The following is a 60948-nucleotide window of genomic DNA, read 5'->3' on the forward strand; positions in this document are numbered from 1 at the left end:
CTAGGTCATCCATAACCAAGTAGAGCTTGTTAGTGACTTTCCCACAAGGATTCTTAGTACGGAGCATAAACTGGTAAGACTTTGCACCACGTTCATCTCTATTTGTTTGTTGATAACTCCCATGAAACTTGATCAGCTGAGTAGCAGCTTCATTTATATTTGGAGCTTCTGAGAGCAATTCCTCATTTAAAGGAAACCTAAGGAAGTTGCTTTGCTCCTTAAACAATTCAACCTTGCTCCGCTTAACTTCAGTACTGTCTGGCTTTGTAGGCTAGAAAATAAAATATCAAGAGAATAAACAGGATTAGCCCAACAAAAGGAAACAATGTGCTCTCAAATGTCAGTTAACAGACATGTTTTGGAAGACAACCATCCAGTATGCATATGTACTCATTGGTGTTGAGAAGAATGCATATATGCTCACGAATCAAAGAAAAAGGAGGAATAGCTTTCTTTATTAGAAAGTAGAATTAAAAGTGCTCATTCTACAATACCTAAAAAATCAATTCTCCTTATCATGTCTGCAGGTTATATTTTACATTTTGCATCCATACTTCTACACGACGATATAATGCAGGTCAACCATTTCTTATCAGGATGGTTTTCACCTTCTCCCACGTGCTCTTGAGCTAAATTAATTAGCTGTATTTCCAGAAAAGATTACAAAGTCAACATGACTAATTTAGTAATTTAAATCAGAGTATTAACACTCAAGGTCACTTTCCTAAATTATAGATTGATTACTAAAGTAATAATGTCAAAACTCACAAGAGGAATTTGAACTCAGCAAGTTCTTATCAACACCAATTACTTAACCAACAAAACATCATTTCTTAAAAGCATAAAAGCTGTCAGATTCAATGGCAGATGGTGTGTTTGGCTTGGCAATCCTCTAGTCCGACAAATCTGGCCACAGTGAGTAATGGCCCTGAAATCAAATTCCTGTAAATGTGGAGCAAGCGTATTTATTATCGCCTAACTGCACCTAATTGTTGCAGATACTCTACATTAAGTCTTCCGATGATGTCAAACTCAAAGATTGTTCCAGGGAGTTGGAATGCAAACCATCCCTAGAGGTATCATGGCAATTCCATATGCAACTAACACACAACTTATATGCAGTGACAAAGATTCACAAATTCGGAAACTAAAGAAACCTCTAATGAACGATAACTTGCATGCGTGCTTGGTTGCCCATGAGCAAAGGCCCACAAAATTCTAGGCATCCTCTCCACTAGCAACAAGCCGAATGAAGACGGGCTAAATAACTGATTTATGACTGAATTGTGCCATGGAAGACTCAGCTTCTTCTCCTTATCATTTGGGAGACGTAGGTGAATGAATACTGGAAACAATTTCTTTCACATTTGTGACAATTTGTAACATTGTAGAGAAGACTGCATTTGGAACATCAGCTTCAATAGGCACATTGACTCCACAAACAATCAAAGATAACAACTCCTTCATTTAGACCATCAACAATTTGGGATTGATTATTCAAAGTCAGAAGCACTTATTTGTACATTCCTAATTACGAAAGCAGAGTCAATTGGTACAAGCAATAGAGTTTTTCCTAGCACCACTATGAACTAGTAAGCTTACCAGCTGAGTCATCCCCAGGTAGAAACTCCGCACAAGGGAGTTCTTTCCCCAGAATGTGGTTTCTTAACCCAAATTTTACCTCGTGTGAGTTCCATCGCAACTAGCAAGGCGATATAAAAGGCGTCCTAAACATTAAATCTGTACATCTGGGCCGATTTCCTTTCCCATCCCGATCCGAAAAATAAAATTATCTAACAACGAGATATCAAATTCTAAGTAACAACAAACCGATCTCACCGTGGAGACCGCGCTGATGAAGGAGGAAGACCTCGCCGAGCGTCCGATCAGAAAAGTCCCGACTGCTCTTCCGAAAGGAACCAATCCGGAAGATCGAAGCCCTTGGAATCCCGGGATGCGGATTTTCAGGTCGACCACAGTTCCGATCGCCTCCGGCGTCGAGGCCGCCATGGTTGAAGATGGAGGGCTAGAATCGAGTCTTGAAACTGCCGAGGATAGGAGGAAGCGAGTCCAGCAGGTGGGCGAGGCAGCGTGCTCGGCTCGCTGGTATTTGCCGCCGCGAAAACGCCGAAGCAAAAGTGTGTGAGCAACGGAAGGCCACACGACGGTGGGTGATTAATCTAGCAATTAATTTTAAATACCAACAAGAATCTGATATTATTACTCTCTGTTATTGTTAAGCAGTAGCTGGCCATGGTATCTGTTGATATGTACGTGTAGAACACCTCCTTTGAGTGATAATATCAATCAGAAATATTTTCGACGATTTACCGTATCTAAACTTTTAAATTTAATAAAAGTCACGTACTACTTTATTATTTATCATCTTTATATAGTATTTTTTTCATTCTATCCTCCCGATTATTTTTTTTTATTTTCTTTGTCATTTTTCTCTCTCTTTTCTTTCCTCTTATACAAGAGCGGATCCAAGATTTGAATATTGGGGGACCAAAACTTGTGCCGCTACATTCATTGTCGATTATGCAGGACAATTTAGAATTCATTACATATTTAGAAAAACCCGTGACCTAAGTTTTCTATTGGTAGTTTGATATCAATATCTCGAAGTAATATTGTGACATTGAAATAAGTTGTCGGCCCTTATTTCACATCGGAGCTACATGCGAATTTGTATGGTCTAAAGACCAGTTATATGATAACGTTAGGGTAAAATTCAATTTGCCATCCTTTTGATCATTCACATCTATTCAGCATCTATTACTTTGCATTTCATTATTGCTATTCATAATATTGGTTTATTAATTGATTAGGTACTCTAATTATTACATCAAGCTGAAGCGTCTGAGTATTCGAATTGCTTTCCTCTCACATTCGTGACATTCTTCACATGCAGGTACTCCTTATCTATGACTCTATTTGCCATCAAACAAAAATATATATAGCTTTCACCTGCTCAACTTCACCTGTAGAGCCCAGTAAATTCTTCACTGTTGACCAACATAGCTAAATGTTTTTCAGGGGGTCTATTTGTTGATTTCAAAATGCCTCTATTTGGCATCCTATTATCAATATATACACTATTTCCATTCCCCGAATTTTGTAATAGCAGATCTAGAGTCCGTCAATGTTTTTCTTTGGCTTAGTTTATCCTTTGTTGAATGTTCATTGTATCTTATTCTTTGGAACACTCCAGTCTAGTAGATATGGAGTCTGTCAAGTCTGCAACTGAAGAGTAGAGACCTCCTCCACACTGTCAGCACCATACTTTTATCTTTCTCGTCGTTAGCGACCTCAACGCCACTGGCTACGCAATATGCTTCAGTGTTGGGATAAACCTTCACCATGATCCACCAACTTCTGGTTTCTCTGGACGACAATTTCGAAGAGAGATCTCTGCTTGAGTCTTTTCAAATTTTGCTCATGAGAAGAGAGCTAAAAGCAGGGCTGATCTAGGATTTACACATGGACTGGGGGGGGGGGGGGGGGGGGGCCAGGGCCCCCCAAGTCCCTATGTAAATCCGCCTCTGCTCCTATACATGCAACATTTTTCTCTTTCTCTCATCTCTTTCCCTCATCTTTTTTCCTCTCTTTTATATGTTGGTTCTTCTAAAAATATTTTAACACATCTGAGAAGTTGAAATAAATAATGGATAGCATATTTAAATTCCTTGTAATCCCAGAAATCCATAGGAACTGAAATGAATGCAATCGAAGCTCTCTAGATACATCAATGAACTTTGGTCGAAACTCACTAATAGACTTAGAGAACTCTAATTGCATGCATTTCAGTTCCTGTGAATTTCTGGGGTTGCAAGGAGTTTAAATTTGTTATCCATTGTTTAATTTGACTTCTCAAAGGTTTTAAAATGTAATAAGAAAGAATCGTCAAAATTCTCAAAGGTCATATGCTATCATAAAATCTAATATATTTTTTCCTTCTTCATTTCTCGTTCCAAACTCATACCTCCATGTAGCCTCTTATATTTCTCATTTTTTATTCCGACATGACTATTTAGATCACCTCCTATTAAAATCATTTCATTTAACGGAATATTTTGTATTACTTTATGTAAGTCATCTCAAAACCTTGATTTGTTAGCTTCATCTAATCCTACTTGCAGTGTGTATATGTTAATTATGGTCATAGTTTCTTTCGTCACTATTATTTTAAGTGTTATAATTCTATCCCTTTTTTTTTAACTATTTCTACAGTTTCATCTTTTAACAAACTGTCTACAATAATATTCACTCAATTTCTTACTTTACTCTTTCCTGTATATCATAACTTAAAATCTGAGTTCTTTATCATATTTGCCTTCTCGTATACTCATTTTATCTCTTGTATACACAAAATACTAATTCTTTTCCTAATCATTGTATCTACTACCTCTATTGATTTACCAGTGAGGGTTCCTATATTTCATGTTCTAAATATTAGATTATTAGTTTTCCTATCATATTTATTTTTATTCAACTTATAGTATGAGAACTCTTACCTATTTAACACTACACCCAAGTTCTTATGAAGATGTAGTGGTCCTTGCCAATACTTTACAATCGGACTCTACAACGCAAACTCTTGTATATTTAGCACTACATTCGAGTTTTGAAGATTTAGCGGTCCTTACCGAGACGTTACAATCAGATCCTGCAACACGTTCTTTCCAGAGAATAACCTAGCATTAACATAATAGTTTAGTAAACCTATTCATTAAATATTTACTATAATTTTAACACTGATGACAATCTAATGTAATCCTTTTCTTTTATATGAGCTTTGGACCAATCATGATTGGTTCATCATCAAGAGCGAAGTTAAAAAATAAAATATTAAATAGAAAATTAAAATTATTTTAAAATAAAAGTGTTTTGATAATTAATAGTCAATCAATGATTATTGAAATGTGTATTCATTCTGCAATGGCATGCATATTTATTTATTTTCAAGGATTTATCAAAGAATACAATACATGTAGATTTGAAAAATTTTTAAATCACTCAACATACTTTAAAAATGCTCAAGGCGCATTGATTTAGATGACCTTCCCATTTTACCCCTTTTATGAACACTAATTTTCACAAGTTGGCTTCTAATGCATCCAAATCACATTTGAAACATTTAAATTTTAAAATAATTTTGATAATTCATATGCATGTAATATCAGCATCTCTCTATGCTTGTGGAAAGTAAATCTTTCTTCTTTTCGCTTGCCTATTGATTTAAACAACTCAATTTTTAAAAATTTAAGTACTAAAATCATAACCAAGATTTGACATTAAATCTACCTTCTCCAAACTATACTCTTTTATGTTATTACAAATTTGAAAAAAATACAAATAATCTAAGTCCATCAATAGATTTCGATCAAAATCCATTAATCGACCTAAAAAACTTTGATTGCACCAAATTCCAAGTCTGGTGAGTTTCTAAAGTGCCAAGAAGTCCAAATGTGCCCTCATTTACTACTTTTGGGCTTCCCTAGGAGTGCCAAGGAGAAAATAATTCTTCAACTAGAACATTTGGCTTTCTAAGGTCGTAAAGAGTCTAAAGGTGTCCTCCATTACTTATTTTAGGCTCTCTAAGAGGTATTCCAATATTATGCTAACTTTTAGTTAGAACGTTTAAGCTTAATCTGTTAAAGACCAATATCAAGACTACGTTGGATCTGATTTGAGAGCAAACCAAGAGCAAGTGCCTAGTCTTCCCACACCAAACCCAACATGGTCCTGGTCTACTCTAAAAAAAATGTGGAACTGCTACATCAACAACCCCCCTAGAGTCGGTCCCACGAATATGGAGGAAGGTAGATTTAGGTACATAGGTGGAAGGCGTATAGCGAGGACTACCACAGGCTATGACACCCTAGGGATTGACCCCTGCCCAATTCGGACATACTACTATTGGTGCAATATCCCTAGTTCAAGATTAACCTGGTTGACTCAAGCTTGAGTTTCGATGTTTAAGTTTCGATGTTTGACAATACATAGATATTACAGATGCAATCATTCGTTTGGGGAGATTGTTGATACAATTCCCCTCTAGTCAATGTTGACCAGTTAGATGTGAAAAAGAGTCAAGTAGGTCAAAGCGTTGACCGGATACTTGATTGAGAAAGTCCTAACTGGAGGTTAGACAGTTAAAAGTCCTGGTGAGTGAAACCAGACAGTTGGGAAATCCTAGTGAGTGAAGTCAGGTGAAACCCCTAGTGAGTGAAGCCAGGTGAAAACTCTAGTGAATGAAGCTAGGTGAAAGTCCTAGTGAGTGAAGTTAGGTAGATGGGAAGTCTTAGTGAGTGAAGCTATGCAGATGAAAAACCTGGTAAGTGAAGTCAGGAACGTGGAAATCTAGGTGGGTTAAGGTTGACCGGACACCTAGTATTGAGAAGTCCAAGTAGGTCAAACGATTGACCGAATACTTGGCAAAAAGAAATCCAGATGGGTCAAGGGTGATTAGACATCTGGTGGAAGGAAGTCCAAGTGGGCCATAGAGAACCGGACACTTGACACAAGACGATAAATCTAAGTGGGTCAAGGAGGATCACACTTGGTGATCAGAAGTCCAACGAGAAGTTAGCAAAGAGAAAGTCCAGATGGGTCAAAAGTTGACCGAACACTTAGCGATCGTAAGTCCAACAGGGAGTTGACATGGAACTAGGAAGCTCGGACATAATAAACTTCTGAAAGTCATAACTTTTGACTCGGATATCGGAATGAGATGATCTCGGATGTGAAATGAAGCTCGTTTCAAGCTCTACACATTTTTATACTTTCCAATCAATTGGCTAATCGATTGGGGGGTCAATCGATCAGCCAATCGATTGGTTGATGCGATTTAGTTAATCGATTGAAAGCTGCCAATCCATTAGTTGATCCATTGGGCTCAGTTTTTCTCGCAAGAACGCGAAGCAGACGGAATCGATTGATCAATCGATTAAGGATTTTCTGCAAAGAGTACAGAGGTGCTCTGAATCGATCGGTCCATTGATTCAAGCCTCCCCAATCGATTGGCCAATCGATTGGGATTCGATCGTTGCTCAGGATGCAGGTGATGGACGACTGCGATGGCTGGGATGTGACGTGGTAATCGATTGGGACGAAGTTCAATCGATTGGGAGCACAGTATATAGTCGTTCCGAGCGATTTCCTCAGCAGCTTTTCACCCGATTCTTCTCCAACGACTTTACGCGATTTCTCCACCAGTTCTTGAATGCTCTTGGGGAAAAGTACTGGTGCACTTCCAAGGTTCAAGAGGCAACAACAAGCAACAAGTAAGCAAGAAGAAATTGTGTTCATTTGTATTCTTATGTTTTTCTTCTTGCGTGTGTTGTATTTTATTGTGTGAGTTTGTACGAGGCTTCTCCGCCTCTGGCTGCGATCGAGAAGGAGTGTTTTTTTATTAATGGAGAGCGTGTCGTGTGTGGATCCTTGGATTAGTCGCATCTTCTTGAGGTGGATACCAAGTAAATCCTAAGTGTTAGTATTGCTTGAGTATTTTCTGCTGCATATCATCATCAAAGAAGCAAGCAACGAGCGCGCGACGAGCTATTCACCCCCCCTCTAGCACCAAACGACCCTAATAAGTGGTATCAGAGCGACATCGCTCTTTACCGGAATCATCGCTGGAAGGGGCAAAAAGGCTAGAGGGTGAAGAAGTTGGAGCAAAATTCATCAAATCAAAAAATTCATCAAGAGCTCAGCCTCAAGATGGAATTCCGAGATGGACTCGGATTCGACACAAGGGTGCCTCCACCATTCATATCAACAAGCTTTGATTCTTGGAAATCAAGAATCAAAAATTTCATTATGATGGAGATAGAGCAATGATTTGCTCTAATGGAAGGCTTCGAAGCTCCAAAGAATTCAAAAAGCAAGATTTTCAAGAAGAGCAAATGGAGTCAAGAGCAAATCCAAAGGTGCAAGGCGAATGACAAGGTAACCAAATTATTGGTTAGTTTATTGTCAAGCACAATTCTATGCAAAATTGAAGAATTTGAAGATGCAAAAGAATTGTGGAGCAAATTGGCTAAGCTTCATGGAGAATCCTCCACTACACCAAACCAAGAGAAATCCAAAGAGGACAACTCATTGGAGCAAGACCAAAAGGAGGAGGACACCGAGGTTGAGAGATGCTCAACATCAGAAGAAGAAGAAACTTCATCCTCAACGGAGCGCAATAAGAAGGGCAAAGAGGGAGCATACTCTTTATTCCATGTAGAGGATGAAGATGAAGAGACCTCCACCTTGAGGATTTAGGGGGAGTGACCTTCGTTGACACCGGATCAAGAAGAAGGAGAAGCTTCTACTTTCATGTAAAGAGAATAAGATAATGGGGCAACCTCCATAACACAAATAAAATCAAATGAAGAATTAAGTGTCATCTCTACCCGTGAAGGTATAATTACCTCAAGTAAAAATAAAAATAATATTATATGTTTTGAGTGTAGGGAACATAAGCACTATAAGAGAAAGTGCCCCAAATTGACCAAGAAGAAGGGTCAAGTGGCACCAAAGGACAAGAAAAAGTCCAAGGGGACCGCCTCCAAGACAAAGAAGAGCAAGGAGCACATAGTGTGCTTCTTGTCTAATCAAAAAGAATATTACCGGAGCCAATATCTAAAGGGAAAGAAGTCGGTCAAGCTCAAAAGAGGAAGCACAAGTCAAGGGGGAGCTCTTAAGAGCAAACCCAAGATAACATTTATTGATGCAATTCCTCTTAGAAATGGTAAAGAGCATGCTAATTCTAGTTTATATCATTTTAATGTCATTTACTATAAAAATAGAAAACATGATAGCATTAAGGAAAAACATGTAGATCTTCATGCTAAAACTACCTCACCTAAGGTTAGGAATGTAGATAACTACTTGGGTAAAAATACTAAGGATAGTAGATACAAGCCCAAAAATAGAAATGCTCAAGAATTTAAAGGAAAATCAAAAACTAAGGATTTAATGATGAAAAATCAAGTCTTGACGTCAAGGCTTGATAATATGGAAAAGACCTTAAAGAAAATAAAAAATTTTCTTAAGCGCCAAAATGTGCATAACTTAGATTTAGGACATGAAAGGTCATCCAATGGCCATAGAGGTTTGAGATACAAATCCAAGGCTAAAAAGGATGTAATATCTTATCATAGGGTTCCATATAGCTATGAAATTAACCCTAGGTCTAGGGGTCAAGTCAAGAATACAAGGAAAGTTATCCCTAGGAGTATCTTTGCAACAACAAATGTGACTAAAACTTCTAAGAAGTCCAAGAAAGTCACTAAGAAGGTCACAAGGGAAGATATCCGTAGAGTTGACATAGAGGAAGTGACCAAGGCTTCTAAGAAGCCTAGAAAGGTCATTAGAAAGATATCAAGGGAAGTTATCCCTAGTGAATACCTAAAACATACAAGGAGCACCAATAGATGTTGGGTTCCTAGGAGCATCTTATCTACCCCTTAGATGGGTTAGAGAGTGTTAACTCAAATTAGAAGGGTAGTTAATCCAACCTTGATGAAGTTGACACTCGAAGAGTATTTTTAAGGTTATTGTTAACCTTTGAAAATGAAATGAATTATTGTTTACTCTTTGTAAGAGTAAAATGTGTCATAATTTGAAGAAATGGATTTAATTTTCATTGTAACAAAAAGGAAAAGAACAAAATAAATGTCAAGTTGGGTTTTGACATTTTCTTGAAGAAAATGGGGGCAATCTAGATAAATTTTAGGTTTAGCTAAGGATTAAGGATACTTAGACAAATAATCTAGATATATTTTATTTATGCTAAAACTTGCCATGATTGTTTGCCCATTATATGCTATAACATCATATTTTGCATTCATGTTTATTATGAAAAATCCAAAAATATCATGTCATGTCATACATACATCATGTAGTTATAGCAGATTTTCTTTTGAAAATTATTCATTTTGATGTGTGTCATATATCATCATGCATTATTTTAATTTCCTTGCAATTAAGGACAAATGACATTTACTAACAAGTGATATCCTAGGTAGATGTTCAAAATTTCTAAAATGCCTAGATAGATATGCATGATCTCTAGTTTAGGGCAAAACCAAACTTTACATCTCACAAAAAATCATAAGGTGACTTGTATGTATTTTAGTACACATTAGATACAAGTGAGGTGTTAGGATGATGAACAAAACTCAAGATGTTGATTTATTGCATTCTTTTTGAGTTTTAGGTTCATTAAAATACATAGATATGTGTACTCCAATCATTAGGAAAGCTAATGTACAAGTTATGTGCATTAAGCCCAAAGAACATGGTTGAAAATTGGTTTTGAAAATGATTTTACATATGCTTGAGCATGAAAAGTTAGACACAAACTTAGAAGAAACATTGAAGTTTTTGCAAGTTTTCAAGTTTGTGTCAATCTTTAAAAATTGGAACTATTTTCATAGAAAATTATTTTTCCATTATAGTATATACCCTAAGTAATGTCTACATGAATTTTCATGATTTTTATAATTTTGTAAAATTTTTAGGGCATTTCTAAATTTCGCTGAAATTAGATTTCAGAAAATTAGAAATCCAATTGATCAGCCAATCGATTGGAGGGTCTCAATTGATCAGCCGATTGATTGAGAATGCATTTGTCGCGAGCAGAAGCTCGCTAAATCAATCAACCGATCGATTGACCTTGGCTAAATCGATCAGTCGATCAATTCAAGGTCAAATTCTGCGAACAGAAGCTCGCGAAATCGATCAGTAGATCGATTGAAATGGTGTCAATCAATTGAGACCCAACCCCAATCGATTAAGAAGGCTGATTTCGACTATAAATGTCTGATTTCAGCACTTTAAACCATTTTTAGTCTAGTAAATCATTTTTAATCCCTTAAAACACATTTGTATATATTTTGGGGGGTTTTCATGATGAAAGCAAGGATGGATTGGTTGAGGAAGACTAAATAGAGTTTAGGTTGAGGTTTGCATTCAAATATTGATACTTAAACCTCAAAACTTCTAATTTTAGCTTTCCTAAAGGTTTAAGAATCCCAAGTCATTGTTGGTGCAATGACAAAAGTTTGGAGTATGTCTTTAGGGGGAGTCACTCGCTAAGGATATGGAAATTATTTTTCAAAATCATGGAAGATGGTATATCCTTCGCTTGAAAAATGCTCAAGGATGAGCATTGGATATAATGAAGGGTATGAGACCTTCATTGTGTTTGTGAAAGGATATAATGCTCAAGGGTGGGCATTAAAAAAAATGTGGAACCGCCACATCAGCGGCCCCCTAGAGCCGGTCCCACGGATATAGAGGGAGGTAAATGCAGGTACACAGTTGAAAGTGCATGGCAGAGACGTTAACCCCAGGCCATGATACCTCGAGGATCGAACCCTGGACCTCTCGGCCACAAGACCATGCACCTCCAACTGTGCTACACCCTGGGGACCTCAAGGGTGGGCATTAAAGATAATGAAGGGTATGAGACTTTTATTGTTCGATTGGTTAATGCTCAAGGGTGAGCATTGGAGATAATGAAGGGTATGAGACTTTCATGGTGGTGTTGTGAACAACGAGTGAAGTTGTGAATAACGGTGAGTAACTCTTCAGGGGAAAAGTTTTTTGATGTGCGCCAATAGGAGGAAAATATAGGGTTTAAGTTAGGCCTTCATTACCTAAAGAGAGAGTTTTTCCTCTAGGAAAGGGGGAGAATGAAGGAAACCCTCATTCATGTTTTAGCATGAAAGGAAATTGAGGCTATTGTCACGCCCCAGAGGAGCCCCTGCCAGACAAAAATCCGGCAACATCTCCCCTATACCAGTGACAATCTGAATCATACATACAACCACAAGAATACATCAGCCCACACGGCTAAAATATACACAACCACGCTATTATATATATTAAACAACTCACTCGACTGTACTAAAAACACACAGCAGAAAAATAAAACGAAAGAAAGTCCATATAAACCAAAACAACAAAGACTACTAGTCGGCTAGGCTTACACAACACAACAAAACAATACCCGATACCATGTAGCAACACTCCAGAATCCAAACCGGAATATACAATGCTAAATCCACCAAATATATAAACCAGATAAAACATAAATGAAATCGGAAACAATCTTCAGATGTGACGTATGACCGGCAGACAAGATACTCCAAACGACTTCAACCTGAAATAGGAATAAATCAACGGGATGAGTTCAAGAACTTAGCGGGTATCGATCAGACATACATAGTAAAATATAACTATCAGTAATAATCATGCAGTACAGTCTCCTGAACAATAACAGATAATGTAAAACTGAACAACAGAAGAAACTGTACTCACCATGACCTTCTATCCGAACATAAGGGTATGGACCATACCAACAGGTGTAGGATCGTCAGACCAAATACATCATGTCTCCTGTATGCATGTCAATCATATGCAACCACCAAAATGTAGCATAAAAAAATGCAGCAATCACAAGCAATAAATGCAATCCATGCATATGATGTAAATGACATGGTCACCCCTAACGCCAGTCAGTCATCTCACACGCGATGGTGAAATCGAGTGGGTAGGTCTATGACAACTGTGCACTCTGCCATCACTACTTCTGAGTGGCCGAGTGGACATGATGCTATCACACTACCCATGAGCGGACCAGCGGAGCCCTGACAGAGCAAACTGCACACACTCCACCTGATGTACCACTAACCCATGAGTGGTTGTGTGTGCAGATCATGCACTGGCGATGTGCTCAACTATAAAGGAGTTGACAATCACTCAGCATGCAATCATGCAAAATGGTGCATGACACTAAAGCATGTAACTCCTGAAAATATCAACCTCCATATAATATGTACCAAAAGGAAAACCGAGTCCATAACAAGGATCTAGGTATCATAAATCTAGATACACATATCAAGTAATATATCTAGGTACACATGACAGGTAATAAGGTACACATGTCAAGTATAAATCTAGGTACACATGTCAAGTATAAATCTATGTACACATGTCAGATAATAAATCTAATAGCTAGGTCTATACCTGGTAATGCATTATATGTCACTACTTCTATGAACATACATACACATGGCAAGAATCAAGAGGCATAAACATAAATGCATAACAGATAAAAATATGGGCATACTACGGGTATCAAGTAGTGACATACCAAGCAAATATAAGCATAATCATTACTACTAGCTATAACCTATTACGTATATCAGAATGACAATATCAAAAGAGATAAGTCAAAGTACCCACCTTTAATGTATAGATCATGTCAAATAAATCTCACGTCAAGATGTTCGTCTCGAATCAACGTCCTGCAATCACATAATGTATTTAGCTAATTACATATACAACAACTAGCAAAAGTCAAAACTCAATCCTAATTTGATTAGGTAACCATGTTTAATTCCACCTAATGATTCAAATCTAATTACATAATAAGTCCATCCTTAATCCACCAATAAACTCCTTAATTCTCACCAATCAATCACTAATCAAATCTCATCATAAATCCTTATAAATCCACCAATCACTAATTATCCAAACAACAACAAATTATAAAATCTCCAACATAATCTGATACAAATTCATATCCACCAATGCATCTTAAAAATACAACCAAATCCTATACTCAATCCATGAATCTTTAATTAAACTCATTCAATACTGCAAACAAGAACCCACATGAAACCAACCATCACCACTAATCACAATTTAATGATTCTGATAACAATGCTGAACCCATCTAAATTAACCAATCAGCTAATTAATCAAACCTTAGCATGAAATGAAAACACATGTCCATCATCAACAGATTAACATATTCCAAGTTAGATTCAAATCCGAAACAATCTAATATTATCAAATGGGTACAACTAATCCACTCTTTAATCTATTCAAACTTAGTATGTTACACATTCAATAACTCTAACCATTCCACCATCTTATTGGTCTAGGCTAAGTATAAATAAATTCTAAAAAACTCACCTGAGTTGGTACCTTAGCCGATGCTTCATAGCTAGAGAAACTCATCATTAAATTAGTGGTCGAAGCTACAATGAAGTTGCTGCCAGGAATAGGGCCAGAGCTACTGTGATCAATTAACCTACTTACCGCAAACATCCCATACAAGAATTGGAAATCAGATCTCTACAAACCTAAAACCAAAAATTCCTTACCCTAATTCCATGATGGAAACTCCCTTTCTAATGGAGCTCAACAGCCGGTGGTGGTTGAAATTGGCGACAAGAAAACTGGCAATGGAAAGTGAAGATCAAGAATCAACAAAATGAGGAATAGCCAGTCCATCCGACTCAAGGGATCGGTAGCGATCTACGCCGGCGAGGAAGAGGAGTCTTCTTCGACTACCCGCGAGCAGGAGGCGAGCTCCAGATCGGAACCCTCAACAAGTAGGACACACGATACTGTCATCATCGACAAGTCAAGAAATGGTGGCTTCAACGGCACAAGAAGGAGAGAACGGCACGAGATCAAGGAAGAGGAGAGATTGGAAAGAGGAAAAGGGTCAGTGTCGCGAGAGGGAAGATGGCGTCGGTGACGAAGAGGAGAATCAGGCGAGGGAATAAAAAGGGTTAGGGAATAAACTTAGGTATTTATATAAATACTTATGTTAATTAATCATAAGCTTATCTTAATTAAACCAATCAACTCCTAGTTTAATTGATATTCCAAACAGACTTTTCCCAGACCTATACATTCATCTCCTCAAAATACGTCATACCAGTTCCGAAAAATTCCCAGAAAAATTTTAAAAATTTCTAACAATTCTCTTATGGTTATTCGTCCTTTATGGTATTTTACATATAAGATTAACCTAACTTAAAGGTATTGTCAAATATCAAAAAGTGGGAGGTTGTTGGTGTAATATCCCTAGATCAAGGTTGACCTAGTTGACTAAGTTTGAGTTGGCTCAAGTTTGAGTCTTGATGTTGGGTTTTGATGTTTGACAATACATGGAGATTGCAGATGCAATCGTCCATTTGGGGAGATTGTTGATACAATTATCCTCTGGTCAAGGTTGACCAGTTAGATGTGAAGAAGAATCAAGTAGGTCAAAGGGTTGACCGGATACTTGACTGGGAAAGTCTTAACTGGAGGTTAGGCAGTTAAAAGTCCTGGTGAGTGAAGCCATGCAGTTGGAAAATCCTGGTGAGTGAAGCCAGGTGAAAACCCTAGTGAGTGAAACTAGGTGAAAGTTCTAATGAGTGAAGCCAGACAGATGGGAAGTCCTAGTGAGTGAAGCTAGACAAATGGAAAGACCAGGTGAGTGAAATCAGGCAATTGGAAATCCAGGTCAGTCAAGGTTGATCGGACATCCGGTATTGAGAAGTCCAAGTAGGTCAAAGGATTGACCGGATACTTGGCACAAGGAAATCCAGATGAGTCAAGGGTGACCGGGCATCTGGTAGAAGGAAGTCCAAGTGGGTCATGAAGGACCGGACACTTGGCATGAGACGGTAAATCTAAGTGGGTCAAGGAGGACTGCACTTGGTGATCAGAAGTCCAACGAGAAGTTGGCAAAGAGAAAGTCCAGATGGGTCAAAAGTTGACTGAACACTTAGCAGTCGTAAGTCCAACAGGGAGTTGGCATGAAACTAGGAAGTTCAGACATAGTAAACTTCCGAATGTCATAACTTTTGACTCGGATATCGGAATGAAGTTATCTCAGATGCGAAACGAAGCTCGTTTCAAGCTCTGCACATTTTTCTACTTTCCAATCGATTGTCGGGGGGGTCAATCGATCAGCCAATTGATTGGTTGACGTGATTTGGTGCAAAAACTATCTTGATCGATTGGGTAATCAATCAAAACTTCCCTAATTGATTGGTCAATCGATTAGGAGAGTTTTTGTGCGAACAGTGAACTTCTAAATCAATTAGTTGATCGATTGAAAGTTGCCAATCGATTAGCCGATCCATTGGGCTTAGTTTTTCTCGCAAGAACGCGAGGCAGGGATTCGACCATTGCTTAGGATGCAGGCGATGGATAGTTGCGATGGCTGGGATGTGACGTGGCAATCGATTGGGACGAAACCCAATCGATTGGGAGCATAGTATATAGTCGTTGTGAGCGATTTCCTTAGCAGTTTTTTCTCCGATTCTTCTCCAACGACTTCATACAATTTCTCCACTGCTTCTCCGCTAGTTCTTGAAGGCTCTTGGGGAAAAGTGTTGGTGCACTTCCAAGGTTCAAGAGGCAACAACAAGTAAGCAAGAGGAAAGGGTGTTCATTTGTATTCTTATGTTTTTTCTTCTTACGTGTGTTATATTTTGTTGTGTGAGTTTGTACGAGGCTTCTCGGCCTCCGGCTGCAACCGAGAAGGAGTGTTTTTATTAGTAGGGAGTGTGTCGTGTGTGGATCCTTAGATTAGTCACCTCTTCTTGAGTTGGATACCCAGTAAATCCTAAGTGTTAGTATTGCTTGAGTATTTTCTGTTGCATATCATCATCAAAGAAGTAAGTAACGAGCGCGCGATGAGCTATTCACCCCCCCTGCCCTCTAGCACCAAACGACCCTAACAATTACCATGCGCTCACTATCTGTGTTACACCCTAGGGACTGGTCCTGGTTTACTCTAGATTTGGCCCAATGCAGTCCTAGTCTCTAGGAGACCAAGCCAAAGTGTTTTAGCTAAAGATTTTTTTTTCCTTGACACTACTAGGGAAGCTCTAAAACAGTTAAGGAGGGTACATTTGGGCTTCTTGACATTTCAAAAACTCACAGGACTTAAAATAAATGTAATCAAAGTTTTCTAAATCAATCAATAAATTTTGACTAAAATTCAATGATAAACCTAGATTATTTGGATTTCAACAAATTTACAACCACATGAAAGAATATAGTTTAGAGAAAGTAATTAGAACTTATTATAAGCGTTGATATTAACGCTTATAAATTGTGCCAACTTTCCTACATTTTTCTGATACAATTGATATAAAAACTAAACAGATACAATTGTAAAATAATTACAAGTAGAAAAGAGGATAGAAACATATTAAAAAAGCACACATATGAAAACATCCGATGTTATTACTTATTACCAAACCAATTAACTAAATTGACATCAAACAATCTATCTAGAAGTAGCAACAATTTGAAAAAATAAAATAAAATTTTAAGTTGTATTGAAATAATTCGAATGACTTGATTAAATAAAAATAATAGAGTTGGCAAAAGAAAGTTATTACAAAGATTTTTTATTTCAAAACTTGTCTTCATCATAAAAACAATGGCTAGCCAAATAATACAGTCGCAAGATCAGTCTCCAACTGATTCTTCGATTCCATATCTCCTATTCTATGTGGGATGCACTGTTAATAAAGGTGAGTATCCTGCTAGGTTGTTATTTTTTATGGGACCAGTGTGGGGCCCACACTGGGCTTGGGTAAGCTCCGCCCATGCCTACTGCCAACTCCTGTCGTGCGATGCTTTAGCCGCGGCAATGGCCGCCCTGTGATCTTGGAAAAGTAGGAGTCTCCCATGGCCATGTGCACAACAGGAGTCGCGGCCAAAGCATCGTGCGGCATAGCGGCAGGGCAGGAGCAGGGGGTCGACGAGCGGCAACAACCACGCGACGTCGGCGGATGCGGTAAGAGAGGCAATCTCAATAGGTTGTACGGAGAAAAAAGAAAAACTAAAGAAGTACCTGAGATTTGCCGTGGAGATCGTCGTTGCCTCTGTCGCCCTCTTTGCTCGCCAAATTCTGTTTTGTCGCACGAAAGAAACAAAACAAAACCTAACCCCTTTAAATCCCTTTAACTATATTAACATAGATAAATAACATAGATATATAATGTAAATTTAATATGTCTATCAAACCTTAAAATAAACCTAACACCTTTAATGTAAATTTAATAACGTAGATATATAATGTAATTAACGTAGACAAAACAAACCTAACCTCTTTAATGTAAATTTAATGTTAAAATAAAAAACTTAAAACCTTTAACTATATCAACATAGATATTTAATAAACTTATTATTTATTTCAGTATATATCCTAGGCATATCAAAAAGATAGTATATTATTAAATATTTAATATGTTTTTTTCATAATTTTTAAATTATCAATAATCTAAACACCAATTATAAATTACAAAATTTTATTAAGTTAAATTTGTTGATGTATTTTTCTATGTTATATATATATATATATATATATATATATATATATATATATATATATATATATATATATATATATATATATATATATATATATATATATATATATATATATATATATTCGATCCGTGTCGTGACCGTTCCGTGAAAAGATATTGGAATTAGAACGGTAGAGTCTGTAACGATTATCGTGACCGTTTCGATGAACCATATTCAAGATAATTTGAGACAAATACTTTTTTACTGTCTTATTTGAATGTCTTATATAATTATATTTTTAACCGTCTTTATTATGTGTCTTATTTAGTTGAATTTGAGACAAAATCTTAAATACTATCTTAAAATTAATGTCTCCATGTAAAATTTTGAGACGTCTATTATTACTGTCTTAATTACTTAGTATTTAAGACGAATTTTGTGACTGTCTTAAAATATTTGTCTCAAAAGCCTAGTTTTCTAGTAGTGTGATCACTTGTGTTCCTTGTGGTAGAGCATTGCTCCCACATGTAATGGTTTGCTTGTGGTTTTACCCTTGGGTTATTATATCTTGGGCTACCCACAGTGATCTGTGGTAGAGTGATCTTGTGCAATCCATAGATAGATAGCTACTTCTTGTCTACCCACAGTGATCTGTAGTAAAGTGATCTCGCGCAGGCAGGGACCTTGACATTTCAAACTGCCCATAGTGATTTGTGGTAGAGTGATATCGCACAGTCCCAAGCTAAATAACTAGATGTCTTGGTCATTTGTATTACTTGTGGTAGAGCGTTGCTCCCACATATATTGTATTGCTTGTGGTGAAGAGTTGTTCCCACATACGATGGATTGCTTATGATGGAGCGTTGCTCCCACATATGATGTATTCTTGTGATAGAGCATTGCTCTCATATTTGATGATCTATTACTGTTATATGTACTGACACATGCTCGAGTTTTTGCGGTACCCATGTTGCTCATATTGTAGATGCATATTGCATATATTTGAGATATTGCCATGATTCATACATGTGCATTTATCATACATGATATATTGTTGATCTTGTCCGAAAGTCGATGAGATGGAAAGCTAGGGATGTGGCGCTCTCGTTGACCGCATATAGACTCCGCTCCGCCCTGCAACATAGATGACGTCAGTGCCGAGCTAGGGAAGGGTCCCCGGCATTGGCTCTACGATGTTCAAATCAGTCACCGGCGATGATGTAGAAAGCGGAGCAACAACCAGAATGAACAGTGTAGCACGAATAGTATCTATTGCGTATATCCGTCGATGCTTGAACCTCCTTTATATAGAGTTCCTATAGCGCACGTGCACGCTTCCCCAAGTGAGCGGGCGCCTCAAAGTTCCCTTGAAAAGACTTGTCAGTAAAGTGTCCCTGACACAATACCTTAACGAGTTGAATATATCTCTAATGTGACAGTGGAAGCTTCTGTCATACGACTTTCTGGTTGACAATGTCTGGTGTCAGCGGTACTAACTCCCAAAAGGATGTCGATGGATAACACAACGAGGTAGTTGCTAGGCCAAGCGGGATAGCTGATCGGCTGGGACTTCGTTGTTCCAGTGTACCACCCGCACGGCCAGGACTTCGTTTCATGTCTCACGTTCACTCAGTCGGAACTCCCCTATGCTTGTGTCATGTCCCCTCGACTGAAGTTCCACTCTACCAATGTCGAGTCCTGCCGCCTAGCCGAGCAGGGTAGCTGCTCGGCCCGACTTCTGCATATCGTCTCCTCCTCCATCCGACATCCAATACTCCATTGAGCGTCGATCATTTGACATCTCCTCGTGTCAAAGGCTGGATCGGACCGGGGCCTTCTCCTCCCGGTCGGGGCATGATCGCCCAACTGGCCGATGATATCTGCACGTTGACCTAATCTCCCGACCGGCCAATGGCATTTGAGCGTTGACTGCCTTGACTTTGACCTCCGCCATGGCAACAATCCCCCGCAGAATGAGCCCCTCCTTATCACCTCATCAATTGTCATATACATATTTCATTGTATGTTGGCATGCAGTCAGTGTAATATCTTGCGTGGTTTGTATTTGTACCAGCCATGTAGGCAGTGTATTGTTCTTATATTCCGCTGTGTTTGTTTTCAGTCGTGTGAGTAACTTATAAACTGTGTGAGTTGATGATATCTTTGTGATTAATCTTATGACATTATATACATATTTCATTTATCATTATTACTAGAGAAGTGCTATCCGATTTTTATTAGAAAATTTTACTCTCAAGTCACCGATAAGCGATTCAATCTCATATGCACCAGCGCCCCGACACTCCTATGGTACCATGTACTCGAGCAAGGTAGCACTATAGCTACAGCCGTGCCATGCGCACAGTGGCACAATGTCGCCCCACGCCACCCCGCGAGGGTGGCCCTGTGAGGCCGCTCACCTCGCGTGATTTCACCGTTTTACCTTTCTTCCCTCGCGTGAGATTTTGGCCTCGCCTCGCGCCGCCCCGCGAGAGTAGTCCTATGAGGCCGCTCATCTCGCGTGATTTCACCCTTTTACCTTGCTTCCATCGCGCAAGATTTTGCCATTTTTTTCTAAACTTTTCCTTTTCGCATGCTTTTCACCCGATTCATTTCTTCCCTATTTTTTTCTCGTTTCCTTTCTATTCCCGTGCTGAGAGGAAATCCTTTCCCTCCTCATTCTGCTCCTTGAACGAAACAGAGCATAAATGTACGTGAGTTCTCAGGTAAATTCCAGATTTTTTTTATGTATTTATGTATGTTTTTTTTATCAATTGCAGCATTGTATATTAATTTTTACTTTTCAATGTGTATGCAATATTTTGTTTCCTGTGCTTATGCTTTTTTTTAAAATTAAGAATAGTTAAAAAGGTTTCGTTTTTTCATTTATTATTAAAATAATATTATATTTTGTGTGGTTGTTTAACGGAGATCAGATCTCCTGACTTAACAATTTTATATCCCGTATCTTTTCACATGGACTATGTCATATCTCAAGAATACAATATACATCATGAAAATATCATGACCATCCGATAGATGAAAGGATACGGAGACACGAGAATCTTAAAATAGAAGATCTAATTTATATTTAACGATCTTGTGATAGTTACGATTTCATTTATTATTAAAATAATATTATATTCTATCTGGTTGTCTTAATCCTCCACAGCAAATACTCTATTTAAAAATTTTATCTTAAATTAAAATTTTATCCTAAATCTTAAATAGGGTAGTTAAAAATGTTGTTCCCGGGTAGCTTCTGGAGTATGCAAACTGATCGTCGAGGTTAGTGTTCGACACTATCTCCGTAAACGATATTGCTCCACTACGGTGCTTAACGGATTGTTGCAATTCGTTCCCCGACTTCCGAGACCAGCGAACCTTCTAGTAGACTTCTTAGACTCTTGAATGCACAAGATGAGATGAATGCTTGAGGAAGAGAAGAGAGGATTGAGTGAGTATTCCATCATCTGGAGGGTTCTATTTATACTGAAAGAAGAGGTTGAGTGTCCTTTGGGTGAGTGGATGTATTCCTTGGGCTGGATCGATCTAGATCATCCATTCTGAAGGGTTGTAATCCTTCTCCAAGCCCACTTCAATCTCATCCATCAGATCTAAGGAGTTGTGACCCTCAGATCCCCTTGTCATTCGGATCTCGATTGGATGTTGGCCACTCATTGACTGATTGACGTATCATTGACGTCGACATACTTTAGATGCATCAGCGATCCATCATACATATTTGATCAACGTTGATCAACGGTAGCCATCCATTCCTAAGTCAACTCTCAATCATCTCCCTGCTTGCACGAGGATGCGGAGTACTCGTCTGTCACCTGTTGCGATGTCACCGAGCATAAATTTAAGCTCCCCCGAGCGCGATCGTGCGAGAAGTGCTCGTGCAACGGCCCAATTTAACGTCGGCAGTGGCGTGTGAGTGACTGTGAAACTCGGGGAGCACCGTCTTTTATTTTGTTTTATTAACATCTTCATTAATAAGAGAATACACATGAATTTCCGTGGGAATATTCTCTGCACTTTATTAATGAATAATAAATGTTATTTTAGGCCGACTTTAAACATTAATTTTTCATTCACCCTTAATCGGTTTTGAGCAAATTAATAGTCTAAATCTATCTACTCGAATCGTAGATTTCAATTTTGAAGTCAATTACGACTTTCAACAATTGATGGCTCTTTCCTCAAAATCGTTTGGTCCATTTAAGGCCCCAATATCCAACAATCCCCCATGAATGGAAATTAATGTATAATGTATCGCCCGACACTTTACAAGAGTCCAATCGATAAGTCACTGCATCGGGACCTTCCGTAGTGAAATGCTATCGAGTATACTAGGTTGCGCAGTGAACGTGATATCTTGAACTGCCCATCTTTTTGTGTATAATAACACCCACACAGAGATCTATCTCACCTACTTTAGGTTCATGGTTGGTTCCGTCTTCGGATACCATCTGGATTCATGAGTGTTTCTCATTGAGCGCTGTCTTCACACTCACAGTGACACTTATCAAGAGTATCCTACCATACTCCACCTTATTAGGTATAGAAGTCACTAAAAGCATAAGCTTAACCTCACTACATGAGGTAGGACAGTACAAATTCATCCTAGGATTGGGATAGAGATAAATTATCTAATGTGCTGGACCACAACTTCTTTCGTTGTCCCATTGAACCAAGATCTTGGGATCTCCAAAACAAGGTGGTTCTCGTACAACCGCAATTGTAAATTTTAATCTCATTCCTCTTGATGAGCGATGATACTGATCTCGACTCAACCCTTCATTGAGGATCAAATTATCTTGGACTTAACATGATTGCAATCACTCCATTCGAGATCAATCGCAATGGTTTTATGTCTCGGCGTATACGTGACTTCCCTTATACATATTACTCATGCTCTTCCAATCCCCGATTGACTATCACAGGGATTAAGAAGGTTTCATCCCAATTCGAATATCTTCCAAGAATTCCATTATTCACATTCCTCGTACTTTTTAGTGCTATAAACCTCTGATTTCATAGTGGCCAGAGCAATGCAAGTCCTTGTGGATTTCCGAATGCTCCCCCGATCGTGAATACATATCCACTAGTGGATTTGGAGTCTTTTGTATCTGATATCCAATTAACATCACAATATCCTTCCAACACAGCGGGATATTTTCCATAATGTAATCCATAGTTCATAGTATATTTCAAATATCTGAGAACTCGCATCAATGCTTTCCAATGGGTGTCGTTTGGATTACTCGTAAAATGACTCAGTTTGTTGACCGTACAGGCAATATCTGGACATGTGCAGTTTGTGAGATACATCAAACTGCCTATTATCCGAGAATATTCCAACTACGATATGGTCTCACCATGGTTTTTCGCTAAGTGTTGACTTAGATCCATAGGTGTTTTCATTGTAGAGAGATCGTACGCATTGAATTTTTTCAATACAGATTCTACATAATGGGATTGTGTTAAAACTATCCCTTCTGATGTCCTAAGAATTTTAATTCCCAATATAACATCTGCTTGACCCATATCTTTCATATCAAAATTTCTGGTCAACATTTTCTTTGTAGTCATGATTACATCATGATTACTGCCCATTATTAGCATGTCGTCTACGTGTGTTTTTGACATAAATACATTTGTCACATTCATTTATTCTCTGTCGTTTGGACAATTTTTGTCAAGTATATTGTTTCGCTTAGTTAGGCGCCGCAGTCCCTAAACTTAACAAGTCGACACACCTTTTCTCATTTCAGAGCCATGAACCCGTTGTTCCATATAAATTTCTTCTTCCAACTCACCATTTAATACATCCATTTGATGTATTTCAAGGTCATACAAGCTCTGATGACTATTAGCACTCTGTATGGACGTAATCCTTGTCAGGTGAGTATGTATCAAGTAATTAGGCATTCCTCTGCTTGTACCCTTGGCTACAAGTCTGGCCTTATACTTGTCAATTGATCTATCAGCTTTATACTTACGTTTTAGTATCCACTTACAATCTAATGGTTTATTACAAGAAGGAATGTCTACTAATTCCCAAGTATGATTATTCATGATAGACTCAATTTCACTATTGACAGCTTCTTTCCACATTGGAGCATCGGGTCTAGAGAGAGCTTCACTTAATGTTCTTGGTTCCATTTCTGACATGAAAGTCATGAAATCTGGCCCGAAGGATTTCTCAACTCTAGCCCGTTTGCTACGACGTGGCTCTTCACTTTGATCATCGTTCGGTAACGTCATTTTTGTTTGAACTTCCGTTGTTATCACTTTCAACGTTTTCCTTTTTATTTGGGAATACGTTTTTAAAGAATATCGCATTCCGAGATTCTATGGTTGTTCCCACATGTATATCAGGAATGTCTGATTTGTGAACTAGGAAACGATATGCTCTACTATTATGGGCATATCCGACAAATACCGCATCGAACGTTTTAGGTCCGATCTTTACTTGCTTTGGTTTAGGTACTTCGACCTTTGCCAAGCACCCCCACACTTTCAGGTATTTGTACGATGGCTCGCGGCCTTTCCATAGTTCATATGGAGTTTTATCATTTTTCTTATGAGGGATTCTGTTGAGAATGTGATTTGCCGATAATATTGCTTTCCCCCACAAGTTTTGAGGTAAGCCTGAATTTATCAACAAGGCATTCATCATTTCTTTTAGTGTCCGATTTTTACGTTCGGCAACACCGTTTGATTGAGGTGAGTAAGGCGCCGTTGTTTGATGGATAATGCCAAATTCATCAAACGGTGCACCATATTCTCCACCTCTATCGCTCGAATTATTTTAATTCGCTTGTCAAGTTGGTTTTCAACCTTGTTTATAGGTTTAAACGCCTCTAGGCTTCGTCTTTACTTCTTAAAGAAAGACATAATAATTATGTAGTCATCGATAAAAGTAATAAAATATTTTTACCTCCTCTAGTTTGCACAAATTTCAAGTCACATAGATCACTATGTATTAACTCTAGAGGAGTTGTTGTCCTTTCCACCGAATGAAAAGGTAGTTTCGTCATTTTCGCTTCCACGCACACTTCACATTTGTGTGTTCTGTCAACATTAACATATGGTAATAAATTTAATTTGACGAGACGTTTGAGAGTATTATTATGCACATGTCCGAGTCGATCATGCCATAAATTAAAACACTCAACAACATAGCTGGAAGCATTTATTTTATTACCATCAAAATTGAGATGTACGCATTACAACCATTTTGAATAGACCCTTTTCTAGGTACCCTTTCCCACGAAGACACCATTCTTCGTAAGTACAAAGTTGTTCGATCGAACACTAGCTCTAAAGCCTTGACCAATGCCGCCGAAACTAGGTTCTTGATGTGGAACATGGAGTACATCAATGAGTGTTAGCTCCTTTCCTGACATCGAACAACCTTTCGAGTCCAACAATTGGCGCGACGTCGTGGAATTACCCATATAAAGCTTCCCGCCATTTATCGGAGTATACTGAGAACATCGCCTTATCAGAGTGAAGACTGGAGTTGCTCATGTCAATGAACCATCGCTGGGTTGGTATCCACCAAGTTGGCTTCAAATCAAGCTGCAGAAGATCCAAGTCCTCAAGAGAGGTCGACATGATTCGCGGATCCTTCCCCTGGTTGGCTTCTTTGGGCCTCGCCTTGGGTGTGCTGCTTTTCCACAAGTTGTAGTAGGAGTTTCAACTTCGCTTGAGCCTCCTTGCTTTTTAGCTTCTCGCTCCAACCAAAGGTTGGACATTTGCTAATAGTCCGCTGTTCTCCCTGAGTCGGATAACTTTCGATTATCCTCTATTCGTAGCCTCGGGATCAAGTCTTGCCTTATCTCCTTTGCTTGTGCTTAGGTAATTCTTGAAATCCTTCCATGACGGAGGAGCGAGCGAACAAGCATCTGAATCGCTGAATGTCTCGTTCAATACCTTCGACGTCCAAATCATGCTGCATATCTTGGACTTGAGATGAGACGCTGAGTCCACCATCTTGAAATCTAGAACCGACGATGAATTTCTTCAATCCAGCATTTTCGGTCTTGTATTTCTTCAAGGGATTCCCACAAAGATTTTGTCGTCTCCAGAGAACAATATACGTTATATAACGTGTTGTCCAAGGCATTGAGTATATAATTGCGGCATAGAAAATCTCCGTGAGACCACGCATCGATAGCAACCTTACTACCTTCCGTAGCGTCTACCGTACAAGGTTTAGGGTTGTTAGATAAAACAACATCTTCCCGCCATTTTCAAGTCGGTTCCCTGAATTTCTCCCGGCTTTCTCCGCGGGAATGGTTCGAATGGCGGTCGAATGTCGCTATTGGTAGCCATATCGATTACGAAATATACTTGCGTAGTAGGCTCGGCGATCGTCGAGGCTAGTGTTCACACACTATCTCAGTCGATATTGCTCATACGGTGTTTATTGTTGCAATTCGTTCCCAAGATGACGGCACAGCCGAGCGTATATCGAAGGAGAAGAGACACAATGAACCTTCTAGTAGACTTCGACTCTTGAAACCAAGATGAGATGAATGCTCGAGGAAGAGAAGAGAGGATTGAGTGAGTATTCCATCATCGGAGGGTTCTATTTATACCGAAAGAAGAGGTTGAGTGTCCTTTGGGTGAGTAGATGTGTTCTTTGGGCTGGATCGATCTAGATCATCCATTCTGAAGGGTTATAACCCTTTCCAAGCCCACTTCAATCTCATCCATCATATCCGAGGAGTTGTGACCTCGGATCTCGCCTTATCATCGGCCATCGATCTGGATCCATTGATCGATGCTTGATCAAGTCTTATCCCAACGATCTCGTTACTCTTTGCGATCCAACGCCCTAGATCGCATCACAAGCGATCCATCATACCTATTTGATCAACGCTGATCAGTAGCCATCTATTCCTCATCATTGTCGGTCATCTGCTGGGCGCATCTGCGTAGAGTCACGCCGTGGCACGTAGGAGCTCGGAGACCACGTCGGTCGGTAGCACCGCAATGTCACGGAGGATAAATTTAAGCCTTGACACGGTCAGTCTGACGCAGTGCAAAGTCAGAAGTGCAAAGTGCAAAAGTGCTGTCACAAAGTGCACGCCCCGTCATGTGTGCTCACCGAGCGAGACACATCACTCGGCTAAGGAGCACTGTTTATTTTGTGTTGACTCCATTAACACATCTTCATTAATAAGTAGAGAATACACATCGAGAATTTCCGATGTGGGACTATTCTCCCATGCACTTTATTAATGAATAATAAATGTTATTTTTGGCCGACTTTAAACATTAATTTTTCATTCACCCTTAATCGGTTTTGAGCAAATTAATAGTCTAAATCTATCTACGCGAATCGTAGATTTCAATTTTGAAGTCAATTACGACTTTCAACAATTGATGGCTTCCTTCCTCAAAATCGTTTTGGTCCATTTAAGACCTCAATATCCAACAAAAAATCTTTACATCTCACCCTATACATTCTCTAAATTATGTATTTATAAATAATATTTTTTAAAATTTAGGGAATAGATTTGATTTTCCTAAATATTATAAAGGAGAGAGAATCAATAAGTCAATTGATATATGATGTATTAAAAAATAGATATTTAAATTTAATAAATTAATTTTTTTATTTTAAATTATATATTTTAGATAAAAAATTGATATGGTTGCACTTGCTATATTGCAAACTTGTAATAGTTATGGAAGCTTATATAATATCGACTTATGGAGATAAATTGGAAACATTTATAGTATTATAATATGATATTCATCGATTTTTATTAGGCACTAGCAATCGTGTTCACATATTACGTGTATAATACATAAATATATATATAAATTTTATAAAAATAAATATTTTATTTAATTTTAACATAATTTAATTTTAGATTTTAAGAGTTAGTTAGTAAAATGTCTGAATTTTTAATAAAATAGTAAAATTATGTTCATATTATATTAGTAATAAATAGTATTTGTATCCATCGGAATTGAAATGTTAATATTATAGCTGCTTGATTTTATAACGATTATAAATTTATAATAACATTAAAAAATATGAATATTTTTTTAAATAAAAATGGAAATAAATAAAAATATTCTTTTGACTTATTTTTATTATTTGAAGGTTATTAATTAATTAGTTAGTTAAAAAAAAAATCCAATTAGTCTGGATGATCAGTCTAGTCTTGCAGAATTTTTCTATTGAGAAATTCACGATGGACGATTAAGAATTTTAATATTCGTTGATTGCACTCTCTGTTTAGAGAAAAAAGTCTAATAAATTCGCATAGTGGGATAGGTTCGAACTATGAGTGTGTTGTAGATAACAATCTCAATATCCTATCATTACATCGTAATCCGGGATAATTAATTAGTTAGATAGTTGATTGACTAGATGACTTGATTTGGTTTACTATTTGATTGCTCAAGGTGACTTAATTGATCCAAATATTGTGGCAAAAAGTATGTTCGCTCCCCGCGCCCCCGCCAATCCATCCTAAGGTCAACACGGAGGAGGTAAATCACGGGCGACTACTAGCCTTTGGAATAGTGACTAACACATAAGGGAGGTATTTAGCTCGACTTTGTCGAGATTCGAACCCCAGACTTCATTATAGTAATATTTCATGCGCTTGCCATTAGACCTATCCGAGAAGACCTTAATTGATCCAAATATGACCTTGCCGAACATGACTCATAAATTATACATAATTAAAATGTAAAAACAAAATAAGAAAAATAATATAAATTTAAGAAATAAAAAACTATTTTTTTATGTATCTTTATTTTTTCCATTTTGCTACTTTTTCTTATTTTTATATCTTTTTATATTATTTATTATAAAATAGTATAGTTCAATCAAGGTTGGCTCGAGTACTAGCCAACTAAGCTCAAGTTCATGTCCAGCTACTAACCGAAGCATTATGATATTGATCCGTGCTTTATATGATATTCACAATTCAAATCGAGTTTGACTTAACCTAGCACATAAATGGGTCGTTTTATTTTGTGGGTTCATTTTAACACTTTTACTTGATGTATTTATATATATATATATATATATATATATATATATATATATTATTCAATAAGATTATAAATTCACTTAGCAAAGCGGGGGAAAAAAGGAAAACCCAACCAACGAAAAGAAATTGACGGCCTACCTAAGATATACCAATTGATAAAAGAAAATTCGCCATTTTACTTAACCTCTTAAACTAATTTTGATATTATTTAAGTCACGTACCCCATTTTCATAATATGCAAATCAAATCACATACAATAGTACTTAAATACTTATCTTCTTTCTTAGATAAGTCCATCAGCTTTTAGACAATAATATTTACTGACCAACACTATTAATAAATTATTAAAAATTTTCTAATTCAAAAAATATCAAACTAATATTAGATTGACATAGATCCATCAATAAATTTTATCTGAAATTATCTGATAAACATAAAGAATTTTAAATCACTTTAAACTAAAATTCATGTACTCTTGAAATTGACTTAGGGCTCTCTAATTTAAAAAATATTAAACTTTTAAATCTGTAAATGGGATAGATTAATCAGCTATAAAGTAAGAGGATGACTATTTTTGGAATATAGCACGTGATTTAAATATTATTTAAGCAAAAGATGATATTACTCATCTAAAATAATATAATATCGTCAATCCTACTACAATATACCAGTAGATAAATTATGAGATTTTTTATCTTACCACAATGACTTTTTGTAATGTAAATTAATTGACTAGTTCGTCCAAAACAGATGGATGGGTTCATAGAGAAAGAGAATAAATATTTTTAAAAGATAATATGTAATTTAGATGGTGTTAGAGTACCGTTCATCTTAAATGATTTAATATCCTGATCTTGTCATAAATTATAGAGAAGAAAATTATGAAAGATATTCTATTTTACTGAGAGGTGAGGTGAGGTGATTTAGATATTCTTATAGTAAAAAATGAGTGCAAACTTTAGAAAGTTAAGCCGGTGATTTAGATAATATTAATGTGTAGAGATGTAAATGAATCAAACGGTTCACGAATTATTCGGAGTTCGATTTGGTAAAAAGTTCATTTGAGTTTGTTCGTTTATCTTATCGAGCCGAGCTCGAGCTCGATTTTAAGTTCAACAATTTTATCGAGCCGAGCTCGATTTTAAGGATATTTGGCTCGTGAGCTCGCGAACATGTTCGTTTATAGGCTCGCGAGTAAAAAAAAATGAACCTTAAAACGAGCCTTAAACCGAGCCAACAAACGAGCTCTAAAACGAGCCTTAAAATGAGATTTAAAATGAGCCAAAAAAATAAGTTTTAAAACGAGCCAAAAACGAGCTCTAAACGAGTCCGAGCTTGTTTATCGAGTTAGGCTCGTTAACTTTAATAATCGAGCTAATAACGAGCCGAGCTCGAACTGTTCGCGAGCTTGATAATTTTAAAATGAATTGAGCTCGAGCCTTGTGATAAAAGTTCGATTCGAACTCGAGCCGAGCTCAACCTGAATATAACTTAAACGAGTCGAGCTCGAGTCTAATATTATTCGGTTCGATTTGACTCGTTTACATCCCTATTAGTGTGGGGCTGGGGATTGAGGGCCTGGGGTGGGTTAATATTCTGATTAAAAATGCATTGATGAGAGACGGAAGGAAGGTGCACCACCGACAATGACGATGTGGCTGGAATGACTGTAAAAAAGTGTCGGTTGCCGATTACTACTAATTGCGAAATGATTAATAGTTGAGATGTCTTAATCAAACCCATTTCCTTCCCTTATCATTCGATGAACGCCCTGGGTCCCTTGTGGGCTCCGTCGTTTCGACCAATGCATATCAAGGTGCCGAAAAAAGAGGCGTTCAAATTGTTTCTGGCTGTTCCGGTGTGGGATCGCCTGCAAATCCTTCTTAGACTCGCAACTTGCATTTCACGAATCATTGACGCAAGCTTGCTAGCTGTCGGAGGAGTAGAGAGAGTCGTCCGTTCGTCGTTTCAAGTCGTCCTTGGAGGGGATCCCTTCGCGGTCTCCGTCCTCTTCCAAGTCTCACTCTCAGCGAGCTGGCTTTTACCATCTCCGCGGACAAGCAATTGGGAATCTGGTGGAGTAGAGGAAGCGTCCCATCAAGTTGAACATATTGTAATCGCGCTCCGTAGTTAAAACGTCGCTTTCTTCTGCTCTCACCTCGCCATCGATTTCTTTCTTTTAATCAGTTTCTGATCTTAATACCTGTCGGTGGTGATTGGGTTCTTATTGCGCGATTCTCTCCTCACTCCTCCAGGTCCCCTTTTCTTTCGTGATTCGAAGGAGAAGGGCCGGAGAGATCAATTTGGTGTCTGCTCGGAGCGATCCGCTTCTAGAGGTGAGATTCTCTTCCCATTCTTGTAGAAAGTTTAGTTTTTTCTATGCGAGTGGGTCGGTCTCGAGATAAATCAGCTCACCTGAAGAAAGATTGTGGGTTATATTCAATCGATCTGTATTTTTTTATAGTCTGTTAATGAATTCCATGTGGTGTTTTGATAGGGGAAAATTGTCGGCCAGAATCCATGCGGTGTTCTAAGCTAAGATCTGCTGACATTTGAGTTATTTGTTTTGCGGATCTGTTCAAAGATAGCACTTGGATTGATAAATTGTCATGGAAACTGAAGGAGAGAAAGGGGTATGTTCGTGCTCGTGAAAAAAGTGACTCTTTTTTTTTGTGGTTTATTTTTAGTTAAGTTTCTGTATTAAGATTCAGAACATCTTTTTCTTGGATCGGTATTTTTTTTTATACTCAATGTATCTTCGACTGAATGCAGAAACCAGTGAAGCACTCTGGCGGCCAGGTGTGCCAGATTTGCGGTGATGGTGTCGGCACAACGGTGGACGGAGATCCATTTGTTGCCTGTGATGTTTGTGGTTTTCCTGTCTGCAGGCCGTGTTATGAGTATGAGAGGAAGGATGGGAAACAGTCGTGCCCCCAGTGCAAGACCAAGTACAAGAGGCACAAAGGTCTTGCTTTGGATCTGAATTGCTCTGTGTTTATATGTCTTAAATATGCTTTGGATCTTAATTAATCTCCTCCAATGGCATTTCAATGTCAAAATGCATTTCAAAGTGAGCACAGCCAGTTCAATTATTTTGTTGTTATGTGTAGGAAGCCCTCCACTTAATGGAGAGTTGGGTGACGATGTTGATGGTGATGATGTGAGTGATTTCAATTACCCAACTGGAAATCAGGACCAAAAGTCAAAGATTTCTGAACGCATGCTGGGTTGGCATGAGCAAGGGGAAGAAGATATTGGTCTGCCAAAGTATGATAGTGGAGAGATCCCTCGGAACCACATCCCCATGCTAGCTCACAGCCAAGGGGTATGAGTTTTTGTTTAATTTTAGCATTAGCATCATTATCTCCAGTGCCCTTGGGCGTGAAGTTTTGATAAATATTTCCATTTATTTTTTTGCAGCTCTCAGGGGAACTGCCGATACAATCACCTGATCATATGATGTCCCCAGGAGCAGGTGGAAAGCGGGTTCATCCACTACCATTCCGATCACGTATGTGTCCTAAACTTGGTCTGATTGTTATTAATTTTGAGATGATACTTTGTATATTTTATTGTCGATCAATAAGTTCTAATTGTTGTCCTTTCTCCTGATCAGCTAACACATCCAGAGAGTTTGGCAATGTTGCTTGGAAAGAGAGAGTTGATGGATGGAAGATGAAGCAGGACAAAAATGTGCCGATGACCAATGGTACTAGTCATCCTCCTTCTGAAGGCAGGGGAGTTGGTGATATAGATGCAACGACTGATTATAATATGGATGATGCTTTACTGTGAGTTATTTCCATTTTAATGTTTCTTCAGTTAAAACATTTTATGATTTTTCCTCTCTTGCAGTAGGCTTACTAGTGATCTGTTGTTTTTTCATTCCTTTAATTTCTTAGTAAGATTCTGCAGAAAAGCTCAAAGATCAAAATGTTTAACTGGGTGAACTTCAGTCTCTTGTTGCTTCTTGTTGATTATAAGTACATTTTGTATGGTAGACAATTGTATTCATTCTAAGTTTTTGTTGTCATCAATACATAATGATATCAAGGTTAAAGGCAAAATATTCCTTTTTATCTAGTGCAATATCAGTCACTTCAACGATCATTTTCCTTGCTGTCTCTGAAGATGGCGTGATTGCCTAATTACCTAACATCGGTTTTACTATGGCCAACATACATTCAATTTATCTAAATATTCTATGGAATACATGTGGTTCTTTACTGATTTTTAATTACATGAATTTTTCGTCAAAATATAATTCAGTCTTAGCTTCTGGCAAGATCCTAGATTCTTATGATCTTGTTAAATTTATTTGATTCATTGGACTTGTGAGGTTATTTTGCCTTACTAATCATGTTTGTATATAGTCACAAGATTGATGGAATAGTTTTCTTCTATTTTGACATTCTAATTTTCATTCGACTACAATATATTTAACGGGCATATTTTTGAACATGTTGGCTGTACCGTCTAATGCTTCGCACACGAGCACTTCGTTTTATACATGTCCGTTTTCTTTATATTGTAAAAACTAAAATTTTTACATGGGATGTCATTGTAAATCAGTCCAAAACATCTTGGGAATGATGTAGCCGCTTTCTGTCTTAAAAAGTTAAATAACTTATATCTTCCTTCACTACTTCAAATGATACTTTCAGCTTTGCACATCTATAATTTCTCTTTAGATCTTCTAGGCGCCATGTCAAATGTACAACCATTCAAAATTTTCTTCACTCTGTTTCTTAGGTTAAATTGTACTGATTCTCATTTAACTGTGAGCAAATTCTGTAATGCAGGAATGATGAAGCCCGCCAGCCTCTTTCTAGGAAAGTGCCAATTTCATCTTCCAAGATAAATCCATATAGAATGGTTATCATGTTACGTCTTGTTATCCTTTGTATTTTCCTCCACTATCGTATCACAAACCCTGTTCGCAATGCTTATCCTTTATGGTTATTATCTGTAATCTGTGAGATATGGTTTGCCATATCTTGGATATTGGATCAGTTCCCCAAGTGGTTTCCTATAAACCGTGAAACTTATCTGGACAGATTAGCAATAAGGTAACTAGTTCTTTTTTTTTTTTTTTTAATATTTATCTTGTTCTAAACTCTGTGTGGTCTAATTGCACAGAGCAGTTATTGACTAATTGTTCACTTATAAAACAGATATGATAGAGAAGGAGAGCCATCTGAGCTGGCTGCTGTTGACATTTTTGTCAGTACTGTTGATCCTTTGAAAGAGCCTCCTCTAGTCACAGCCAACACTGTGTTATCAATCCTTGCTGTAGACTACCCTGTCGATAAGGTTTCTTGCTATGTCTCTGACGATGGTGCTGCTATGCTCACATTCGAAGCACTATCTGAAACATCAGAGTTTGCAAGAAAATGGGTCCCTTTCTGTAAGAAATACAGTATTGAGCCTCGGGCTCCTGAATGGTACTTCTCACAGAAGATTGATTACCTCAAGGATAAGGTTCAACCTTCATTTGTTAAAGATCGCAGAGCAATGAAGGTCCGGTCTTGCATAACTTTTAACTGACTTATGTTCTAATTCTCTATGCCTTCTAACAAAAAAAATCTTCAATACAGAGGGAATATGAAGAATTTAAAATTCGTGTCAATGGCCTTGTTGCAAAAGCACAAAAAGTTCCCGACGAAGGATGGATCATGCAGGATGGCACACCATGGCCTGGGAACAATACTAGGGATCATCCTGGAATGATCCAGGTTTGTAGATCTCTGTTATCAAGAACATCTAAGGAATCCAGAAAATGAACTTCTGAAATTTTTTGTGGAATATTGTCAAACATTTTGATAATTATATGTTTAATAATTTCAAATTAGTCATGACATGTCTCATTGGTGCTTTAATATCAATTAAAGCAACAACCGCCACTGCAGTGTTATTTGAAGTTTAAACTTGAAAAATAATTGCTCTTGATAATCATCTTCCATGAATATTTTTCAGGTTTTCTTAGGTCATAGTGGAGGGCTTGACACTGAAGGTAACGAACTGCCACGACTAGTCTATGTATCTCGTGAGAAACGTCCAGGTTTCCAACATCATAAGAAGGCTGGTGCTATGAATGCTCTTGTAAGTGTATATAAATGCATGACTTAATATATGTTTGTGAAGTCAATATTTCTATTTTTAAGCAAATAGTATTTTACATGGTAAAGTACAATTTTAACCTTTGTTGACCTCTATAATATCCTCCATAGGTACGCGTGTCAGCAGTCCTAACCAATGGACCATTCATGTTGAATCTTGATTGTGATCATTACATAAACAACAGTAAGGCTCTGAGAGAGTCAATGTGCTTTCTTATGGATCCAAATCTTGGAAGGCAAGTTTGTTATGTACAATTTCCTCAGAGGTTTGATGGTATTGACAGGAATGATCGATATGCTAATCGTAATACAGTGTTTTTCGATGTAAGTGCACAAATTGTAATACAGGAATTACCTTGTTAGCTTCTTTCCCTATTTTCTTAAGCATGACATTACTGTATTCTTCATTGTCTTAGGGCTGACTCTTGCTCTCTTTTGCTTCTTATAGATCAACTTGAGAGGTCTTGATGGTATCCAAGGTCCAGTTTATGTGGGTACAGGTTGTGTCTTCAACCGGACTGCTTTGTATGGTTATGAACCTCCTATCAAGAATAAGAACATAACCAAAGAGTTTTTCTTTTTGCTGTGGAGACTCACGTAAAAAGAAATCTAAATCGAGCAAGAAGAGTTCAGAAAAGAAAAAGTCAAGCAAGCATGTGGATAATACTGTGCCAATATTTAATCTAGAAGATATAGAAGAGGGAGTCGAAGGTAATTCTTCTTTAGAATTTTAATGTACGCTGGTGCCTTATTTGTATACGTGCTCCATCTGCTAACAGGAATTTATAAATCTATATCATGATTGAGATATCTTCATCTGCTATTTTATAATTTTCATTTTCTCTTTTTGGGGATAAACAGGTGCTGGCTTTGATGATGAAAAGTCACTCCTCATGTCACAAATGAGTTTGGAGAAAAGGTTTGGCCAATCAGCTGTCTTTGTTGCCTCAACGTTGATGGAACATGGTGGCGTTCCTCAGTCTGCAACTCCTGAGTCTCTTTTGAAAGAAGCAATACATGTTATCAGCTGTGGTTATGAGGATAAGACAGAATGGGGAACTGAGGTATTCAAATAGACACTTTCCATACTCTTATTATTATTACTATTATTTTGCTTTCCATTTCCAGTCACTATTCTTTCTCTCACATTGTTCTGTACGTGGTCCATTTAACATAGGATGTATTGAATTCGGAGTATAATCTGAATCTGATTGTCCACAAATAAGTGGAACTCGACATGAAACAATGTTTCCATCTTCAATATAATTTGTCCTTTAACTCATTGTTGGATGGCTTGCAACAATATTCCATAATTTGAAATGAACCTTTTGAAAATTAGCACGCTCAGAGAAAACTCCAACATGATTTTTGGTAATGGCAACAACATCAGTTGGCATTTGAGGGATTATTAGGACGGAATAGTTCTGATTATGTTCTAATAATAGAATTGCAGCAATAACCTGCTAATCCATAAACAAGTTGAACTTGATGAAACAATTGTGGACTAAAAGAACAACCTTTGGTAGATAGATTGTTGTGTTTTGCTCCATTGCTGATGTCTTCTGCCACTATGCAGTGTGCTTGTTTACCCTAACCATATCCATAAGGTGGTCTTAAAATGGATAGTTAGATACTAAAAATCACCAAGCCTTGCAAACGTCCAAGTTAATTTAATATATGCTATTATTTTCTCTAGACTTTGACTGTATTGTTATTTTTCAAACATCAAATTCTGTGCTCATCCTGTCCACTCTCTATTGCCTTTTCTTGCATATTCACGTTTTTGTCGTTTCCCACTGAAGATATGGCAAAAGAGATTATCTTTTTAGATAAAAACTCGTTGGCATGCAAAGATAACAGGATGAAACAGTTGACTATAATTTCCAAGATTTGCTTTACACTTTAGAGTGGCTTAGGTGTTGTAGATTTAGGCAAGTGATTAGCACAAACTTCCTTTTTTTTTGTCGAATTGGAATGAGCCCAAAGGATCTTATTGCTTCAGTCAAATGAATAAATTACCAGACAATTGAATGCAATTCCGTCTTGTCTTTTTTTAAAGATTGAAAACAATGAAAGTGGATAGGGTTCAAAAAAACTCTTATTATTTGCTGTTTAATTAAGTTTTGGCCCACGAGAAATTAGGACTTCTGGATATTTAGTAGAAATTTTATTTTTTTGCTACAGATCGGGTGGATTTATGGTTCTGTGACAGAGGATATTCTCACTGGATTCAAGATGCATGCTCGTGGTTGGAAGTCAATCTACTGCATGCCTAAGCGCCCAGCATTCAAAGGTTCTGCTCCTATCAATCTTTCAGATCGTCTGAACCAAGTGCTTCGATGGGCCTTGGGATCTGTTGAGATTCTTTTCAGTCGTCACTGCCCTATTTGGTATGGTTATGGAGGAAGATTGAAGTTCCTGGAAAGATTTGCATACATCAATACCACCATTTACCCGCTAACTGCTCTTCCCCTCCTGTTGTACTGTACGCTGCCGGCCATCTGTTTACTCACAGGAAAATTCATTATACCGCAGGTATAGCAGTTTCCCTTATTAAATTCTTGGAAACGCTAAATATTCATACACTATCACTGCTTTGGTGTAACTTCAAGAGTGGTATTAAGGTTTGAAGAAGTTTCATAATTGAAGAAAATGAACTTTTGAAAGGCTTCCACAAAGTTAATTAGGTTCTTAAATTCGGTTAAGAATTTTCAACTGATATTTCGTTGGGATTCTTGAGAGATTTGCTTGATTAAATGTAAGCGTGTTACTTTGAGCTGGCTGCTAACCCCATTCTATTTAATTGCAGATTAGTAATGTTGCAAGTATCTGGTTCATTTCCCTCTTTATTTCCATTTTTGCCACTGGTATTCTGGAAATGAGGTGGAGTGGTGTTGGAATTGATGAATGGTGGAGGAATGAACAGTTTTGGGTCATCGGTGGTGTTTCAGCTCATCTCTTTGCCGTCTTCCAAGGTCTTCTCAAAGTTCTTGCCGGTATCGACACCAACTTCACTGTTACATCCAAAGCGTCAGATGAAGATGGAGACTTTGCTGAGCTCTACATGTTCAAGTGGACCACTCTTTTGATACCACCAACCACACTTCTCATAGTAAACTTGGTAGGCGTCGTTGCTGGGATCTCCTATGCAATAAACAGTGGCTACCAATCTTGGGGACCTCTCTTTGGGAAGCTTTTCTTTGCCTTCTGGGTGATTGTTCACTTATACCCCTTCCTCAAGGGTCTTATGGGGAGGCAGAATCGGACACCTACCATCGTCGTGGTTTGGTCCATCCTCCTTGCTTCAATCTTTTCCTTGTTATGGGTCCGTATCGATCCGTTCACCACTCGGGTAACTGGACCTGATGTGCAGAAATGCGGCATCAACTGCTAGAGACTGCATAGCAAAGCATTGTGCTGTAGTTTGATCATCCTTTACAAGCTTTATCTATTCAGATATGTGCAGATACTACTCTTGTTGAACTTATATTTTCTTATTCTTTAGTTTCCATATTTATAATTATTTTGGCAAGAAGCTATTGTCGCAGTTGAGATTGTTGGACTTTGCATCAGTGTTAGTTGCAGCATTGCAAGATGAACAATAATTTAATGACTGAAAGGCATGATGTTGCTATTGATGGATCTCTCTTTGTACTTGGTTATTTCTCTTGTACTATGTTCTTCTTTTGTTCTTACCTTACTTAGATTCAAGAAAGTATAGATGAGATTATCTACGAGTTAACTTTAGTATGATGAAGGATGGAAGGGAAAAACTTGTGACCTAGAACCCTAATATATGGTTAAATGCAAGCTTGTATCATGCATATTGCTTTCAAGAATTTGGTATTGGTACAATCAACCTCTCGTGTTTCATTGTTTGATAATGTAACTAAGTTTGGTCAGTTTGATCTAGGGTTGATCCAAACATGACATGATATTTGGATGTGAGTGAAGTCTAGCTAGACCAGATAACTAACAAGGGAAGTTCTAATTGGAGGTTAGACAAAAGAAAATTCTAACCAGAGGTTAGATAGGTGAGAAGTCTATCAAATGACTAGTCTTAACATGAGATTAGACAAGAAATAATTTTAACTAGAGGCTAGACAGATCAAAAGTCTACCGAATGACTAGTTTTAACTGGAGATTAGATAAGAGATAATTTTAACTAGAGGCTAGACAAGTGAGAAGTCTACCGAATGACCAGTCCTAACTAGAGATTAGGTAAGGAAAAGTCCTAACTAGATGTTAGGCAGATGAGAAATTTACCGAGTGATTAATCCTAACTGAAAGTTAGGCAAGAGTAAGTCCAAGCGAGTATGGATGATTGGAAGCTTGGCAAAAGGAAATTCCAGGGGAGTGAACTTAAGGTGGTGAAATCCTAAGGAGTAGACCTTAGGTGGTAAGGTGTTGGAGGAGTTTATCCCAAATGAAAGGTAAGTCTATTAGGTCATATATGCTTACACGATTAGGGTAGGTTACTTGTTTGTGTATGTATATTTGTCTTGCAAAAACTTGAGCTGGAAGCAAGATTGGGAAAGCAAACAGATGCAAACAATCTAAGCGCTTGGATTGTTTCAGGCGCCTGGAACCATTCCAAGTACCTAGAAAGGTTCCAATCGCCTGAACCAGAATCTGATCAAGTCGGAATAAAGTCGCGGTAGATTCAGATCGAATAGATGCTAAGTTGGGGGTGCCCATAAGGCTTTCGAGGCGCTCGGAATGATTCTATATAAGCAACTACAAGCATATGCTTTAGATTATCAATTCTTCTACTATTCATACTTTGTGTGCTCGAAAACAAAGCTATGACACAAAACTCTATGTACAGGAAAGCTTCAGGAAGGGTGCGTCACAGTCAGAACTTTCGGATCGACTCCGCAAAGTATTTGTTTGTCTTTTATTTACAAGCTGTGTATTTTCTATTATATATTTGCGCTTGTATTATTGAACTATAAGATGAGTTTCTCCACCTCTGAAAATTTTCTAGAAAGGAGACCACTAGTGAACTCATATTTAAGTGCGTAGACCTTGAATGTACTGATCTTGGGGAGTTGGGAACCAAGTAAACCATCGATGTTTCTTTCTTTGTCTTCATTTTTATTTCGTTGCATACTAACTCTGATAGGAAGATGAACAATGACGAAATGAACGGATAGAGATTCACCCCCTCTATTGACTTCACTGATCTTACAATTGGTATCAAAGTCGATCAGCTCTGATTGGACTAATCGCCAGGGAACAAGAAGGCTATAGATTGAGGGGAATAAGGAATAAATTTTAATTATGTTATTTAAGTTCCATATTATATGTTTCATCAGGTCGTATATGGAGAGAATTAGGTCTCTCCAAAGGGCATGCTCATGTGTACTATGTGCACCGCGTAACTAGCTAGCTTGTTCGACGCACGCGATTTGAATTATGGTACAATCATTTTTTGCCAAATCATTTTGCCACATTTTTGCCACATGGATGGAGAAGCGCTTCGAGAAGCGATAGAGTTGTTGCAACTTTGACCGTCAATTTCACTGGACAACCCTTAGTGTTGTTATTGATGTTTGGACTGATCGTTGAAGCTACCAGGGTTGACTTAGCTGACCAGTTGGCAGCTGCAGTTAGTTGATGTGCACGTGAGAGGTACATGAGAAGTTAGAGAGAGTTCATTGAGACAAGAATAGAGTTGGTTGAAGATTAGAGCAGCACCCTCTTGCATGGTCGATGGTATGTAAATGGAATCAGTTGTCGGGAGACTTGCGAGCGCGGAGAGCGAGGAGCTCGAAAGCACGAGTATGTGGACGGTATGAAGGGCTCCTAAGAATAGCTGAGTGTGTTAACTGGGTGCAGGCGCTCCATGGCTCCCAAAGCTAATGGATTTGATGTTAGTCCCAGCTGGGTACGTCCTCACGGCCAGTGCCAGAGGCCAATAGAAAGAATGGAAACCCCAGTTCCACTGTCGATGAGTGAAGTAAACCCTAGTGAAGTCCTAGTGAGTGAAGCTAGTGAGCAGCGAGGAAGTCCCAGGAAGATCGGACCAGTAAGTCCAGTCAGACGATCGACGCATTGGAAGTCCGGAAACGAAGAGGAAGTACGTATATCCGTGTCGCGAAGAAGATCGGAAAGGCCGGGAATGGACCTGGGGGTAATCGACTTCTAGTCGATGCAGCTCATCTTATGCTACCAGCGATGGTACCAACGGTTGACCGATGTGGTGAAAGCTAGGTTTTGGAACGAGAGACCTGATCTGATGCACCAGCACCGATACAATGCGGTCCGCTTCGACTGCCCAAGACAAGATATCTCGGGCCGATGGCTCGTCGATCCATCGTTCCGGAACCGCGAGTCTCAACGGCGAACGACGACACGGGTATCGGAAGAGCTGCAGGTGAGCGTGCGCTCGTCGAAAACGGAGCACCCGCCTGCAGACTCAGATAGATAGCCCCAGGGAATGTGTACATGCATGCGACGGAGGTTTCCCGATCCGGACTTCAAGTCTCGATGTCCGCCCATCGTGCGTCCAGTCATGCAGTTCTACTCGGCTTTCTTCTTAGTTTCTTCACTGTTCTCACTGCTTTCTGCTTCTTTCTGGTTGGCGCAATCTTCTCCATAGGGTTCGTGTGACTCTCTTCTTGTCATGCCATGTTTACTCTCACCGGTAGTCCTCATCAGAACGATCAGCGAGCGTGGCGGACCCTTGTTCCGAAGCCCGGGAAATGGGTTTGTGGTGGTCAATAGCATTGAAGTTGTTGTCACTTCACGACGACAAGGCAAGCTGCTTGTATACACTATTACATTGTCATTGTATTTACTTCTCTTGTATTCCTTGTATTCTTGTTGTGTGTCATCAGTGGAGTCTCCACCCACAAAGTTATCTCCAGCCGGAGTTCAGGGGACTCATCCACCGGTAGTATGGTCACCAACGCCACTCATACATCCTTGTGTTAAGGTTTGGTTTCTTCTCTTTCGTTTCTTTGTATTTCCGCGCTAACCTAATCGGGCGAGAAAGATTCGGGGTCGGCTATTCACACCCCACACTCCTGGCTAACGATCCCACAAGTGGTATCGGAGTGAGTCGCCTTCATCAGGATCAACACCACCGAGCAAAGCTGGGAATGGATCTATGAGAAGAAGACACCATTCCATTCTACTCTGAACTCGGCCGAGACGTCGTATGGAAGATAAGGATGAAGTACTTTTTATGACTAACATAATGAATTGGTTTTGTGTATTTACTCCTCCGGTGGATAAGGAAGGAAAACCACACGAGAAGAAGAAGTGGACAAATCAACAAAGAGGTAACAAGAATAATTGAATTTTCATTGCCTACTAACATCTTGTCAAGATAAGAGTTACAACAATGGAATTATGGGATATCCTGCAAGTTCCATGAAGCTCAATTCAAGCCAAGAAGGAGGGCTAGCTGTGAGTAGCTCACATCATGGAGGAGAAGATTTGTAGAGTTGAGGGCCACTCAAGCATCTAGAAGGAGGAGAGTCTTCCTTCAAGGTCTCGAGAGGAGAGCAGAAGAAGCCACCTAGGGATGAGATGAGAGCGTTCATCCATCCTCAACCCTAGGTAACTCAAGCATTTTAATTTCTACACATAATGTGCTTGAGTGTACTAAAGATGTGCTGTCAAGTGAGTGTAGGAAATGTAGGACCGCACCAAGGTCAGGCACCGGCCGAAAGCCGGGATCCAAGAGGCAAAAGCACGAATGCAAGACGCAGCAGAAACAAAGGACACATAGGGAGCCATGTCCATGTCCATGTCCATGTCCATGTCCATGTCCCGGGCACATCGATAGGGGGAGCTAAGACAAACCCTAAGGTAACATTTAAAGCTCATTCTTGCAATTCTAGTAGGATGCATGCTAGTAGTCTTATTGTCATTGTCAATAATGATAAGCATGTTAACACTAGAAATTGATACATGTGCTTAGGAGCCAAGCATGTTAGCCTAGATAAGAACAATTCTAGAAATGCTAAACCTAGAATTAACTCATCTAAGGCTAAGGAAAATCTAGATAGAAATCCCAAATCATCTAGATATATGCTTAGGAATACCTCAAAGAAAAATGATAAATCAAAACTTGAGGTATTGGAAAGAAAATCAAGTCTTGGTCAAGATGACTTGACTCTAGAAAAAGGCTCTTATGGATTCTAGGGTCTAGGGTCAAAACCAAGTCCAGGGAAGAAAGTTTCGGGTACAATAAGTCCTCAAGTCTTATCATAATGTTTCATTCAATTATGGAACAAGACCCAAGGTCACAAGGGGCGTCACCCCTAGAGTTGATCTTGATGAGTCCTAAATGACCAAGGCTTTAAAGCCTAAGGTCATTAGGAGGTTAGATCCCTAGTGTATATTTAGTAAGATGAGCTCATAGGTATTGGGTTCCTTAGGAGCATCTTCTCTCCCCCTAGATAGTTAGAGAGTGTCAATCCGATTAAGGATTAGAAGGGTAGTGCCCAACTTTGGAGAAAATTGACACTCGCATTTCAGGTTTTGAGAACTTTGAAAATGAAATGGAATCATTATTTACTCCTTGAAAGAGTGACCAAAAGATTGGAAATTTCATTTTTAATCTCAATTGGCACAATTTAGGAAAATCTAGAGAACTCTCGAAAAAAAATGAAACATGCCAAGTTTTGAGGATAAATTTGATCTTTAAGTGGTATGAATTAATCTAGAGTTCAAGAAGTGTCAAAATTAGGATTTTGGCATTTTGGGGCAATCTAGGATTAAATTTGAAGAAAGTGGTTAAGGATACTTAGATAGGTAATCTAGGTATATTTATTTATGCTAAATCTTGCCATGATTGTTTGCCTTCACATGTCATGACATCATGTTTAGTTTTATTATCATTTGAAATGTCATGATAATGCTAATTTTTATGTCATGTTTTTTTAAGTTTCAAACTTTATGACATTTACATCATGTTTTCGGATAGTGTTGTATTGATGTCATTTTATTTTGTCATATCATGTATCTCTTTCGCTAATAATCAATTGAAATTTAAGGATGAAAACACATTTTGATATTGAGATCAAATTTGTGTTTAGAAAACATGAGACCTTAGTCTAAGATACCTAAACCCATATCATCAAAATTACCATGGATGTGTTTGATACACTTTAGATGTGTGTGAGATAGGATCAAGGTGCATTGTTCTTGTACCTAGATGAGCCTAATTCAAGAAACTAAGGATCATAGGGAAAGCTTGTGTACAAGTCAGGTACATTTAGCCCTAAGATTGGTCCTAAATTAAAAGGTTTAAAATCATTTTGAAATTGATTTGGAAAACCTTGATGAAGTCATCTTAGTGATTGCTTTCATCATTGAACATTGTGATACAAAGTTGAGTTAAACTTGAACTATTTCAAAGTTTTTGAACTTTGTATCAAGATTGAAAAAATGGAAGTTTCATAGAAAACTATTTTCCTTGATAGTATATGGTATGAGGAATGTATTCCAAATCACAAATTTTTTAATTTTGTCTGTGAGTTTTAATTTCGGAGAGTCAAATGCTCACGCCGGCCATGGCCTGAACCGATCCAAGTCGATGTCCGACCGAGAATCGGATCTGGACCTGACCAGATCCTCGATCGTATTCTCACGTGGTAAAATTTCAATGGTATGACGGGATCGATGTCGTTCTATGAAACTCTCCAAGACATATTCACAGTTGCAATGATCATGGGAGTTGACATTTAGAGTTTATTGTCGAGGGGAGTTGACTTTAGGAGTTTTTACTCCTTAAGACTTTTGAGGATTGAGTACGGGATTATCTAAAGTTGATTGAGTTTAGTAAAGGAAATTAAGAGTTTTCAACAATGAAAGGTAGGTACGAGATTTTTTGAGGAACTCTTCCTTCTCTCCTCTTTCTTGATGTGTGTACAAAAGGGAATGTGTGTCGTCAGGTTCATTGGAATGTTCATCGGCATTATCAAGAGTTAGTTGGGGTGTTAACCTAAGCTAGCAGGGAAGAATGTCATGTTATGTTGAAGAACATCGATTCTTTGTTATAAAGGGAGAAAATTGTTGGAGAACCAAGTAGTTATATCTAACAGTCCAGAATGTTCAGGAAAGAACATGACATTGGAAGATGGTTGAAAACCTAAGTTAGGTTATTAACCTAACTTGATTATGATTTTTGTCAAACATCAAAGAAAAGGGAGTGGCATCAAACTCTTGAGTTTAGACTCAAGTTGACTGTTGTCGACTGGTCGACCGACCTGGTCGATCAGGTGACTTGACCCAGTTGTATTTTGATGTTTGACTTGGGAAGGTTGTCGGTGCAACCTTAGGTCAAGGTTAACTTGGTTGATGTTTGACACTCGTGAGAGAGTTCTATTCTATTTGATTCTTGCTCTGATGTGGACAAGAATAGATGGTCAAACCCCGGGATTAACAACCCTAGGAGTTCGGTCAGTGACTCCAAGAATGCTAGAGGGAGACTTGCCTTTGGCCTAGAGTCGGAGCACTTGACTGAAGATCAGGAGCGTGGGAACCGGTGTTCAGTGAAAGTAGAAATAGAGTCCGATCTCCGCGCCGGGGTTCCCGAAAGACTGGGTCCTAGCAGTCCTTAGCAGTGAAGCGAAAGTCCACAGTGTGTGCGATTGGAATGGAAAGATCGGGGAAGAAACCCGGCTGACGTGTATGAGATGAAAACACTGTTACGTTGAAAGTGACGGACAATTCAAGGCAAGCGAAGGAAAATCCGGATCCAGACTGATGGGGATCGGATGACGACCATCCGTTGTGAGTCAAGTCCAGTCGCGAAGGATATCACTAGACCGGCAGTCAGGAGACCATGGTGTGGAAAAAGTGTTCAGGAGCTCGGGGACACACGAACCACCTCGAGGCGCTCAACGGCAAGACCTATACCCTGTCGGAGGGCATGACCGTCATGGTCACCCATCCAATGAGGTGGCAGTTTGAGCAGTTGTGATAAGTTTAACTCGGCCAAGGTGAAGTCGGGTCAGTTGTACTCAAGTGGCATATGCTCAGTTGCGACCGGTCATAGAGATAGTTCTGACGTTGACGAGAACGGTCTGGCAAACCTCGGCTCTTCGCCTCGCCGGTATGCCGCGAGCTGTCTATGGCCCCAGTCTGGTTATCGCAAACTGTTGAGAACAGGACGGCCTCGCCATCGCGACCTATCTGGTCCTCGAATATTGCGGCGGTACGGCCAGCACCGTGACCCGCGCGGGGCACAAGGAAATGTTTCCATGGTGACCGGTAACGAGTGACCGGAGCGGCTCGATGTTCTCTCTTTTTCGTATAAGGAGAGCGATTCAGAGTTCAGTTTGGCTTTCTTCGCTAGAACGACGGCTATTCCGACGCTACTGGCTTTTGGTTCCTCCTTCCAGCTTTGAGGACGAGCATATAATGCCGGAAACATTGAAGTTGTTGCTTTACACGCTCATCGCTACTTTGATCTGTGATTTCGAGCTATTATTGGCTCGAAAATACTTCCGGCGTAGTACTGAAATGCATCGAAATGTTGTGCATTCCTCCTATCAGTTAGCCCGTTGCTGTTGTCCTACCCACCCAAGAACGAGTATATTGTCTACAGTTTCTTGGTATTCTATCTTTCTATGGGATGCAGTTATGTTTTGCGGTGTGTCCTATGTAATTGTTTCCCGGTGACAGAAGACTCGGATAGGCGAGATTGTGGGCCGGCCCTTCTAGTTTCCACCTAGGAGCGCTAATCTCTGTGCAGGGTTAGGAGTTTCAGGCTCTCTCACCTTAGTCTCTTCAGATCACCTTTGCACTTCCCGATTGGGGTCGGCGGTGTTACAAAGTGTTACGTGAGTCACCCCCCACATTTTCCCACAAGCATGGCGGCTTCCGAGACGCCTGGTGACCTCAAAGCGGTTAGCGCTGAAATCGTAAAGGAATGAAAGATTAACACAGAACAATAAACACGACACAACAGTAATGGTATAGTCTCTTCAGTCATCTGAATGAAACTTAATAAAAGCAAGGGCGTGGGTACGCTCCAGAGCTAACAATTTGGAGTGACATGATATAACCATATCTAGGTCTCTTTACCGGAGAAAGTTCTCGCTGCTTGTGTGCGGTGCGTCAAGTCGCCTGTGTATCGTAACCGTCTAGCAAGCAACTCTGGGCGAAGGGAAGTAATGTGTGATGCTTAGGTATATTCGATGATTTCTGCGCCGGCCGCCACGAATGGGCGCAGGCGCTCCTCAACATAAAATTTTATCCCAGTCGTGCCCTCGGTCAAGGCTCCGCCCGCCTATCTCCACTACACCCACAGGCGCCCAACAAAGTCCAAGCCAGCTCAAAGGCGCCTCATCAGGCCTGACTTGTCAACTCGGCAACTTCATTGCACTGGCCATTGCACCTTTGCGGCTGCAGTGCAACCATAACCGCTCGGGAGAGGAAAATTGTTCTTGTAAGACAGTCCCAAACACAAAGATATGCAAAAAAGTTAATACGTATAAATATATTAGTGTTGGCCTCCAGATCGTTCTCGATGTCCGGGTCGGGATCCAACCGAAATAACAGGGTCATTGTCGATGCATCCACTATCCCCTACGGGGAGCTAAGGGGCCACCTCTACTTCTTAGGAGAGATCACTGGAGAGTGGAATGCGATGGAATGCAGCGATCTCTACGCCTCAGTTACCCTAGGGCCTTAGTCGACCTAGGTTACCACCCCTAGGACCTAAGGTTACAGGTCCTAACTAAGGGTTACCACCCCAGGATTTTCTCCTAAGGTTTGTCACTTTTGTTTTCCCACTCCACCAGTTTACCTAGGACCCATCGCTACCACCCTACCTAGTTTACCGCCTAGGGTTTTCATACTCGATTACTTTTCTTTACAAACTTATTCAAGCAGCACAGATAATAAAACTTAACTCAATCCATAATTAACAGGACTGGCGCGTGATCGCTTGACCGCTTGGACGCCTATGTTTTCGCAAATGATATATAGAGAGTAACGACCCGAGTTAGTTATCATATACCATTGTTTCATTATTGATCAATTGAGGGTCGCCTATCCTCCTGCTAATTAGTTACTTACAAAAATACCCCTAGCATGCATGATAACTTTAATATCTTTAAAAATGCTCATAAAATAATTTTTACTTTGATAATTCTGAAAATACCCCTCTAAAACTATCTAACAATTTAAAGTTAATAAATTCAAATCTAAATAGTTTAAAATTTTAAAATTAATTATTAATAAAAATAAATCAGAATTAAATATTAAGGATTGGCACTTTCTTGCCATTGTGAAACTTGATGTTTGATATGTTTTGATAGATAGGAGTTATTTTGAGGATTCAAACACTCTCTCAAGATGAATATCCTTTATTTTTTTTAAGGAAAACCATTTACATCAATATTTATAGAAAATTATAATTAGCAATTCTAACCATAGAGGTTTTAGTAAAGTTATTGTTCATTGTGTATCTCTTATTCTAGATAAAATTTGATATGAGAAATTTGATCTCTCTATCTTTTTAGAACATTTTCTTATATTTAAAGTGTTAAAAATATGATGTTGTCCTAAATTTCTTATACTTTCATATATGAAGGGGAGCTTTAAGATAATCATAAAATTATTGTTGTGTTGCGTTGTAGTCAAATTATAAAAATAATCTTTTATAATATAAAATAAAATTATATATAATAGATTCAATATGAGATGGTCTTCCTTTCAAACCCTACATTGGCAAGCAAAGGTAGATCTAAGTTAGGGTTGTACTTGTGTGGTTAAGTTAGGTCTTCATTACCTAAAGAGAAAGCCCTCTGGACTCATTCGCACGGTAAGTAATAACAAGGTATTGAAACATCGAAGGGGAGTTGTTGTTATTGTTGGCATGATATATCAGGTCAAGGATCGACGCACGCTCTGACTGAGCTTGGAGCTGAGCCTCGCTTAAGTCTTCTGATATTTGGGCTCATGCTCATGTCTGCACATACATACATCGACAATACACGAGATCGATAGTCGGATTTAATGGGATCCGATGGTGATCGTGAGTCGACGAAGCCGAGAGTGAACCCAGAGCTAGGTGAAGCTGAGTGCAGCTACCAGAGGGCCTATTGAATCGACTGAGAGCTGGGTGAGACAATGAGTGACTTAGGAAAGGTACGGTAGAAGCGTAGGATGAGGCCTACGTTGTGCGAGGTGAAGTGTCAGGTGAAGCTGAAATCGGTGAGTTGGTACAGTAGGCAGTGCCGAAAAACAAAGGGGTCAATGTCCCTGCATGACCCGAAGCGCAGGACACGAGTCGGATGATGTTGTGGCTGGAGGTGACAGTGTGGGTCCATAGGTCGCCAATCCACAGTGGTGTGAATCAACGTTGACCATACCAATTGAGAATCTAGATGTCACTCTTAAGTTGATCAACTCTCTAGCGATGAGCGTCTGATAGTTGGCATGAACCAGGAATGGAACCTAGTGGTAGCTACGATAGTCCGCTTCCGTCAGGTCATAACTGGCTGACCCTGGAATCGGGAATCGGAATGAGGTGATCTCTCGAAACAAATTTCAAGCTCTCTATCTAGTCGCTCTTGCTTAATCAACTATAGTCGATACGATTAATCGATGGACGAATCATCATAAATGATTTTCGATTCGAATCGATTTCGATCGTAAAACTCAACAATCAATCAACGAGATGAGCCGTAAAACCACCTTGATTAGTTAATCTATTGAACCATCGACTCCCGGCCGATTGATTGAGCAGGAAATAGCCTTCGCTGAAATCGCCTTTAAATCGATCGACCTGCATTGAGGCGGCAATTAGGCGATCGAGGCGATTCGAAGATCGAAGTTAGCAGGTCGATCAGCCTCCCAACAGATCCCTGAAAGCATCGACAATGGCATTGCCAAATGACGTCGTTGGCGACACATCTCTTCTCCTGCGAATCAGGATCCAACGTGAGCCTCCCAACGATTCTTCCTTGAAGGTTCTCTGGGCTCGTCCATCCAGTCAGAGGCGGTTGCAAGGTATCAATGCAGAAAAGAATAGGTTTTCATTAAGTAATTCATCATCTAATGCTTCTTGCTTCCATCTTTCCGCGCACGATAATCAGGTGTCACTGTGGATCGGCGAGTGGATCTGATTAGTCACTCTTATGAGGTGGATACCAAGTAAACCTAGAGTTAGTTGGTAGCCTATGGTGTCTGTGTTTCTTCTCCCGACTCACCGAAGAGAAACAAAAGCGGACTCATGCTACTACACCGATAATTGAGGAGCCTGGTTCTATAGCGGATGCCTCAGTGGCTCAATAAAAAACATATTAAAATCTGACATTTATTACCAATGTTTTAATTGTGCATGAGATCTTGCATTAATTATTTCTGTATTACTATTTTTATTTTCGAATGGTAAAGTATCATATGTAATGATTATTTATTTTTAATTCAAAACACTTTTGTTATTGAAAAAAGATTTCTTTTTCTTTTTTTAATTCTAATTTTTATTATAGTAATAGAAATTTTTCTATTTAGAAATCTTAATATATAAATAATTTTTTTTAGATAATCATATATTATAAGTGGAGGTTAAAACAAAAAAAGAGGAAGAAATTTGAAAACCTCTAATAATTAGAGTATTAAATTAGACTCTTAAATATTAAAATTCCTTAATAAATTTCCAAATTCCCAATTTGTTTTGGGAGGGAAACAACTTTTATTCTAACTTAAAAAAACAATGACTATTTAAGGTAATATATAAATTTATTAAGTTGGATTTATGAGTTATTTATCCCATGATATTATTCATCCAGTAAAATGGATTATCTCTTTAGTTGAATACTTAAATATATATTGCTTGGGGGTTGAATAGACCTGGAAAAAGCCCCTAACGACGCGTCTACCTCACACATTTTACGAGTTGGAGACTCGATTATTACCCTATTTTAAAATAGTCGTGTAAGCCATTCGCATGGCAATACACGCGGTCGAGGAACCGTTTTCGCTTTTGGTACCTGGATATTGCCAGAGTAGTCAGGGTGGGGGCAAGTCTCCTCATTTTCGGCAGATTTCTCCAGATGCTGTCCCTTACTTATCCTGATCTTATTTGCTTTTATTTCATGATCGATGGGTCCGTATTGAATTACACACTTTGAGCGGTATTGACACCCCATCTGATGATCCGAGCTAGGGTACGTAGAATGTCATCCTAATTCCTGAATGAAAGCCGATGCGATGGATCCAAAGGATCATCCTCACGCACCGCTTCGAACTATTTTATAGTGAAGTTTCCGATCCTCGACGATGATCGTGCTATATCTACTAAAAGCTCATTTATACGGTAGTGTCCGCGTTTACGCATGGTTAGTTCCAAGAAGTGGGTCGAAGATCTGTGGTCTGGCCTGAAGATGCCAGGCATGATCCTTACGATGCTGGTGGGAAGTGGGGTCATTTATCCGAACGTAAGAATATGATGGGGAATTCTACCACTGATGTCATTGAAGGATGCGCTCCCAAGCCAGGCGGTGCTCCCGCCTCCTGGCCGTGCGGCTTTTAGGATGGTACCATGTCCGTTCTCCACCTATTTCGTCCCTTCACATCGTTATTAGACGCATTTTATACGAGCAGCTTTATGGGTGGGAAAAGTTGTATGTAAATCAGTCTATGCTTGTGTAATTTTAGTCTAGTCTAAAGCTGATTTTGATAATATTTTCAAATAAGCATCTGTCATACGCGTTTATCAATGCTTATCAATTCAAAATTATAATATGTTTCACACGAAGATGGTCGGTTCACATATCAGTGGATACGGATTCATCTTACTACATGTGTGTAGGACTGGCTATTAATCATGGAGAGTGACATGCTGACGAAAGGATTTGGGAAAATTAGTTTATCTCTACATTGGTACCATGGTACACCAGTACCATGAGTATCGAAGGACCAAGGTAGGACATTATTGAAGATTACTAGAGCCATGTGAGTGTATCATAGTATGCGTCTAATCTTTGGTAGTGTTGCGTGAGTCGATCGGAAAATAACAAAGGCGATTAGGCATAATGTATTTCCCGTAGTTAAGTTGAAACGATATTATGTTGATTAATGTGTTGTCGAAATACGTGAAAACGGTCTATAGAAATCTGGTCGATGATGATGATGTCCCAGAGCTTGACGCCAAGGATTCTACTAATATCTTAAATATGAGGCAATGAGATAAATTTTTATAGATTGGATCCAACCTTGCTATGATAGAGTATTAATTAAGTGAATTGTCAAGAATTTAATTAGTGGACATTCTATATCCTTTTAAACATAGAGACTAACACTGGCGATAATAAGGGAGCCTATAGTAATACGAGATCAGGCAGTTCAGTTAACTTCATAACTCGTACGAGCATTATCGGCTTAACTGTTGTGTCTGGAGCGACACGGAAGTCTAAGTTCATCGAGAGACCAAAACCACTCTCCTCTCGTCCTGTCGAGTCCTTATTTATAAAATCTTATACCCACCCATACCCATCTTACTACTATCCTAAGGTGGTTTCACACAGCCTGCTCGGAGCCCAAGCAAGGGTCGACAAGATTATCCTGATAGACTATGGTGTCCGACCAACTGAGCCCAAGTTATGTGGTCAGTTCAATAAAATAAAAGGAGATTTTATTTTTAAAAATCTTTCCTTATGTGGAAGTCATGATTTAAAAGAGAGTTTAAAAATTAAATCTTTCCTTTTATAATTTCTAGAAAGGATTAAAAGAAAAGTTTGATATATCTCCTTATTTGTAGTTAAAAGGAAGATTTTAATTTTGGAAAAAACTTTTCTTTTTGTAATCATCCACATGTTTTAATAAAGATATTTTAATTTATAAAATTTCCTTTTATAACCAACCATGAAGAGAATTTTTTTAAGATGAATTTTTATTTTAAAATTTTCCAGAAACAAATTAGGAAGTTTTAATTTTTTTTAAAACTTTCCTTGTTTAGAGGATAATGAGGTGGCCGACCATTAAGTGTTTAAAAGGAATTTTTTTATTAAATTTTCCTTCTTAGACATTGGCAAGGAATATAAGGAAGTTTTAATTTTAAAACTTTCCTTATTTGCCAAGACCAAGGAATATAAAAGAGAGGGTAGAGGTGCCTCACCTTAGAACAATACATCTATTATTTCTCTCCTCTCTTCCTTGGTGGTGGCCGGCTCTCATCCTCTCCTCCTTTTCTTCTTCTTTAGCCGGCGGCATCAACTCTCTAGGAGACTCTTGGTGGCCGGATTTTGCTTGGAGAAGAAGTAGAGAAAGGAGGCTTTGTTTTTCCTCTAGGTGGTCATGTCGTTCTTCATCTAGGAGATTGTTGTTGGTCAAAACTTGCAGAGAAGGAGAGGATTCTCGCCCGATCGTCACTCGACCAGTCCGAGATAAGAAGAGGAATACGATAGAAGATCAGGTCTATAAGCAGGTATTCATAACATATTAGTTTACTCACAACTAGTTCATCCTTTGTTTAGATCTTGAAATACCAAACACAAGAGGATAGTGATTCTAGGTTTTGGTTGTGGATTGGTTTTTTTTTTTTTTTTCGATATTGTGATTCGATTGTTTTTGGTTAAACTTAGGTATTTATAAGGAGATTAAATATCAAATTTGTAAAGGCTTTGCTTTAGCAAGGTGGATGATCCCATACCCAAGAAGGCCTGAGTGTTCCCACGCTTCGAAGTAACTTGAAATGAATATTTAATCGAATTTAACATGGGTGGATTTGGATCAATAATGTTAAGCATGATGATCCAAGTCTAAACCTTAAGAACAAATAAATTGAATTTGGAATAATAGAAGTTCTCTTACGATTCCAAATTTAATTTCTAAATAATAACAATATGTTGTTAGGAAGGTTCGACTTGTGAACAATTTAAAATTGTCTGACAAGATGAATATTCCATGGAGGAATCAATTCCACCAATGCCTAAGGGATTCGCTTTCATTTTGGACCTCCTGGCACTTTGTAGTCCAGGGATTCCTTTATACGATCGATGGAATTTAAAGATAATTATTTATTAAATTTTTTAATATAAAATTAATTGTATTTCGGTTACTTTGGGTGAATAGTTTGATGAAACGAAATTAATACAATTATTAATTTTGACATAATCATATATTATACTCTCCTTAATTTTGAGTTACATTATAAGATCAGTCTCAATTAAACTTATCAAAAAAATAATTTTTAATAAAAATAAAATACAGTTAAAAAATAATTAGTTTATTTTAATTGGAAAAATAAATAAGAAATATTTAATTGATCGAATTAATCATGTATTAAAATAATTAAGAAATATTTTATGCACTGGATTATTTTTTTTTTTCCTTATACTTTCATATCGCCAAAATATTCATTATCTTAATCGCCATATTTTAGTTAGAAAAGAAAATTTTCCATTATTCGGAAAAGGAAGTGTATAATTGAAAAATACTTTTTAAAAAAATTTGGATGGTACTATATAATCGATTGCTTAGTTTTTGTTATTTTGTGTACAAAGCCATTGTGCTAAGAGAAAAATTTGGAAGGACAAAACAAAAAAAGAGGAAGAAATTTGAAAACCTCTAATAATTAGAGTATTAAATTAGACTCTTAAATATTAAAATTCCTTAATAAAATTTCCATTTTTTCTAATTGTTTGGGAGAAACAACTTAAATAACAAAAAACATTTTTTTTTTGGAAAAAAAAAATATTAATATCCATTTATTTTTTAAATAGAATTATTTATTGAATTTTTAAATATAAAATTAATTGTATTTCGGTTACTTTGGGTGAATAGTTTGATGAAACGAAATTAATACAATTATTAATTTCTCTCAAAATAGTATATACTAATTTAAATATTTTAAAAATGTGAATTACTTGAAAAAAAATTTAAAAGGACAAATTTGCATCCATTCTTATAGCTAAATATTTTATTGATGTTAGTTATTAGTTTATTTATTTTTATAGGATTTTACCTGATTTGGTAGAATTTTTTAATTATGTAAATCTGGAAGATAATATTTTTTTGTTCCATGAATCTTGGGATGTGATATACTCATGTTGTATAAAAATATAAAAATATGTATCGTTTTTCATTTAAGGAATAACTACAATTATTTTTCACTAAAAATTACGGTTACCAAATTATTTATTTATTTATTTATTTTGATTAAAAAAAACTTGAAGATTGAACCTCCATTGCATTTATATCTTCCCATTAATACTTTGATCTGATAAAATCTTAATCTAATTCTCTTAAACTGCTAAAACAGTTCTCTCCTAGCATTAATTACGATTTCAAAAAATTAAGAGCAATCAATAATTAACTCAAAATTCTGATTTTTAAACAAAAACAAAATCAAAAATCTATTAAAAAAAAAGGAATGAAAAATCAATTAAGTAATTCTGCTCCAAAATTTCCCTCAACCTTCAATTAAATCCATACCTCACCTAAACTTTGTTCCTCACCTAAATTATCAATGCTATATAAGATCTCCATTCCAAGCATGCTTTTCATGCCATCTCAATCTGCACTTTTCAGTTTCCAAATGGCCCTGCAAAACTCATTTTTCCTCTGTATTCTGATCACCATCTTGTTCCAAAACCTGTTCTTCGCCAAAGGTGCCTGTTTTCAACCTTCTGGTTCGATGCACGAAGAAGAAGCAGAAGAAGAAGAAGAAGAAAACTTCAATGGTGTGTTGAGGCACAGTGGTTCCTCAATTTTTTCTGTTGATGAATTTGGTGCCAAAGGACATGGATCATTTGATAATCGGGTAAACATTAAAGTGATTGATCTTTCATTGTTGGTTGTAAAATGTATGCAGATGATAAGGCTTCAGGTTTAAACTTCAGGCATTCGAAAAGGCTTGGAAAAGAGCTTGCTCTTCCAATGGAGCTGCTGTTGTTTTGGTGCCAAAGCACAAGACGTACAGATTGAAGCCTATCAAATTCCAGGGCCCTTGCAAGGGGCGTGTCACAGTGCAGGTAACATTCTTAACATCAATTCAGGCTACCCGGTCAATAAAGAATTTACAAGTGTTGTTCAATGAACCAGATTGAAGGAACACTCGAAGCACCGCCGAACCCTTCGGATTGGGACAGGAAAGCCATCGAGGGTAGGTATTGGATCCTCTTTAGCACCACCGGAAGCCTAGCGGTTCGAGGCGGCGGGACGATAGACGGGAAAGGAGAAAAATGGTGGCAAAATTCTTGCAAAATTAATGAGTCTTTAGTAACTAAACTTAAAACTCTAGCTCCATATCTTCCTTTCCTTCTTGTTAAATTTACAATGCAAGACTACTAATCATTGCTTCTCCCTGTTATTTGTTCACAATTTCAAGCCTTGCGTCGCCGCGCCCACGGTAAAAGAATACCTATTTTTCGACATTCCAAAGGCTTACTATTGCCTTGAATTGTTGTGTGTTGTTTGAATGAGCAGGCCTTGTTCTTCAAGTCATGCAAGAACTTGGTGGTGGAGAATCTAAACGTGAAGGACAGCCAACAAATCCAAGTAAATATCATGAGATGTAGAAATGTCAAAGTTTCAAACTTGAACGTCTCCGCGCCCGATTTGAGCCCGAACACGGACGGGATTCATGTCACCAACAGTAGGAACGTCCTCATAAAAGATAGCATCATCGGAACAGGTGATTATCTGATCGAAGAAGAAAAGAAGAAGACTCATTCTAAGTAATCGTCTTTGTCTTCAATCTACAATACATGCAGGAGATGATTGCATATCGATTGTCTCGGGCTGTCGACGAATAACTGCAAGAAACATAGTATGTGGACCTGGACATGGAATCAGGTCTAACCTCTGCATCATCTGCATATATAAGAAAGTATTATACAAGAATTAAGTGAAACCTAGCTAATTGAAGGTGTATATAATTGAGCAGCATTGGCAGCTTGGGATTTAATCAGACGAGGGCGAATGTGTCTAATGTGTTGGTGGACGGTGCCATACTGAAAGGCACGACAAATGGTGTTAGGATCAAGACATGGCAGGTTAATTGGCTTTAAATTTAGAGTGTGATTATTTAGATGGAATACTAGTGTTTGATCTTCTGATTGAGGAACAGGGAGGGCGTGGTTACGCGAGGCGCATTGTGTTCCAGAACATAGAGATGCAGAACGTGAAGAACCCCATAATAATTGATCAGAACTACTGCGACTCCGAGATCCCTTGCAGTCAGCAGGTGAATGAATGAGTTGATTACATCGATTGATATATATTTCTGTGATGGCTGATGAATTGTGGGTTCTGCTGGTGGCCATGGATGAACTGACGACGGGCGCAGAAGAATGCAGTGGCAGTGAGAAACGTGGTGTACAGGAACATCAAGGGGACGAGCAGGTCGGAAGACGCGATGACGTTGAACTGCAGCAGCAGCGTGCCGTGTCAAGGAGTTTTGCTGAGCAACATCGATTTGGTGGGCGCCGAAGGCGTCGAGGGGAATGTGACGGCCGTGTGCGAGAATTTACGCTGGCTACAGATTGGGAAGGTTGTTCCCAGGCTGATCTGTGCTTGAATTAGGAGATGCAATTTGCTTTTATATATAAAAAAACAGAACAATATTTGTTCCATCGTTCTCTGTTCTTAATTCCCTGCTCTCAATCCGTCGAGCTCTCCTTGAAATCCAGCTCAGTTGCATAGATATCCACCGGTGAAGATGGATGAGATCAAGAAGGCCTCCGTCATTCACCTACATGGACAGCCCTGTCTCGAACTTCATTTCGATGACCCTGTTTCCTCTGGATGCTCGGGCACATCATTCCAATCCATCTTCTTCTTGTCTTCCATCACCTGCTCGATGTTTGAGATGGGTTCTAACGAACGGACCTAGAGAATGATGTGGCGGCCAAGTTCAAGGTGACGTGGTGGTCAGAGTTAAGATGATGTGGCGATCAAAATTAAGGAAAGAGAGCATTCCCTCACCTAGCTTGGTTGTGTGCCCGGTGTTATGGCTTTTCAGATCTAGCCCGACCGAATTGCAAAGCTAGTGGGAGAAGATTGATCGGCCCTTGCGCCAGTCGAACATAGGGGTTTAGTGTTTTACTCGTGAACAGAAAAAATGGCATGCCCGACCGAGTTTAAAGACAGTCGGCCTTATGGGCCGGTCAGAATGTTTGACCCACCTTGTAATCAATCAACCATGGGTTTGAGCCAAATAATGGTTGATCACCCCAATTCTTACAAATCTCTCTATATATATCCGACCAGATAAAAGTCGGTCGGGCGTAAGGCATCTCGGCTTAAAATACCGATCAAACTTCTCATAATACAACTTCCTTTCTCTGAGCAGCCCGTTATATGCCTGGCCGGATAAAAGGTCGACCGAGCCTGCAGTACTTAACTTCATATTGCTTTTCATAGGTATTCCCCGTATGCCCGACACATCATATTATTTCTCAAACGAATTTCTAAATAACATATAATAAATAATTGAGCAGCTTAATATAAGGACAAACATAAAAACGGTCTGCCTTACAAGTCGATCGGGATATACTCAGTCGACAACATGAGCAGAGAGTCCTAACAACCTGTCACAATAACAACCACATGTCAGAGAATATTCTCCTGAAACCTTCTTCAATGATTATTTTGTCTCTCCTCAACCAACCACTTATGACAGCATATTCCTTCAACAACCGTCCCTTCGGATTGGTCTAGTGGCTAGCACATGAGGTGTTGCCACCATGAGGTCTAGGGTTCGAATCTCGGCAAAGCCGAGGTAAATATCTCCTTTATGTGCTAGTCATTATTCCAAATTCTAGTACTTGCCCGTGATTTACCTCCTCCGTGTTGGCCCTGGGACGGGTTGACGGAGGCGAGCGTATTCGCCTTTTGTTACCATATTCCTTCAACAACCTCAGTAATAGTATAAGCTATAAATGACAAAAGAGATATACATATGGGTAAATGAAATATTCCTTGCATAATTATTACACATTGCCTAGGTTGTATGCTTCTCTTTACCCAACAACCTCTAACACACGTTGTTATCTCATGATTGTAGAGGTTAGGAGAGGTGGTATATAAAGGGGGTCCTCTCCGTTGGCAAGGTACGTTCTTTGTACATCTAACACTTACTCTAGCGAGCACGTTCTTTACTGCTCTTCATTCATCCATTCGGGACTATACTGACTTGAGCGTCGGAGAGCCTTCACTAGGGACTCCCCCTAGTTTCTAGGCGCTGACATTTTGTTGACTTGCCTTCGTGTGCGCAGAATCGAAAGGAAGTTTCTCCAAGGAGTGGAAAGTTTCCTCTCAGTCAACCACGATCCACTATGCCTAGCGTGTCATCTCTGTAGTTTTTATACAGGATCAAATTTTACGTCACTTGTGGAAACTTTCACTTGAATCTGAAGATCAGAAATGGAAGAAATTGGACGACATACCACCATTACCTTAATGCAAGAAGATCTGGACTTGTTCATTAACGCTCGAGCACAGAAACTAGCACAGCAACAACAACAAGCAACTATTGGTGGTATGCTGCGACCACCAAATCCTGTAGCGTCGACAATAGCCTATCAAAGGGAAAGAGGAGCTCGAGAGGAAGGCCCCGCTCATTTACCTCCTACCCCTCATTCATCAATCCTGCGTCATCGAGTACTCTTTTGTACGCCACTCGAGTGCATGGGCTAAGAGGGACTACACCAAGAATTTTTAAGAGAAGCCCCTATCCGAGAGGGGTGCAAGGGAAAACCCCTTGTGACTTGTAGCTCTCCCAAGTAGAGTAGCACCCCGTTCTCTCAGGGGTACTACAAAATAAACTGTCAAAGCATTATCAACCCTTGACGATAGGTGAATATTCAGGGTCAACTGACCCTGAGGACCACCTCTTCAAATTTGAGAATGTCGTCCTCCTGCATCAATATACGGATGGTGTGAAGTGTCGAGTGTTTCTTACCACACTCACCAGCTCGGCACAAAGATGGTTTAAGCGATTGTCAGCAAACTCCATCCACTATTTCAGTGATTTCCGCAAGGTTTTGCTTCATCACTTCACCAGCAATCGCCGTTACTAGAAGACACCCCTGAGCCTCTTTTCGCTCAAACAGGGACTCAAGAAGTCACTCAGAGCCTACATCAAAAAAATTCAATCATATAGCTATGGATATCTCTTCAGCCACCACTAAGATTCTGGTGAGAGTCTTCTCCCAATGCCTCACCGATAATGATTTCTTTAGTTCCTTGATAAGGAAACCCCCAAGGAACTTTGACCATCTACTTGACCAAGAAAGAAAGTTCATTAATGTCGAGGAAACGTAGGCCGCCCGAAAGAAGAAAGTCACCACACTGCTGCGGTTCTACCCCTGGAGCACCAAACATTACCCGCTCCGCCACATAGAGGACCCCAAATGAGTCCTCAACCTCATTAACAAGAACTACGGGCCCAGGCCATGCACGAATAGCTCGCCTAGAAGAGATCAACAAGAGGTCAAGCGATGCCAAAGAACACCTCCGCCGCCAGCAAACCGGGCACAGACACTCGCCCGGGTCCAACAAGAGCACCCAATATAGCAAGAGGAGAATCGTAATAACGCTGCTCATGGTAATATCGGCATGATAGTTGAGGTCCAACTGATGGAGACTCCAACTGAGCGAGAAAATTTCATACTCACTGATTGGAGATTCACACGGTCGGCTGTAGTATAGAGGAGGTGGTCAGACCTAAAATCAGCTTTAAACCTAAAGATTTA

At 38.7% G+C, this 60948-nt stretch overlaps 2 protein-coding genes and 1 pseudogene across 3 annotated transcripts in view; 2 read left to right on the plus strand and 1 right to left on the minus strand.

Moving 5' to 3' along the window:
• The window catches only part of LOC122034475 (sulfite reductase [ferredoxin], chloroplastic-like), a 5070-nt gene extending 2890 nt beyond the window's left edge, over window positions 1–2180 (minus strand). The window contains exons 1-2 of the mRNA XM_042593740.1: window positions 1840–2180; window positions 1–271 (exon numbers count right to left, since the gene is read on the minus strand). The exon at window positions 1–271 is cut by the window's left edge and continues 509 nt beyond it. Of these exons, the coding sequence (XP_042449674.1) occupies window positions 1–271; window positions 1840–2010 (442 nt within the window). The 5' untranslated portion in view covers window positions 2011–2180. The remainder of the gene's footprint in view (window positions 272–1839) is intronic.
• Window positions 2181–31245: 29065 nt separating this feature from the next.
• LOC122034316 lies at window positions 31246–38917 on the plus strand (annotated as a pseudogene). Its single transcript, XR_006126679.1, has 15 exons — window positions 31246–31492; window positions 31654–31789; window positions 31929–32121; window positions 32267–32481; window positions 32577–32667; window positions 32773–32947; window positions 33959–34225; window positions 34331–34676; window positions 34754–34891; window positions 35133–35258; window positions 35387–35599; window positions 35724–35986; window positions 36137–36339; window positions 37460–37810; window positions 38085–38917. The product of XR_006126679.1 is annotated as a probable cellulose synthase A catalytic subunit 8 [UDP-forming] (transcript).
• Window positions 38918–55787: 16870 nt separating this feature from the next.
• On the plus strand, window positions 55788–57770 carry LOC122034066 (polygalacturonase-like). The gene is made up of 9 exons (XM_042593200.1): window positions 55788–56012; window positions 56092–56223; window positions 56294–56470; window positions 56580–56600; window positions 56678–56885; window positions 56965–57046; window positions 57138–57246; window positions 57321–57437; window positions 57540–57770. Exons 1-9 carry the CDS (start codon window positions 55788–55790, stop codon window positions 57768–57770), a joined length of 1302 nt encoding a protein of 433 aa, XP_042449134.1.
• The last annotated feature ends 3178 nt before the right edge of the window (window positions 57771–60948 follow it).

The sequence above is a fragment of the Zingiber officinale genome, chromosome 11B, assembly GCF_018446385.1.
Source record: "Zingiber officinale cultivar Zhangliang chromosome 11B, Zo_v1.1, whole genome shotgun sequence".
NCBI classification, from domain to species: domain Eukaryota; kingdom Viridiplantae; phylum Streptophyta; class Magnoliopsida; order Zingiberales; family Zingiberaceae; genus Zingiber; species Zingiber officinale.

Coding starts and splice junctions, on each gene's coding strand:
- LOC122034066 (XM_042593200.1), top strand. CDS start 55,788: ATGGCCCTGCAAAACTCATTTTTCCTCTGTATTCTGATCACCATCTTG. Junction 56,471..56,579: donor GCAAAATTAATGAGTCTTTA/GTAACTAAACTT, acceptor CACAATTTCAAG/CCTTGCGTCGCCGCGCCCAC. Junction 57,438..57,539: donor AGATCCCTTGCAGTCAGCAG/GTGAATGAATGA, acceptor CGACGGGCGCAG/AAGAATGCAGTGGCAGTGAG.